Genomic DNA, 72,089 nt, shown 5'->3' with positions numbered 1-72,089 from the left:
TCATTCATTGTTAGTGTTTTTATATGTTTATTCCCCTCACTATCTAGCAAAGGATGCATCATTTTAGTTGTTTATGCAGTGTTGTAATAACATTTGATATTGCTCAAAGTATTTGGCCAATATTATCTGTTTCGTCCTTCATGCAGTTAGAGAACCTTGTCTACTTCAACCGCCTGAAGCATTCAAAGATCGTCATCAGTGACTTCCATCTCGCTAAGCTGGAGAATGGCCTGATCAAAGAACCCTGTGGTACTCCAGAATACCTTGGTGAGCAAAGAGAGAGAGAGAGAGAGAGAGAGAGAGAGAGAGAGAGAGAGAGAGAGAGAAAGAAAGACAGAAATTATATAAAGTAATACTTCTAACAACTTCAGTGGACATAAAACTTGTATGTGGATGTAGCGAAATTTGAACATTTCATAACTTTGTCATCTTTCATCAGCTCCTGAAGTGGTGGGCAGGCAGAGGTATGGGAGGCCAGTGGACTGCTGGGCCATTGGTGTGGTCATGTATATCCTGTGAGTACACACAGATCCCCTATCTGCAGTGTTATCACACTCATCTGCCAACATCTGTGGTGCCACTTGCTCTGTGGTGCTGAACAACCAACATCATTATCATCATCATCATCATCATCATATTATTCCTCATCATCACTCCCTAGAGCATCTTCTGGATCTTTCCATCTGTGTGTGAACAGATTTAATCTCTCATGGTCTGTAAGTACTTGTGGATCTCCAGGTCTCTGATTGTCCTCATCAATCACTCTTCCCACAAGAAATTGTTCTTTTGAGACCTATTTACAATTCTGAGTATCAATGATGACAAACAGGTGTTGTAATTCTTTAACACAGTGTTGTGCAAAATGTATTCTGTGAAAATATGGCAGTTTATGAGTTATTTTTATGGTATAAAATATGTGCATTTACAATGGTAAACTATTTTATTATAGTATTTATGTCTATTGTGTGTAGCATTTTCATGCAATTCAATAATTAGGTTTAACTGTTTGCTGTCTCTTATCGGTCAGGCTGTCAGGAAACCCTCCATTCTACGAAGATGCTGATGACGATGACTACGACAATCATGACAAGAACCTCTTCCGGAAGATCCTAGCTGGAGATTATGAGTTTGATTCACCATACTGGGATGAAATCTCTGACTCCGGTAAGCCCCTCTGCATGAACTCACAATGAACCTACAATGATAATGCACTGGCAAATGGCAAGCTGGGATGATTGATAAGCAGAATATGTTTGATCAAAGCTGGCTTTGGATGAATTTCTGTCTTTTTTCGATCTGTGAGAGCTTTCTGGCTCAGTCATAATGACTCACTGATTTATGTGAGCGGCCCTGTTTTACAGCTAAAAACCTTGTGGCCTGTCTAATGGAAGTGGACCAGGACCAAAGACTGACTGCACAGGAGGCCATTAACCATGAGTGGTACTGAAGTGCTCTTGGCTTAACTGCAAAACAGAAAATATAGAGAAATATTGCAATGAGGGCCCACTAAACCAACTAGAGCGAAATCAAATGGCACTGTTGATAAAATGGCTCTCAACACACAGTGTTTTGTCATCATTGGGTGTATGTCTACAGGGTTTTGGTGGTTTCTCATATTTTGTGCATCCAGTTGATTGTCTTTCTCTCCTTTTTTTCAAGGATATCTGGAAACGCAGCCTCAGATAAGAACATAAAAGATGGCGTTTGTGCTCAGATCGAAAAGAACTTTGCTAAAGCAAAGTGGAAGGTATGATTTTACATACTGACACTGTTAATGTTACAAGATTAAATATTGACAACAACTGACATTGTTAATGTTACAAGATTAAATATTGACCGTCACAGTTTAGAAAGCTGCATGTCACTTCTTGTAATAGCTGTAAAATCAGCACTTTCTTATCTTTATTAGTTTTCAGTGTTATCAAAGGATGCAGGAGTGAAAGGCTGCATTGCCTTTCATTTCTCCTGCAAAGAAACATTTGAGGACAATGATGGTGAGATTAGCCAGCCATGTCATCCCCCTGCCGAATTTTAATTGGTGGAAACTGGTTTTAGCATCCATGGCTCAGTTCAGGAAAGGATTATTTTCCATCCAGCAGACCTGAGAATTCTTTGGGCTTTGGCAAATAATAAACCATCATTGGCACAACACTTCAGTTCCTCTGGAGTTAAATCCACATTGATGAGATGAGACTTGGATTAAGGAAAGCAAACATAATACAGCAACCTGACTCTAATCAAAATATTGTAATAGTGTCATACAAGTTTTAAATTCAGAGTTGTGATATGTAGGGTGTAGGGCTTCTCGTGTTAATCTAGAATTTCTTTAGAAGGCACTGTTAAAAGCATATTTCTGTGATCAGCCATCATGTCCCCCATTTTTTTTTGTAGTTCGCAAATGTTTGTAATTAAAAGTGGTGTGCAGTACAGGGATGCCATGCTTTTAAACAGGACTTTTGGACACGGCTCTCTTGGAATTGAGTGCCTCATGCTGGTTCTACAGATGGCAAAATTTGCTAGGTGGATCACAATTACGTTGGCTCATGTCATGTTTTGTTTCTACTGCTATTCAAACGCTTGTCTCTCTGGCCCTTTCAGAAAGCTGTGCGGGTCACCACACTGATGAAGAGGCTCCGGGCCCCTGATCAGAGTGACTCCGGGGCCTCCAGCCCGGCTACAGGCACCTCTGCTGGTCCGGTCACGCCCAGCAACGACCCCCAGCCTCCAGCCGTGACCTCAGAGGGTACCCCCAGCACCACGGAGACCCCCACCCCAGACCCCACCCCTGCCCCCACCCCCACCCCCGCCCCAGAGCAAACCACTGTCACCGTGGAGACAGGCGTTCCCTCGCAATGCAGTGCTGACACTCTGACAGAGCCTTAAAAAAAACGTGTAGTCAGTCTGAGAGGAAGAGAAAGAACAGGGTGACCCTCCACACACACACACACACACACACACACACACACACACACACACTCTCTCACACACACACATACACACACACACACACACACTAACACACACACACACACACACACACAAAATGCTCTCATTTGATATGCATGCATGCAGGCACACATAAACACACACTGTGTACATGCCACACGGACACAGAAATATTAAACACTGCATACACAGTCTTTTGTTATCACTGATCCAGGTCTCAGTTGTTCGAGAGTGTACAGTGCCTAGAGGAAGCCTGTGCCCCCTTGCACAATGAGCACCTTTTGTTGTCTTGCAGTCCTGACCTAGAGAACATTTGATGGTTTGCTTTCCTGTAAAATATCAGCTTCGCTGTAACCAGATGCTCCTGAATATCCTCGTATCAATTGGAACTGCCGTTGTTTAAAACAAAACCTCTCCATAGAAATTAGTGCATTTAGACGATGTAGGTTATGTCATAAAAACAGGAAAATGGATGCTTGGGAAGCTGGGAATTAATGTGAGGCATAATATCAGATAGTTGGACAGAAAATATATTTATATATGAAGTTTATGTTCTCATCTATTCAGTAAGAGCTCATTGCAGTACACGTCATCTGTAGCCAATGTACTTGGATCATGTAATTGTAGTTGAAAATAGATGCTTATTTTTTATTTCATGTTTCATGAATGTTTGTCTCTTTGGTTAGTAATATGCAGGGTGGATCAGGTCAAAGTAGAATTTCCAATGTACATGCCGTATTGATGAGGCTTGTTTGTTGTTGTAAGGATTCCTTTTGAACTCTCTGCCCCTCAGGAAATCTCTTGAGCATATTTATAAATAGTGCATGAATTGTGATAAATTCACAGCAAAATACACAGCTGTCCACATTTCCCCCATAGGTTACCGATTAATCCATGCAATTATTGAACAAAAGGAGCAGATGCTCAACAACAAAAAATCAAACCGTGGCTGTATCATTTTGGGCTATAATAACAATAATGAATGTTGTAAACATATCACCTCTCTCAAACTAATTCCCTTAAACATAGTCTCGGATATTTTTTTCAATCTGACAGATTTTGAAATATAGAATAACGATCTTCTCTTTTAGGTTACTAAAAGAATTTGAATATTTTACCAGGTCTATCATAGTTAATCCTATTGACCACAAAAAAAAAACAGAATTGGATTTGCCTGTGTACTACATATTACTTAATATTACAGAATTATCATTATCTAATCAATGTCATAGCTATTTGTTTAAGCAAGGGGCTTATTTGCAATTAGAGATTTTGCAGAGCCCCATCTTCTTTCTTTCTTTCTTTCTTTCTTTCTTTCTTTCTTTCTTTCTCTCTCTCTCTCTCTCTCTCTCTTTCTCTCTGTGTGTGTATGTAGTTGTGGGCACATTACTTTACACCTTGTATCTCACAACAAAGTTTTACGAGTCATAAGCAGACATTATCACAATGGCACAATGCACAACATTTCTGCAACACACTGCTGTTCACTCACTGAGTCACAAACTGCATCCTGACACTGAGTGAGGGAAACACCATCAGAGAGTAGCACCCACCTAGATTCTAGCTGGTAAGAATACTCTGCATGGGCTGGATATACAGTAGAGAGAGCCGAGAACGAACTGTGTGTGTAATGTATATTGTACAATAATAATAATAATATGTATCATGGAATTTCTTTGAGTGTAGCATAACTAGCAAAATAGTCAGACTTTTCCTGCTGCCTTCAGATGATGCTAGACGTTTTTTTGTTCATACTGTAGGCTTGCCTGTACAGACGCTACCCGCAGTTTGTCCGTTTAGTATAGTTAAACTGTAGTAGTTCTTCCTTATTTGCTTCCTGCCAATGGAAAACTGCAATTGAAAACACTGATGCCCTGACTATGTGCTTACACACCGCAAAGCGCAATTGAAAACACTGAAAACATGGCTGACCAAGCCATAACCCATCTATAAGATACATAATGCATGTGTCCTCTGTTTATATGTTCTGTTGCATTAAATATGTACTGAAGAAAATAGTCAAGATATATCTTAATTCTCTCATGTTGTCTCCAACCAGGTTGAATTGATTTGATGTACATTTTTGACAATGATGAATCTAATTTAACATTTTACCGAGTAATAGTTTTTCTGTCAGTATTAAATACTATGTGCCAAACAACAAAAGCTATTTTCAGTGTGTTGGCAAAGTTATTATTATTTAACATTTTTTTATGTGCAGTATCAACAAAGCAATACTGTAACATTTCTTGAAATTTCCACCTCATGGGTAGACATTGTCTGTGATGACAGTAAGGTTGTGCGGAGAAGAAATCACTCTTTACATTAAGAAATACAAAACAACAATGTAAAGGCTGCAAGCTTTCACATGGATCACACGTGATCCAAAGATAGTGATCTATATCTACTTCTAATCTGCTGTCAATGAGGCACACAAGTTTTAAAGTGTTCATTTACTTACTGTGAGTGGGTCTGGCAGGATTGGGTAAACAACAAACAACCTAATTTTACTGTATCATAAATGATTGTGCTCATACTATGTTAACGAATTAACAAAGCAATGATTCTAATCACTGGTCAAAAGCTCTCATCAATACTTTTGGTTTGTGTACGTGTGTAGCTCCAATACACGTTTCTTGTTTGATGAATCTGTATTTCTTGATTGAAATTAAAAAAATAAATAAACAAAGTATATGTATAGAATGTCACACTGTGGTTGTTCTTTCAGGTTTTGCATGTAAACATGATCTTATAAGCAGTGGTGGAATGTAACAAAGTATTTTTACTTCGTTACTGTACTTAAGTAAATTTTCACGTATCTGATAATAGTGCATACTTTTTACTTTTACTCCATTACATTTTTTAGCTATTATCTATACTTTTACTCCGCTACATTTCTACAATATCTGTTGTTACTCGTTACATTTTATGAACACAGTTTCGCCAAAATGTTGCCTACACAAAACTATGGATCGCATTGCTGTTTTGGAAGTTTAAACCAATCAGGTGGCTCTATCAACTCCAATCATATCAGAGTGCGCGTCTTGCAGCAGCACTAGCGGTAGCTTTGCCTGTTATACCTGAACATTCAACAGACAGCCTGACTACTGCCTATTCAACATGGATCCAGAGTCGGCCTGAACTGAGCCCTCTGATATGAGCCACCCTTGGCCCTATTTAAAAGATATGTTCGAGTTCAAAGGCCCCAAGAATGACTCCTGGAGGTTTCAATGCGTTTCCTGTCTCCCTCAAAAAAAGCAGTTGCTAGCCTTCAATAATTCGCCCTCAAATTTAAAGTAGCATATCGAGGTAAGCAGAGTGATTGCTATGCTAAGTTAATGTCCCTGACTTTTGAATATTGATATATGTATTTAATTCGTTTACTGACATGATATTATAATGTTATCTAGCGAAATGCATGTTGACATACAGCAATAGCATCAAAAAACATGATTGTATCTTCATTATATATTTAACGTAGTGGTACGATAAAGCTGGTAGGTTAGCTATGTCAAGCTAGCGTGCCTTGTTCTGTCCATTTTTACAATTACATTTGTTTTTCATGTTCCATGTTTCCCTTTTTCACACGTTTACAATTAAATAAAATATTTAAAGATATCACATGGTGTCTTTATTGGTTTGGCTTAATGGTATTAACTTTGCAAATAATCCCTGGTAGATAACTTGTCATCCGCAGAATTGTAAGATATAGTGTGAACAGTATTACAAATGGTAGGCACAATAAGTACACCAACCTTTCCAATTAACAAATGTTGTTGCTTATAATTATTACTAGTAGTGACATCTGTAGAGGCATCTATTACCAGTAGCTATTTCTTTATCAAAATGGCACAGCCTAGACATTGAGAGACAACCCATACTTTTGAGAGTACTTTTACTTTTAATACTTAAAGTAAATTTAAAAGTAAGTACTTTTTACCTTTACTTAAGTAGGATTGTTGATGTAGTACTTTTACTTTTACTTTTATTTTCCTGGGTAGTTTTACTTAAGTACTAAACTTCAGTACTTCCTCCACCACTGCTTATAAGTGGTTGTCAACGTGGTGTGACTTAAAAGCATCAATTGATCAACAGCCAATCAAAAATTAAACACCTCCCTTCTGAGCTACTGAAAAATTGTATTGATTGGCTGGAATAGTGGACGGCTGATTTCCCATTTACAGGGCCAGGACTGTGCAAGATCCTAAGAGCTTTTCTGAGGTTACACTAGATGGACAGCTAGAGGAATGTGAGGAGAATTTTGCCGAATTCAACAAAAAGTTAGTCTAAAATTATTGAAAATGTAGTGTCCTGAATTGTGCATGCTTCATATCAGCAGTGTAACTGAACATGGTGCTTGAAGAAGCAGCACAAATGGTTCTAGAGTCAGATATAGAGGAAAGTTAAGACAAGTTTCCCTCTGCAGAGAGGGCTAAGACACAATGAACACTGACTGCTTAATCCTTCAGTTATAATCACAGTGAAAAACTGAATAGTTGTAATGGACTTTTATGCATTTAACATTTATGCTATGCTCAAATAGCATTTTTTTGAGAGAATCACTACATGTTTTTTGAGCTTATTGCTCAAAAGCTCATTGGAATGCACACAGTTTGACTGTAATAACAGTAGATCACTGACAGAGTTGGCGAGTAACGAGTTTACACAACAACAAAATAAAATAAACGATGCACTCATACTCAGAATACAACACCATGTCTGGGGGGTATTCGTCGTAGCTCGCTAAGCGGTTTAGCTGGATAAACTTGCCACACCCCCGGAAAAAGGAGGGATCCCATTGACCAAGGACTGATATTAGAGTTAGATTAGCGGAGGGAGAGAGTTCTTTGCGATCGCCAAGATCCATTATTCTTGTATGAGCGCTACCGATTCAGACGACAAGGAATCATTCATTTACAAGACCTTCTCGAGTCATTTATTGCAAACACCACAGTCGAACATTAACTGTCTTGCGCTTTTTTGCGAGTGGTACATTTTTGTAGTGATGCGGAGAACAAAGCACTCATAATTATATGAGTGTTATTAGTACACCATAGCATATAATTATTGTAGAAAATGATTAAGGTGGACTCATGATAAGAATAGAGAGAAATACAGACAATTTATTTTCACTGCTTCAATTTATTGCATTTGTTATTAATACATTTAGTCATTTAACAGACGCTTTTATTCAAAGCGACTTCCAAGGAAATGTAAAACTACATCGAGGAAGGAGGTGAGGGGATACGAACTAGCAACCTTGCAGATTCGAACCGGTAGAGGAAACCTCTGTACCAGTTGACACTTGCCGTCGGGTATTCATACATAGATATCACCCTATAAACATCCCAACACACCTTGCTCTCACAGCGGTGATTATGGTCTTGTATTCTTCATAAGCGTTCATGTTCATCTCCTACTCGCCAGCGGAGAAAAAAAGAGCCCTTTTCTTTGAGTTTAGAACCATTATACCGTTGGAAAATCATGGTTTTGGTGATCGACCTTTCCTGCCTTTTGAAGTAGGACGTGCACGCGCAAATGCCATGATAACTTTAGCCTGGTTGAAATTAACCACATGATTTGGATGCGGATCAGCCGTTAACGAACCGATATTTGCTGTTCTCAATCAGCTCACTAATCTTAACGGGCTAAAAGGCCAATTGATTAACTTAGCTTCAACCCTACGACAAACGGGCCCCTGGTCTCATAGCAGCCACAACAATACACTGGAGTTAAAGTTGTCTGCTGACATCAGCCAGCAATCTCCTATCCTGCGCTCTGCCCCATTTGCCGGTACTGTTTGTATGTGGCAGGTCTCCCCTCTTGCACAAAAGAAATCCCACTGTCCCTGTCATTAATCAGCAATGAGTCAACCTGAACTCATGTACTCTCAAACAAACATGCCAATGATATTAAAACTTGATTATGTCTCCACGCGCGCAATCATGGGTCAAGCTAGTTTTACAACCAGACGGAGCCAACACCCATACACAACTTGCAGCTTCTGCCTTCACCCACCCACTGACTGAGGCTCTGCGGAGTTGGGAGGATAAGTGGCTGCAACAATGAATTTAATAAGGTCATTGCTTCCATGCATCTTCCTCCTCTCAACATTATACCAGTTCATCCATTGCCCTTGCTTTCCCTGCTCGTCTAGTCTGAGCAGTGTTCACCATTAGAGCAGTGTTCTTGATAGCTGGATCCTTAGACTTAGATAAAGTCACCTCCAGGCTCATTTAAACTCCTCCACCAAACTAGCCATTGGTGACATCAAAATTCCTTTTCCATACAATGCTACAGTCTTGAACAACGTGGCACCCCAAGCCATTTCCTAGCTACCTTATTCATAATTTTCTCAAATTTCACTATCTCTGAAATAGCAACTTCATACACAGTGAATTTGATGCCAAATCATGCTTCTATGTTCGAAACATCCATCAAATCCTGGGATTCCTGCTTTCTGCACAGAAATAATCTATTAAGCTATTTGCCTTCAAATAGGAGACCAACCTCCATGCTAGAAGATCTTTTATTCCATATAAAGAACACTGATAGGACTTGGCTTATGGTCATTGTCTTTCCACCTGGGCGGGCCATCATCCATTCCTGGATCCATTCCACATGCCTCTGTTTGTCAGTATGTACCCGATACACTCCTCTAGGTCCTTACTTTCAACTCTCAAACTTCCAGGTTTCTCCAGTGAATAAAGTTCACAAATCTAAATGGATTCCCTGTAGAATGTAGCCCTAGTGTGTTCCTTCTTCTTCCTTCTTCGTCTGAGGAGCTCCACCCTCCTTAACATAGCCAGTCTACGCTTCACCTCTGCCTGCAGTGCACTAATACCTTCTCTCTGTTCACCATCTGCTCGTTTCCAATGCTTCTTCAGCAGCCTCCTTCTTCAAGTCAGCCTTTCTATTTCAACCTGTTGTTTGGTTGACCATGCCATAATTATAGATGCCCACAACCCATGCAATTCAATTCAGAAAACTTATCTTTGATCCTCTGAATCTGAAGTCACTGTTATGTTACTGTTTTTACATTTTTTTTTTACATTTATCAGCTGATAAAAAGAAATTGAGGTCACTAAACTTTTTATAAAAAAAAGCTTTTTAATGTTTGAAAGTGTTCTGCTTTGGCCTAAAGAAGATTAGATCTGAAGAACTACAGCCAGCAGAGATTCAGGGAGTTGCAGATTAAAGAGAAGCACTAAAAGCAGTAACAGTATGCACTAGTTGAACTTATAAATGCTTTGCAAACCATGAAAGCACTTCTGTCTAGTCCTCCTTCTACCAGTTCCTTCTTTATAGGTCAAGATGAACGGAAGTAAAAAACACAGTAACTGCATTTATACAGCAATGTGCACCAAAATGTCAGGTCTGCCGTGGTGGCATTGTGACGGTCGTGGTGACATGAACAGCACGCTCCTGCCCCGTATTTGCGACAGGAACACCCGGATTTGCATGCAGACACACACACGCCAGATTACACGAACTTCAACAAAGGAGACTAGGACACCAATGATGGTTTATATTATTTATTCGAGTGAACCAAGTTGGTGCACAAACTCGATTTCATTGGAAATGGATAAATGGATTACCGACAGGTTGGGTGTTCGAATCCTCAGCTAGCTGGTCAGTCCGACGCAAATAGCGCCGGACACACGGAACATTTATTTGCTTCCCAGCTTTTGCTCCCATTGCACTGCTGATACCCTAGAATGGTAGTAGGGAGGATAGAAATGGTCTGGGCCAAACCACCTCGATAAGGTGTTGTTACACATGCCTGGGAAATATGATTTTATTACATAGTTATTTCTCTGATGTATTTCTCTGATGTATGAGATGATTTATGTATAATATCATGTTTATGTTTCAGGGTCTGTCTCGTCATCTCTGTATTGTTTGTGTCTGTGTGCCCCTCTTATATATGTTCTTATATATGTTCATTGTTCTGTCTAGGGGAGGAAGTCTTGTCAGGTATGTGCATGTATGTAGACCTGGGAACTGCTGATAGTTGTCCTCTGATTTTTGCGAGGCTTAGCAGGTATTTTTAAGAAGACTGTGAATGCTGAATTGTAGTCCTCTGCTTATAGAGAGGTTTAGCAGGTTTTCTTTTCATTGAGACTGCTGACGGTTGTCCTCTGCTTATAGAGAGGCTTAGCAGGTTTTCTAGACTTCAATGAATAATTAATAAAAGCATATAACTTGAACCCTCACTCTGTCTCTGAGCTTTTTGGCCAAACCCACATTTAAACGGTAACCCAAAGCTCGGTCCGTCACAGGCAAGTAGAGATATAGCCAATGTTCTTCAATGAGCCCAAAAGTGGAGTCCTGAACTTTCTTGAGTGACATTATGGTCAAACACGGATTTCTTGCCTAAATGCTTTGCCGGCTTGGGAGGCCTATATTAAATCTCCAAAGTACACTGATTATTAAAATTTGAAATGAACACAATGTGACCATAGCTCTGTGTAATAAGAGCCATAGAATCTTGGTGTCAAACTGATCAAGTTTTAGTAGTCTTTGCTGAGCCTCAGAAGGGCTGTTCCTCATCAAAGACCAGATTATGTCTGCGTGATTAAAGTAATTTCAAGGTCTTGTAGATTTCGGCAAAAAAACTTCTCCATGCCAGTCAAATATCAATCCTCAGATTGAAGGGACCGGCCATTTGAGATTTATAGTTAAGAAGGATATGCCATGTCAATAATTCAATGTATCTTATACCTATAATTGTTACTTTTATTTGGATTTAACTAGTATGTGAATATACTTTCATGGGTAGACCTAAGGAGTGAGGTGTGACAAGTCGTTCACCTCCCCCCCCCAGGGTAAAACAAAGCCTTGTCTCCATGGCCTATTTGAATAGACGGTAACACCCCTAAACTCAGTGTATTTAACAACAAACAACAAACAAGGCTGACTGCAGTCAGTTTTTTATTGCACGAACAACTCACAGCAACACACACGTGTTATATATATATGGAGGCGACCAGGACACACTACACACACACACGCACACGCAGGCCTGAGGTCGGCGTGAATTTTTTCTCTGCCTTTAACCCATCCCGGATCGTCCCTCCTCCAGGATCCTCCGGGAGCAGTGGGCAGCTTCTCAGCGCCCGGGGACCAAGTGAACCGTCCGTCTCGGTCAGGGACGGACAGGATTGTTCTGTTCTTTTTGCATGTTTTTCTGTTGGGGTTATTAGCGGAGGAAACCCCTTGTGAACACGGAGAGAACATGCAAACTCCACACAGAAAGGCCCGGGACTGTCCTTCAATGGAAAAATTAGATATGGCCTAGGTGAAGCGCTGTGAGTGAGTGTGGAACTTCAGCTCTGTCTCAACAATGTGTGGCCACCCATTGTTCAAGATTAAAACCTGATTCATTTGACTGACACAATCTAAGACTGAGTCTCCAATACATATATGGTATAAAATTAGATACTGTCAAGATGCAGTCCCAACCCCATGGTCATCTTTGGGTGGTGCTCAATTTTCAGACATATGTCCAGCATTCAGTGTAGTGGAATTTTCATTTTGTTTGTATTAACTAGACTCTACTACACAGTATTACCAATACACTGCCTGAATTAATGTTAATAAATAATGTATGCCAAGTGGAGCTATCTGGAGTGGAGTTATATATTCTAGAACCTATTTCAGATGTTTAAAAAAAAATCAATTAAAATCAGAGGTGCTCCAAGAAAGTAGTTGTTAATACCAACTTCTTACATGAAGATTAATTCACTGTTTAAGCACTTCATGTTTATGTATGACGAGACCCCTTTCCAACACCACGACCTACATAAAATCCACTGGAGGATCTCTACAACAACTCACATTCTAGTGTTCTCATTCTCTAAAGATCAATCATATACATCAAGACATAGCCTAAGTCACTGCGACCAACTCTCTTTTATCTAACAGGCTATCCCATGAATTTTGCAGTGGTTGGGTTCTGTCAGTGTGGAGGAATGGACTGAGAGAGGGGCTATCTGAAGAAATAAACATCCTCTCAAGTTTAGTGGTGAGAAGCGACTAGGAGGCAAAGGCTCATTGAAGCTGCCTCGGACGTTAGAAATCCACCACGTGGTTATCCCTGCTGAACGCTAAACTTCTGTCTATATAAACCTTGTGCAATGTGTTTAATCTGTGGCTCTGGACGAGAGTACTGACAAATGATAATACTTAGCTCGCGATTTTTTTCTGCGGTGTTAACAACCAGTTTGAAGTGACAGCGGAATTACTTTGTGTAAAAACAATGCAAGGCCGTACCACAGCCAAGGTATTTGACCAACTGTGTGACGCAATGGAGCATGCTGGTCTGTCATTGAAGTCGCTCCTAGGAATAATACATTTATTTTATAAAATAAAATGATTCAGATTTTTGCTGAAACTTTATTCAGTTTTCTGCTTTGTTTTGTTTATTTGCAGCCTTGTTAACAACTATACAAAAGTGGTGCAGTAGGCTACACCATTTGCTTTGAAATGTGCATGTATTAAGGAAAAATATAGATGTAGTTGTCGATGAAGACATTATCCCACTATTACTGCTGTATATGTAAGTCATGGGCTATCAATGGGACAAAGTGATCCTAAAGAGCAACTTTAACAAACACCTTTATCCAAAGAGCATCTTGCATTGTCCCAGAATTGAAACCTTAGGTCCGCTACTTGTTATTCAACAACACTAACCATTGTACCACTGATCACACATGGTAGATTTGCCAACTCAAAAGTGGTATCTACAGTATTGTGATAGGCAAGCCAACAGATAAAAAAAAATCTGGCCCCCCAATGACCAGACTGGACGCTCATCGGCCCTCGGGTAATTTGAGTTTGAGACCCCTGTTGTAGACATTTGCAGATACGTAGCTGAAGTAGTTAATGTGTTTTCCATTTCCTAAAAACCTCAAACTCCCAAGCGATAGGTGGCGAACTCACCAGAAAGTATGCGACACTAATCCGGATATCCGCCACTGGCATTTCTCGACCTTTGGAAGCTATAGTAAACGAGCCGGGTGAGTAACTTATTTATGTACAAAATAGAAATTAAAATACTATTACGCATACATTTTCATTTTTATGTTTCAGATAGGATGTTCTAACATCGATAAGGATGCAATGTGAAGTAGCGTTGACTTATCATCTTTTGATAGCGACAGCTTTCTTTGTTCGACGTTCTTGCTAAACACCTATGATATCCGCTAGCTGACATAACGTTGTATGGATAACACTGTTATCCTAGCTTCGCTAATACTGTTATCCTAGCTTCGCTAGAAATACTATCATCATGAGTTCGCCACTGACCATTGCCATTCAAGCAAGGATGCTGGCACAAAGCTAATGTTATTTGTCTAATTTCAATATATTTAGCTAACTTATCATAACAGTCCTGAGTGACTATGACCGTGATGTCATGCTATGCCATATCCTCTTAATTTATTAGCATAGCCATGGTGGCTATGTGACGCTGGTAGCGTTAGCTGATGGCTGGTAAAAATTACCTTAAATTAAAGAGAGCTTGCTGACTAATTCCCCAGTAAATCTAATGGAAAGATGCAGAAGGACGTTTTTCAACTATCAGTTACGCTTTCGTTGTATAGTAATCCTTCCTGCGTTAGTTTGGGTTAAAAGAGTGTGGTAAGTAAACCATAAATATCGCTACGTGCCGGAGACCGCTAACGGTAGTGAAATAACTTTAGCATACTATCTCGAGAAATCTAATAACTACCACTTATTTCTGTATTTACGTTAGCTGACGTTGCCAATTCGGTTAACTAACATTGTTATGATATGTGTCTGATGTTAATTATATAATATAATATAAGACTGATGAAAAACTCGCACCACGGCCTAAATCGACTTAAAGATACGCCTCAGGTAACAGGTAAGCCTCCTTTAGGTAAGGTCAGATTCATGACCGGCTTGGTCATTGCAGGAGGCTTCACTCATTGTTGTTTTGCGTAACTATACCTGATCCGGGCGAAGATGTCATCCTGTCATTGTCATTAATTTCCATGATCTCAACCTTATGAGGATGTGGAAGTGTGGACCTGATCAAACATGCTTCTCATTTGCCTAGTCAATGCTTACACTTTGCTGAAATGTCACGTGGAATGCACATTTTTGACCTGCCACAGTTTCTGCAAGGTGTAACATGATTCCTGCTGTATTTCAGATTCAGGTCTTGAGAATATGTGAACCTGGCTCAAAAATTGAAAGAGTTTATTAAATACAAAAGTATATTGGCCTAATTGAACACACACACACACACACACACAAAATAAGGAGAATTTTATTTTAGGGTGATGAAGTTCTATGTAGTTTCCTTGGGTTAATCTGAATGATTATGTTACCTCACCCATAAAATATCTGTATGTAATTTCTGAATTTATTCACACACTGCGAAAATCAGAAAAGACACAGGCCAACATTGCCAACAATATCGCCAAAGAGGCCAGTTAGCATGTCAGCAAGCAATCAGTTAGTTAGTTGTCAGTCATCGCCAGCTGGGCTCTTTGTGGTACTTGCAAGGCATGTTTGTTTGCCAGTTTTTGACCTGATCACTTGGTGTCAACTGTCTTTTGAGATTTTCTTTGCTCTTTTGTGAGCGTGTTTACAGCCTGGGCTTGCTCCTGCCACTTCAGCTAATAAATATGTATTTTCCAAAGAACATTGTGGTATATTGTTAATCATATTATGCATATGTTATAAATGCTTCAATTGGGCCTTTCATATTTTCAAACAGGGAAGGAAAATGTCTTTCCTTTTATTTTGATCACAGTCTGTCTTTACGAAACTGCTTGTAACATCTCACATGTGGCTTTGACTTACCACTGAACATTTAGCCCACTCTGTTGAAAATTTAGAGATTGTAGTCAGAGTATCACCATTCAGCCTAAAAATAGCCCCGCCATACTCATTAATAACTACCTAATCATAATAGCAATCCACTGTCCAGTTTAGGAGCTCCATTTTAAATTGTGATGGAATAAAAACTACAATTATTCAAATAACTTTGGTGAAGAAAAACATTTGTCTTAAAGATTTGATTTATTGGTGATGTTTGTCTCAGAGCTTTTACACAACAGCACTAAGGCCCTCAACCCTGGACTGTAATGCAACCTCCCTGGCCCCATGATTTAAACATTTTAATATTGCACATGAAGAATGCCTTGTGGCTTTTCTCAGTCAGTAGTGTCAACGAAATAACCGTGTCATGCATCCCTGTGACCTAGGTGTTGGGAGTCTGGTGACGCGTGCAAGTGAGCTCACAGCCAGAGTGAATCCAGCATGTGGAACGGTCCAAGATCAGGCCCTCGGGGAGGCCCAGCTTTCGGGTAAGAGAAATGACAGTAATGAGTTGATACTACAACATTTTGTTTGTGTGTGTATTTGTGGACTTTTGGGTGGTGTGACTTCATGACCTTTCATTTTTACTGATGGTGACCTAGATAAATAAAGCTTAGTAAGAGGGGACTGTTAGCGTTCAGGTAAACTCTTCTGAACTAGAGTGTAAGATTTTCACAATAAGTATTCCAAACGTGGCTGTGTTTCTGTAGCCTTTCAATTGTATAATATTATGTGAAGTGGAAGTAGTATGAGTACCTCTTGTATATTGAAGATATAATTTTCTAGATAAATACTTAACTTAAATGTTAAAAATATTGATATTAGAATGAACTCTGTATAGTGCAGTCTTTGTTGCAATGGAAGTGAGTTAGTTACTTAAACAACTTTTACAACAGAAATGCTACAGCTGGCCATTTGAACTTAAAGGTATTCACACTATGAAATAACATTGCAGTCAAGTTAACCTGCCTGTAGTAAAAGGGGGGGTTCTTTTGTATGTGCCAATGTAAAAAGACATTTTTACCAGAGCCCAACCCATATAGGATTTTAAAAACCCATACCCTTTTCCATTAATATTTAACCATTTTGAACAGAAACACCAGAGGAGGCTTCTCTTAGACTACAAAAAGTTACAAAGAAACTCTCACAACAATCCAGTTTTTCGTCACTGTGAATATGGAAATGTGGTTGTCACTGACATTAGGTGGTTGTCCTGAATTCAACTACTTACTAGTATTACGGTCTGTTAAACTGTGCCACCCTCACCCCAGGTGAAAAGGTGAACTATACTCGTTCACTACTGTAGATATTTGTGTCCATTACCTTCATTGTAGTTCTAGATCACCCTCCCGCGGATCATCTCTTCTCTGCAGTTAAACGGACTGTTATGACAATAATTCCCTCCCCTGAAGCAGAGGTTCACCTACAGTTATGCGCATTCTAGACTCGAATATCATTGACACAAAACTCCAACCAATCACTGCTTTCATTATCCAGCCATCACATTGACCTGATAGATACACTGGAAAACACCTTGAATAATAAATGTAGAGAGCTGTGGTAACATTAGAACGAGATAGAAGCTCTAGATGAGTACACGAGATTTGTGTACATTTTGTAAATATTCCTCCGGTCTAGGCTAGGAACGCTTGTTTGGGATAGTTGTTTCCTTTCTTCCAACTTCTAATTTGGTTTGCTTCGGCTGCTTTAGCTAGCTAGCAAGCGCTGTCACCACGAAGCCTAATCTGGCGTTTGCTAGCCTGCCAGATAGCTAGCACCAAATCTTCCAATTATGCTTGATATAACTAGCTGTAAATGTTAGCTACATTGGTATATTTGCCAGAATGAGTAAACCAACGTGAACCATAATAGATGATGCCATAATTAATGGTCTACCAGAAGTCTTTCCAGTCTTAATATGAGCTGAAAGGGAAAACAGTGGGGAAACAGAGTGAGTGTAAATCTAATTGCGGTCCCCCCCCCCCCAATATTGCGATTGCGATGTAATATGCGATTTTTTAAAAAATGTTATTCTCTTTTTTCCCCCAACAAAACGTAATGAATGATTTAAAAATGACCAACACAATATTAGATACATTTAGTGTCAAATATTCTTTCCCACATTTTACATTTTTATTTAACTGCTCATTACAGAAAGAAGATCGTGGCTTTGCCACTGTGCATTTAAGTAATTTAAACAAAGTCATTTTTTTCTTTTAAGACCACGTTGTAATCGCGCACGTTGCGGTTAGAAAAAAAACAGCGATCAGCAATCAACCAGCAATCAAGTTAGCCTCCATCCCTCAACTAATGCTAGTTATATTTTGCTGTTGAATGTAAGCTATGGTGACTGATGGTAAGTTACTAGCTCTGTCGTTACTGCACTAAAACCAGACTTCATTTAGGCTTAAATTATAATAAATATATCCCATCATTTCTCTTTTAAGTTAGGAATTTCATGTGAAAATGATCACCCGACCATGAAGAGACAGATCAGACTCCGTTGAACTGTGCAGTGTTGAGTCGTAGTGTGTTGCCAAAGTTGCACTGAGCCTTCTGGTGGACAAACTATGCCATGACAACACTGGTAATTTAGTTGAAGGATCAGTCTTTGGCTTTCGTTAACTTAATTAAAAAAAAATGTATGGGCTGTTATAAATGCAGATGCAGATACAGGTAGATTGGCAATTGGCATATATCAGCTGAGGATATTGGCACACCGATCGGTTGGGCTCTAATTTTTACATTCGCTACATTATGGAATACTTCCAAGGGTTATGCTCTTAAAAGTGTTTGCTTTGTGAAAGTGTGTGAACGTGATCATTCTGTTCTTGCAGTGGAAATCCCAGGGGTGATATGTTTGAAGCCAGAGATGGACCCATGCCTGATTTTAGGGGCAGAGATGGAATGAATGTAGGCCCCAGGCCTCAGGAGCGCCCTCCAATGGACATGAGGCGTTTTGATGGTCCTCCTGATATGAGGGGTCATGATATGGATCCCAACAATATGGATCTACGTGGAAGAGACGGGCCAAGGGACTTTTTCAGACAAGGAGAAGAACCTGACCTGAACCTTAGGAGGAGATATGAGATGGAAATTAGGGGAAAATTGCAAAATGTTGGTGGTTTCCCCGGTCAAGGCCGGCACCAAATGGAAGCGGGTGGACGAGACATGCCAGGAGGAAACATGAGAGATGGGAGATTTATGGATGCGAGGGAAAGGGAAAGGATGGCCATGGACGTGCCTGGATTCAACCCCATGGACCAGAGGCGCAGACACCCAGGGGAACCAATGGGTAGAAATGATAGTTTCAGAGACATGCAAAACAGAGATAGACCTCAGATGGGCGTGGATGATATTGATGGTCTCAGAATGGATATGCCTCAGCCCGATAGAGGGATGGTGGACTTTGAACGAAGAGGTGGAATGCATCAAATGAACAACAGGGGGAGGTTTGAGTCAGACATGGATATGAGAAACCGCATGGGACCCTCCGGTGAGTTTAGAGATAGGGACAGGGACCGATCTCCTGGCAGGTTTGGAGATAAGGACAGAATGCCAATGGAAGGAAGAGGAAGGCCTGATATGCCGTCTGATCCAAACAGACCATCGTTCCGACCTGGAGAAACCCTGAGAGACAGAGAATTCCCTGAACAGTTAGACGGCTCAGTTGCCTTCAGGGGCAGGGAGAATGAGTCTCTACCAGATGACTGGCGAAACAGCAATGCGAAGGACAGGGATTCTTTCCCAGGCATGATGAACCGCAGGCCTCCATTTCCAAGAGAAACCCAGCCGGAAAGATTTTTCGCTGGTCGAGGTAGAGAAGGAAGAGGAGAGCCCTTTATGGACAGAGACAGGCGACCTGAGGAGGTTCCAGGAAGAGATGGCAAAGGTCCTGAGAATTTTCCTGGTAGAGATCCACCCAAAGGTGGCCCTGCGCAGACTTTCCCTCCAGTGAATCCCGCGTTGATCGGCCCAATTGGCGATAAGGATGGTAAGCCCTGGTCAAGGGAACCCGATATTCAGTTAGACAGAAGTGCACAAAATCTTGGTAGGCCTCCATATACTCAAGACAAGAGTCAAATGCCACCGCAGGAGAACCGTTTCCCAAATGATCGCATACCTTTCAAAGGATCAAAAGATATTCCTCAGCCATCCTTGGGTAGAGGGATTTTGGGTCCTTGTCCAGAAGGTATGCAAAGAAATAGTGGAGCAGATCGTAGAGACCAGGACTACAGAGACATTGACTACAGAACTGGTTCTGGGCGAGCATATGACTACAACCTGTCAGATCTTTCTGGACCTGAAAAGGATAGAAAAGAACCTAGACTGGCTCCGCCGCAGAGACCCAGTAATGCAGGGTCCCAGGTTAGTGCATTTATTTTGCTTTAAAAAATGTTTTTCTCCCAGATAGTGGGTTTGCAGAACTATTGTTGACAGTATCTCAATGATTTAAACCCACATGATCTATCAGTTTTAACTCTCAAGAGCACTAGAAAAACTGAAAAGCCTATTCTGCAGCTGTGTACACAATGTGCAATATACTTACTATTCCATGAACCTGTGAACAAAGGATCAAGACTACAGGAGTGCGTCTGTGAAGGATAAAGTTTCCAACACTATCTCCATCTCTGGGATCCCAAAGACTGCTACAATGGAGCAGGTTGGTACTAGCATTAGAGCTTTAGATGTTCAGTAAACCAAATTAAATTGTGAATCTTTTCACTGACCCCCATATGTGCACTAGTTGTGTTACAACATTGCATTTAGTCTTTACCTATTGAACCAGTGTTAAAAGTAGCACATTTTGTTCTGCAGATTCTTGGTGCTTTTGCTGTCCGTGATGGGGTTCCGATGCAAGGCATGAAGATCAAGAATGTTGTCCCAGGTGAGGCCTCATATTTCATATAGACTATTACCTCGCAATATCTTTCGCTGTTTACGATGTTTCGAAACCTACGATACTTCAAAGGATTCGTGATTACTTACAGTGCCTTCGATTCCAAAGCTAATCGCTCATCAGCAGTGCTTCCAGTGGCTTGGGCGAGGTTTCCTTCTTGAGTAGCCTAAGACATTTTACCTCACGCATTGAATTCTTATATGGAAACAGATGGACATGTTATATTCAAAGCACCTCTCTTGTTTATTAACATCTCCACGTGGTGATTCGATAAGCAGTCGTCCGACATTATCTGTGGAACCTTTTTGTTTTGGGTAATTTCATCATGTGCTTCTTAATCCATGGCTTTCTATGCTGCCATGTCCATGAAAGAACTGGGTTTTCTTAAGGCCCAGAGTCTACTGGCCGGGTTTTTTCCCCCTTTCATTCTTCTGAGACTCATGTGATGACAAAGGTGGTATTGGATTCTAGAGCACAAATCCAAGATCATTAGGGTTTCCTCTAGAAAAATCTGTTCACCAACTCTGAATCAGGGTGAAAACAGGGAATCACGCTCATTCATGAATGCAGACACCATACCAAAGTATACTTTGGGGGGGGGGTACATTTTATTTTTTTAAAAAACAATCCCTCACTAATGCTACGTTGAACACCTGTATAGCTAGACTCACTACACAGATTCCATGTTCTTTAATTCTTCGGTGTCAGTAGAATTAGTCATAGTTTCATTGTGATTGTAATTATAAGCAACTAAAGTAGTCTTCTCAAGTCATCAATAAATACTGAATTATGTGAAATCTGCATCCATTTTGCCCTTTTTGTGCCATGTTTATGGTTTGTGGGAACGGTTGACAGTGTTGGAGACCTGATATTTATTTTTAGATTAACAGATTATTTTATTTTTCTTAGAAGGAAATATTGTAGACCTGTTTTTTTTGTTTTCCATTTAAAAAAAATGCAATATATGTTGAGATTAAGTATACGATTATAATGTAATCCAACAAGTTTAATATTAGATTTTTACAAAAAGGTCAACAAAATGCAAATGGTGATCTTTTGGATGGGCAACAATGTGCTGACGTCCTACATACAGGGGTCGATGCAGTGATTCTCGTTGCTAGTGCATTTCATTGTCTCATGAAGACATGCTAACTGATGTTAAACTGGTTATTGACTGTCAAGATGGAGCATTTGCGCATTTTCCGCCTACTCGCATTCGCATTTCCCCTCGATGCTATAATCCACTGTTTTCTTTTAATGTGACTGGAGCTTACTAACGGAAATCCATCTGTATTTCAAATGCTGTCCCCAGGTTACAGCTTCGATATGGCCTATGTGGAGTTTTTAAACCTGGAGGATGCTGTCCACTTCATGGAGTCCAACCAGGTGGCCCATCCTCACATCTCTACAACTGCTGTCCATGGGCAGGAAGACGCCTGGGTTGTGGGGTGGGGTGGGGGGTGTTCAGGAGGTATAAGAAAGGCGGGAGGGTTTGTGGGTGTATTAGAATGTGGGTGGAGGGTTAGATCTGGGGGTTAATATTGGAGGGAGAATTGTAAGAAACATACTCAGACCTCAGAAATGCTCAGAAATCCATGCTACACATTTTGTCGTCTTTCACAGAAATGAAAGAAATGCTTCTTTTCCACTTGCATGCTTTAGCCGTGCCATACTACACTGTGAATCTTGTTGTTCGGAGCTCATTTTTACTCGTTTTCTGGCCAAGCGATTTCGAGTTAACCTGACAGTACTGTACCTATCTTATCAGCAGGGCTTAAGCACGTCCTACTCAGCCAGCTGCTATGTGGCTCCACACCTTCTCCGATTTGTGGAAGACAGTTTATGTAGGGTCTTGAGAGAAGTTCAAGGCTCTATTTTAAAAAAAAAAAAAAAAATGGCCTGGAGTGAAAAGGGTTTACATGTGCAGAGGAAATTATTTTATTTCCCTAAATTTTACTTCGAGAAGCTGAGTTGGCCCTGAACAAGCGAAATGGTGGTCTGTCACGCTGCAACATTTTAGCTTCAACCCCATTCACAATATGGGTTGAACAAACTTACTGAGTGTGGTAATGACGGTGCTATTGCAAAGCATCTTGCGATTTCCCCCCCTCCCAGTCCCTCTCCATTGAAAACATAGCTAAAACCATGGCTATTAAAGTTCAGTGTTACTCATTGTTCTAGGTCAGCATTGTTAACTAGGTCCATTAAGCTTAACATCAAGGGAACGCGGCTAGTTTCTAAGTAACCGCTTTAAAATATGTGACCGCTCAGTCCATTCAACTCTATGAAATCGTTTTGATACTAAAGAATTTCCAACTGTTTTGATGTGGCCTTGTCCCCAAATGGGCGAACTTCCTTGCTAACTTATTTATTCACCTCTTGGTACAGCTGAAATCTTAGTCTGTACAGATAGCAGAGCAGTTTGCTGCTCATTACTTTATTCTCCAAACCCCCCTTTCCCTGCCTGTTGAGTCACTAAATATCATCTCTGTCATTCTCTTGTATTTCCAGTCTGGGTCTTCTGTGGTCTCAGATTTAGCACAATGCACATGTAGAAGGATGCCACAATTGTGCAGGTTGTTAATAGTTGTGGTTACTGTCAACAGTATACTGGGTAAACAAGGGCGGAAGAGTAATATGAGCATATAGTAACTACGACAGGCTGTGTTGTGGCAACTGTGCTAGTACTGTACCACTTATTCTACTTATTTCATTTTTTTTTTATCTCATTGCATTTCTATGTTTCTGAGAATATGCAACACATGACAGAACTGCTTGGTTCTTGCTTATCTCTTTGGTGACTTTATCATTGCCTTTCGTTGATTGTTGGAGTTGACAGGGCCACAGAGACATCCCTGTCTTTGCCCCCGGTAATCTTAAATCTTTTGAAAATCCTTCCAGCCCAGCTGGCCTCCTTTTTCAATGGATTGCGAAATTCAATGCTTCCTTTTTCTGAGGGATTTCAGAGCCTGCCCTGAAATTTCTCTTCCTTACTTTACTAAGAAGGTCCTTTTCTTCAAGACCTCCAGACTTACATTGTTCCCAGATGTCAAACAGAGTATTCAGAGGAACCAAACACCGTGAATAGCAGATGGGCTCCTTCCTGTTTGCTGGTCCATCCATTTATTCATTCATTCTACTTTGAGCTTACAACGGTTCCAAACCTCTTATCGCTGTTCAGTGTGACATTGCATTCCTCATCTTCAGCCGGGCTAATGCATTTTTTAGGGGCCTTGTGGTGAATTAAGCAGACATTTTGAAGAATTGTATGATGACCTCAAGGTCGGATATATGAAAGTATGATTTGTGAATATCTAGTTGGGGAGGAAGTGAAAAGTAGAGCATGTCATAAGGATCCTTTTCAAATGCCTTAACTGCCTCTGTAGAATGGTGGTGTTGCATCCCCCATCATCGCAGGTTTGACTGGAATATGACAGTGGGTTTGATTTTGTTTTTATGATTTGTTACAGTTTATAGTATGTCCTGTAAGCAGGTGTTATTGGGTTGAGAATTTAACACAATGTTGCTTAGATTTTGTGAAGTGTTACCGGAGTGCAGTCACACTTGCCGATGGCTGTTGGACCTTATTAGACCAGATTTTATGGTTCAATGAATGGGACAACAGTTTTTGGAAGAAGAGGCTATTAAAGCCTTATTGTATTTGTCTTCTATTAGCAGTTTTCTGCATTGCAACACTCTCTTCTTTTTCTTCGCCTGTTTGGTATATGCCAGATGTGCTACTTGAGTTGACCTTCTTAGCTCTTAATGAGCCGCATATTAAAATACCCTGCACAGAGGGCTATTCTGTGATCTTGCTGGCACTGTGTTGAGATTGGGGCTGTCTCGTACTGTGATATCAGACAACTAGAAAAGATTAAATTGCGCTAACAATCAGAGTATCCCAACTGAATCCAGCCCACAAAATCAGTTTAGTTGGATGTTGGGTACATTTGGGTGCAGAAATGGTGGCCACACTGATGCCATAACAGTCAGGTAGAGTGGGCAGAATGACTTTATTGGGACTGACTTTCTTACTATAGATATATATATATTTTTAAAGCACCCACAGGGATATAGCCAAACCAATAGACATATACTGTATATGTAAAAAGAGTTCTGCTGTTCTCTCAGTGGATCCTCAGCGAGAGTTTAAATCATTCAGTGTTAGAATACCAGCTATTTAGAAGTGTTGAAGAAAAGAACTATGCCACACAGCTTAAATGTTTGTCAGGAAATCCAGCTTGACAATTTGCTTATGAGGCCTGACCAACGTTGATAAGACAATTGGTGTCAGTCTGCCTCTGCCATTCAACCCTTAAGAAGGGTTAGACCCGACCAGAGTACGTCTTGGGAGTTGTAGTGGCATGTGGGGCAGGAAATGACGGTGTATATTACAGGGGTTGACTCTCCCATTTGGTTTTCAGGGTTCGATGAAGGTTGGTGCTACGACGGCTCTGATGAAATATGTTCAGCCTGACCGAAGCGCCAAGGAAGCTAAGGTAAATTGTGAAAGTAAAGTCTAATTCCCAATACAACCGCTCTTTAACACGTGGTCTCAGTAAGAAGTCAAGACCTCTCCAACTGATATATTGCTAATGGTCTTGTCTTATTTTACCTAGCTTGCTTAACGTTCTTGGGGCCCCTCTTCTCAAATGTCCCAGTAGCACTTTGGACAGTTACGACTCACTCAAACTGTCTCCAGACCACTGCTGTTTAGATACAGTATACCAAGCCAGTTTCAACTGTGCTAAATGCTGTGAAGGTGTTTGAGAATCTGGGCTGTGCTTTTATAAAATCTCTATAGATTGCATATGGATCAGTGCCTGTATCATTACTGTATGAAATGCTGCGGAAGGATAGGGGAACAGATGTCAATGCTGTTTTAAAACATGGATAATCTATATATTGAATTCTTTCTGTATGTGTGATCCTGTATTCTGTTGTGGTGATGTTTTCTCCTTGTGTCTTTCCGGTAAAGCTGCAGGAGCCTCCTCGTAAACCACCCCAGGTCCCTGATGCGCCCACCCAACCCCGCCCCTCCCCTCAACCCAAGGTCACCCCCAAACAGGACGAGACACGGCCCAAGCCTCCTCCTGTTGACCCTGCCTCCAAGACTGCATGGCAGCGCAACTCTGACCTGACACCCGAGGCCTGGCAGCAGCAGGTGGATCAGCAGCTCCAGCAGCAGGAGGCCGAGCAGCAGGCCGAGGCCTGGGCCAGTAGGAACGCCTCCCGACACCCCCCTCGGGACTTGGACCCCGTCTTTAAGGAGAGCAAGAGTGAGTGATACGATCCCAAAAAACAGCCCGCTGGTTCCTGCAGTGGAAAACCCACCTTTGGTTGATGCCCACTGTGTCACGTTCACCAGGAGGTGTTCTGTTGCACGACAATGATCAGCTTATCTTTCTGCTTTTCAGCAATGATCATTAAAAATCTGAAGAACACCACCACTGTTGAGATGATTCTGAAGGCACTGGATCCCTATGCCTACCTGGATGAGAGGAACGTCCGATTGGTCCGTGGCAAACCGCCCGGATGCAAATGCTTCTGCTTTGTAGACATGGACTCTCATGAGGTACCACGGCACTATTTGCTTTGCACTCCTGCAGCATCCCTCCTCATTGACCGCCATTAGTTCCCTCGTTTGAATCAGGATGCCCCCTCTGAAAGCTGCATTGGAAAGAATCAGTAGAACCCCTAAAAAACGACTTTGTCCTCAACATTTTCTCTGTTTTTTGCAGCAAGTCACACGTCTTGTGGATATGCTTACCAGGCCGCGCCCCCTGATGTTGGATGGCGTGAGAATATATGCAGAGGTTGCCAAACCGCTCAAGAACCAGAAGTGAGTTTGTTCCCAACCAGGCAATCTGGGGAGTATGGAAACACAATAGTATGGTAATGCAATTGGAATACAAAGAAGTTACTGAAAGTCTCTTTCTTATCCCTTGCTTTGCATTTACTGTTACAGCAGCTACAAGAGGGATTATGACAAATCCGGCTCCTCTATCCTGGGCTATCCTCCGGAAGTGTTGGAGGTAATGCAGTCCTTGGCTCGGGCATTTTAACCCTAAACACTCAAAACAGTTCCTGTACAAACACACACGTGATTGATCTACTGGCATTCACCTTCAAGTGTTCACACAAGCGTTTGCCTTCACCATATTTGTGCCACATATGTATTGCTTTTGATAGGCTACTGTCATTTGTTGGGCTGTTGTATGTCAATCTCATTTGCCGTTTAAAGGCCTGTTAGGTTGTGTCTGACATCTTCCTTTCCCCTGCAGCAGCAACAACAGCAGATGCAGCAGCAGCAGCAACATCAGCAACAGCAGCAACAACAGCAGCAGCAGCAGCAGCAACAGCAACACTTCTATCAGCCCCAACCTCTCCCTCTCCATGTCCCTATGGCTGCAGTGCCAGGAGGCCAAGGTATTGCCCCTCTCCTGTCATAACAGGCACATCTGCCCCACACTGCTCTTTGAAGAAAGCCATCTGTTGCCCTTTTGAGGTTGAGATACGAGTGTGTGTTGTGTTGTGTTGTGTTGTCCTACAGGTGACATGGTCTTGCCTGGCAGTCGAGACACTCCGCAGACGGCTGCCACTGCCATGATGCCGGTGAGTGTCGTATGTCTGTAATATAGAGTGATGAAACTTGCTTCATCAGTGGCCCCAGTGGGAATGGAACGTGACTGAAGCATTTCATCCCTCTTCATATTGGTGTTGCGTGGCGTGATCTGCCCTTCCGTTGGGCTGCTTGGCATTGATTCTGATCTGATGCTCCTCTCTGCAGCATGCAGTGGGCTACACTGATGCCCCTGCACCAGAGCACCCCTACCAGGCCACTAACCCTGCCAGTGCCACTGCAGCCGGGCCGGTGGCACAGGGAACCCCCTCTCAGCACACAGGACCCCTACAGTTACGGTGAGAAGACTTCTTTTTGCCCGCGCTTCTTGATTTTGACAGAAAACAGTCCATTCTTCTTCAGGCATAATTACAGTATTGCATAGTCTCGACTTGTTTTCATGATGAAATAACATGACTAGCCAAATGGAATGCAAAATAAACCTAACTATCTTTGAATGATGGTGTCCAGTGTTTTTGAGTCATGAATACAATTTCTAATCTAAAACAAATATTGCTGTTTTGTAGGCTCCGACACTCCAGATCTGTCTGCCTACCTATATGACGCCACGTCTGGCTTCTACTACGACCCCCAGACCACCCTCTATTATGACCCTCCTCCAGAGTAAGAGCTCATAGCAATATATGGCAATCTTGCCTGAACACTGATAAACCCACGGGGACCATGGTGCTTAATGTGAGTGACCACACAAACACATAGTTATTCTTCAGTTGTTTTGAAACTCTCCTTCCGTGCTTCCAGTACTTCTACAATGCGGAGACGCAGCAGTACCTCTACTGGGAGGGCGCTTCTAAGACCTACATCCCGGTGACGGGCTCCACCACGGACGGCCAGGCCAGCAACCCAGTGCCCGCTCTGCCCGGAGAGATTTCAATCCCCTCAGCCTTGGCTTCCACCAGTGCCTCCGACGGCACCGCCATGCCCCCCGCAGACGAGAACGGGAGGGCCATGGACGCTGCAGACAAGAGGGACGACGGGGAGTCCGGCCTGCGCTCCGAGAAGAAGGAGAAGGAGAAAGAGGACAAGCCTCGAAGTCTGGCCGCCTTTAAGGTGAGCCCCCCCATCTGAACTCATTGCATGTTGAATCCCGTCAGGACCTCACCTCGCCTAACTACACAGTTTGTTATTTAAGACGCGTCTTGCTGAGGTGCACCATCTTCCATGTCCACCATGTTTGTGCCTCCTTAGTGTTTTTTTGTTTTGTTTTTTTGTGTCAGACCCTCTCTACCCTTGAGCTGGTTATGTATTTAATTAGGCTGCCCAGACCATTAAAAAGCATCTCTAGCTCTGGGTGGTCATGAGGACTTAGGCCTGCAGATGACTGCTTCAGGCTGCCATGTGAATATTTAGAATGCTGAGAGTGTATTACAGACATCACCAACATCATTGGTTATTTTCTCTGGAAGTACAAATACTGAGGAAAAGGTTTATTCTGCTACTCTGTTAAATTGCTCTGATTGTATAAGATAACATAAATGGACTGTATGGCTTATCCTGTGTTCTAGATCATGAAAGACATGGAACGCTGGGCAAAGATCCAGAACCGTCAGAAGGACAGTGTGCGATCCCCCTCTCCAGTTCTGAAGACCCCTGGGGGTGCTGATGACCACAGGACCTCCAAGGCGGCCGACGCGGCATTTGCCATCTTTGAAAGAAAGGTGCGGAGTTGGTTTGTGTTGACAGCTTCTTGTATCTGTTTGGCTTGTAATACAAAAAGTGATTCACATTGTAATGAGGAAAGAGTCTGCACCCGCTCAGTTAAAGGAGTATTATGTTCTGTGTATACTGTTCTACCTGTAGGTCGGTGGTGGAGATGATCTCTTCAAGAAGCCTCTAGCCCCACCCAAGAGAGAGGACAAAGGATCCAAGGTGGGATTCCTGGTGCCAGAACTCCAACCCTTTCCCTTACATAGCCGATTTCCTGACATCATTCAGTAGATCACCTATAGTGGGTGTTGTCCCAAGAGTTGAAATATGTTTTGAAGTTCTGAGATCAGTTTTGTTTTGTTTTAATTAATTTAAAAAAAAGTCTCAGTGATGCATGTCACATGTTTTGATGCATGTTTTGATGCATGTCACATGTTTTAATACATGTGTTCGATCACTAGTGCATGTATTCTGACACACCACCGGGTTGGTTGGTTGTTTTGTGTTTGCAGCGGCCAATGGGCTCGCTGGGCCTGCTAGCAGCTGACTACGGAGCAGGAAGTGACGATGAGGAGGAGGAGAAGCACGAGCAGCCCATGCCGTCCAGGAGCCCGCAGGATGAGAAGGAGGACAAGCTGACCGACTGGAAGAAGATGGCCTGTCTGCTGTGCAGGAGGCAGTTCCCCAGCAAGGATGCCCTCATCCGCCATCAGCAGCTCTCTGACCTCCATAAGGTACTCCTAACGTCCATTCGTCTAATTCATCTCCTTTCATTCAACTGACCATACACCTTGCACCTATCAGTTCACTCCGTATCGTAAGGGTTATTTCAGGAAAGTCCTTCAGTTACATTAAAGGAGAACTCCGATATATTACACATTTTTACTTTATAAAAACGGTCCAGGTCCAGAAATCGGTCCAGGATTGAGTTGAACGCTATAATCGGCATCTTCAAAATGTTTATACAATCGAATCCTATGGGACAAGCATATTTCCACAGTCATTAGTTCATCTAGGCCAAACCGTGAGAAATGAAAGGTAAACTAATAAACTGTACTGTAACAGTGAAGAAACTGTACAACTGTGGAAAATGAGACAGGTCTCTCTCTGCAGGGATCCTTTCCATGTTGTCAGACACTTATAATAACATATGAGCCTGTCAGGTTGCGAAAACGGTTTACTTTCACCCAGTTGCCTGACGCCCATTGGTCTCGGCCCAGGTTAAAAAGATACTGGTGTTCTCCTTACGTGTTACTGTTGTTTTATTATTACCTAAAGATCATATTTGGTTTCTGTTAAAGGCCCTTGCAGTTGAAAAATGGGATGCTGTTCCGCTCATATATTTTCTAACCGGTCTTCTCCTTTTAGCAAAACATGGAGATTCACTTGAAGATCAAGAGGTCAAAGAAAGAGCTAGAGGCTCTGGAGAACCAGGAGAAAGAGGTGAGGAGCATGTCTCTGAACTCAAATGCCTTGATCTCGCGAACGGAACCTCAAGCAGCTGGCTCTAAGGTGATCACAGGGAAAGCTTAAATACAAGAAAGAATTTGATAAATAGATAATCCTGGGTGCTTAAGCCTCGTATGCTCACGCTCTGTGGCCTGGTTGCATCCTTGCAGTTGAATACCAGAGCCTCACCAGAGATGAAGAGGAGGAAATACCAGCATCCCCACCAGAACTCCTGGGCCGGCGGATCCAGGTTCTACTCTGCCTAAAAATAATTAACAATATAAAAAATTATAATAATATATAAAAAAAGCTCTCTTTTAAAAACAAACAAAAAAGTTTATGCTAGTTGAGTGACCTCTCTTTCTCTCCATCCTTCTTTACAGAGACTCCCACAAACTCAGTGAAAGGCCTGGCCTGGGCTCCGAGCCACAGGAGGTGAGTAGTGAAGTAGAGTTGAGCTGTTACTCTCCGATTCCATTTGGCATGGCATGTTGTTTTTTTTTCTTCCCATTTACATTGCGATCTCACATTAGTGTTTGTGGTCTTAAATGGACTCCTCTTGTGTACTTTAACCTTCAGCCGAGGAAGAAGGATTCTGCGGTGTGGGACCATGCCACATACAAGCAGGCGGTGCGCAAGGCCATGTTTGCCCGCTTCAAGGAGCTGGACTGACCACTGAGTGCAGGATGTTTGCCCCCTTCAAGGAGCTGGACTGACTGACTGACCACTGAGGGCAGGAGAGCGTTTGAATGAGTCGGCCTGAAACACAGTAGTGTGTGTGGGTGCACATTTACAAAAGGTTTTTTTTTTTTTTTAAACACGGTTAACCCCGAAGCTTGACTCTATCCAAATGCTCTGTGCTGGATTGTGTACAGCAAAGACACTGGCTCCAGTGCTGTATGTGTGTGTGTGCGTGCGTGCATGTGTGAATAGTTGTGTGTGTGTGTGGAGCGAGAGAGAGAGAGATCCAGCTTTTGAATCCCCCACCATTGAATCAAGCGTTCTTGTTAGTGCTCCTGCACCTTAGGTTGAAGTCTATGTGAGATTTTTTTTTAACATTCTTTTTTTTTTTTTTAATGTTTTCCTTTGATTTAATTTGAACTTTGTACTATATGTTCTTTAACCTGCTCTTTTTTTAAATGTAATGGTATATGTGGCATAAATTAGGTCTATTGAGTGTACTCTTTGCTACTCATGTGAAATACATTGATTGTACAAAGCCAATAAATGTTGTCAAGATATTTTTGTGTTTTGTTTTGTGGGTGTCCATGTTCAGTTTAAGTTTGGTTCTTTACGGGCGATGCCAGAGTAAAATCAGTTACCTAGATCCTATGATATAATTATTCTGTATTTCTCTATACATTATGATCTCATCTGGGTTTTAGTTTGTGGAAAGGGTCAAGGTGGGAAAGTATTAAAATAAAATAAATAACTACATGTCTGAAACAAATCCATATAGTGGTGTCCATATTATATGCAAAATACACATTTACCTTGGTTGTAGATATGTATAAAATTGGACACTACCAGTTTTATGAAAGTTTTCCAATTTTCATTATTCTCAGAGGTATTTAGTGGAAATTAAGTTTTTGCTTCTGACGCAGACAATCTTCTCCCGCCATGCAGGGGGCAGTGTAGCACTGTGAAGATTCTAAAGGGAGTGTCTGCTGAATGCAGCAGCACTGACTGAAGGCTGTGCACTGGATTGTATTAACACCAATGGAACCTTTTTCATGGACTCATGCTAAGAAATGCAAGTCCTGTCAGTACTCAACCTTTTGTGCTTTGTTTGTACTTGTGCTATTTAAAGGGACTTGGAAAGTGAAAAGACCAGACTTCTTTCTGTAGCCTATGCAGAACTGAATGTTCTTCACACACCAGCAGTGGAGTACCAGTGCTGTTTGAGATTCAGTTTAGCCTTGAAATATGGATAGTACTGTCATTTCACCATTTGCTACCCTGTAAAGTGGGGTAATACCTTGTGGGTGGCAGGTTTTCAGCATGTACTGTGAGTGCGCAAGACAGATCCATCTCTTAAATGAGGCATTTTAATCAGAAAGTCTTATTTTCATTCACTACTTCAACAGCATTCTGTTCTTATGGAAGCCATTTTCCACAGGTTTTAGTACAGCAGCTATATCAATGGCAATTAGCAATGTTCTTGCCAGCACTAAATAACTAGCATTTTCATTAGCTCTTCTGGGTTCACTCGTTATGTGACACATTAAAGTATGTCACATCTTGTCAAATCTGAAACAAAATCCCCCCCATGCCTTTAATGTCTCTTGCATTTGTAGTAAAATTGTTAAGCATCTCTATGAGGCAGCCCATAGACCACACTGTGGCTGTCCCACAAACCTACTTTAGCGTAAAGCACTTGCAGTGACATATTTTCAATGGAATGAAAACAGTACCATCTGTAAGTGTTCATTATAACCTATGGATATTTCCCTCAAATTGGGGTTTTTGTACGTAGCAGGTTAAACAGCTTCATGTTCACCTGCGTTACAATACGCATGTTAAAACGGTGCTTTGCCTAAGTGATTTAATTTTTGCGTACGGTTTTTCAAACAATTAAATAACTTTCATTAGATGTGAGTGACCCACTTCCTTTTCTCAGTGGATGGCCTATAAACTGAATTGAAATGGGTGTCGTATCAAATTGTACTTAACATATTTGTTAAATGTTGTCATTGCAGTTGATTGTTTGAAGGAAGGAAGCATGCAGTCAGTTGATGAAATATAAGTGACAGTGATGTCCATATGGACACAGAACATATGTTTTGTTTTCGAATGTAGCAAGAGTTATTCATGCTATGATGTCCAGGCTCAAAGTTTGCCTGGTCCAGAGATGGTCCATTCTTAAATCCTCTTGATTTCAGTCAACAAAACATCTCAGTCGTCACAGTTGCTAGAGGGCGTGAGGGCTTCCTCATTGATGATCTAATGAGTATAAATGATGCAATGCTAAATATGTTAAAGTGATTGAGGCTCTTCTCTCATGACCTAATGATCATGTTGTCCACAGTGGCCACCACCCTGTTCCTCAGTGCCAAGCTAAAGACATCGTGTCATCAGATGTCACACACTGTACCTGACAGATCGCAATCAAAATGAGACGGAATGACATCACTTGCACAGTATAGTGAAGTGTCGTTATAAGTTTATGAATAGAACACTTCATATTTTCAGACTCAGACATGTGGCTTCTATTCCCATGGCCCTTCCAGACTCCAGACAGAGTTGTAGAACATGCAACTGACCGGAAAGTCAACAGCGATCCTACCAGATAAAAGATCTGAGAGCTGCATGGTCAAAGACTGCTTTCTGCTACAGTTTGAGATTAAATGCCACCATTTTGACTGTGGTATCATGGACTTCCAAAACAAAAGGGTTTCTTTTGTGCAAAGGGATTAAAGTGTTAAGAGTTCTTTTCCCATCATTGCATGAAATAGTTTTGGTTCAAATGATTGGGAATGACTCATAAAGCAGCATTAGGACTTGAACCGTTTAGAAGTTTAATTTTTTTTTGTCTCTCCACGAGACGCATGTGACAGTAGCCCACACACTATTCCCATTGTTTGCCTTGTGTGTTAGGCTCTTCATCTGAGAAGAATTAAAAGATGAGAGGATTGGGCATTACTCAGATATTATCGGAGGCTTTCTGATGAGGTTTGTTGTCATCGACGCTGGAATGCTTTGGTTGGGCCATGAATCTGTGCCACATTGTCTTTTTCAGTCTTTTACCTTTCATGCATTCTGACCTCTGTCTGTGACCTGCATGATGTTGCGGTGGCAAGCTGGCAGGGTCAGAGCGAGGTGGATCCCATTGCATTGGCACAATAGCAGGGTTCCACTAGCTTTTGGCTGAGGCACTTTTGAGTCCAGTCTCACGCTAGCATGCAGAAAATTCCACTGACTTCAATGCATCTCATCTGAAAAAGGAAAAAATGCTAGTTTTGATCAGTCACTGTCAATGTCATGCCAAGTCAGCCTTGAAAGCTGGCAGCCTTGCGATAGCTACAAAGAGTGTTGCCATGCCTTTTTCTGCTTTGAGAGGTCTGACTCCCAACCCATGAGGAATGAGTTTGAACGCCGGAGGATAAACCAGCCTGGCACATCTATCCTTTCAATAAAGCTAGTATGTCATGATACGTTTATAGGATTTACACCACTACGTGACAAGTAAACTTAGCCTACCATTTGCTGTTTCCAATTTAGCTATCTGTTTGATCGTGCAGTGGGGCTAGTTTCATTTCATCGACTTCTCCCACAGATTTCATGACATTCTAGTTAGGATATTCACTTCACTCCTCCGAGCATGTTTATGCTGTTTTTACTTGAGCAAAGCTGTTGTTTGAAGTCATTTTATCTTGTCAAACAAAATGGTTTCTAGAGTACTGGATAGTTTCTTTCTGAAATGTATGACTGTGTCTTGTACCAAAGAATAGTCTTGTGTGTCGACACATTACATGTTAATGTGAATTTATGTTATGTTAATACATGTTAATTCATTACATTTTTTGCTTTAGTATTCATTCTTGTTAGAGTGCTTAATAGATCTAGGGAAATTAGATCTGAAAAAGATCCTGTTGTTTCTAATTGCAATCCTAGGGTCCTCTCTAATATTTACCAATCCCAGACCTGTTCTGCTCTGTATCCATTTGATAGCTCTTTGATATCCTCCATCTTTATGCTTCAGTGCTGGATCTCTCATATGTCTGTTTCCTCCCTGTGCTTGAAACATATGGAGAGGAATGTCACAACAGACGAAGGCTTGACGTGATCATGTTTGAGGGATCTGGTTGACATCTTTATTTCTAAAAAGAAGATGGTATGGAAGATAAAAGTTTTCTCCTGTATTTCCTTTCTTTTATAGGTGACATCAGGATAATCTTTCTAGGCAAACATACCCCTCCCCCTTTCCTGTTTTGCCTAACACACTGATGAAATGAAACAGGTGATTCCTTTTTTCTCATCTTGCCTCCTGGGAGTGATTTTCTCCCTTGCTATCTTTCCTGTTGCCAGCAGATAGAGGTCAGTTCCATTAATTCAGATATTGCACATCACAGAGTGAGAATATGTACGGATTAAGCGCTTTGGGCATGAGAACATGATAGCAATATTCTCCGTGTTCCATGATTGGCCTGGGATAAGAGGGATGAATCCAGCTAGTAATTATTGGACCATGTAGTATTTTGATATGACTGAGGTAGAATTTCTTCAATCTTATTATACACTGGAAATTATTCTAGTCTACATGTAATGTTTGTCTGTGTGATGCTTTCTAGTCTTTGTCTACATAGTTTTAGGATAGCACTTAATCCAGAACCACTTTATGAAGGTTGCTTGTTGAAACTACCCAATTTGTCAAAGATTAAAAGATTCCTTCTTCCTCCCATGATAGACATTCAGTGCATTACAAAACTACAATACAAAAAATGTGGTCGCATATTGGCAGTTGTATTTATACTTTGTTATTAAGATTAAGAACTTAAAAATGGCCTGCTTTCAAATATTGTCATTATCCTTGAATCTCCTGTCTTTCCATTAGTATCTTTTAAAAGATATAGTCAAATCTAAGTCAAAGATATTTCTCTGTTCTGGTTGGTTACTTCTCTTGTGTTTGGTCAAGCCTCGTTTCTGTTTGATATACTTCTGTCTTCCGTCTTCTGTACCGTCAGTTTGTTCCTGTTTTGAATGTGAAGTGTTTTTGATCTCCCTCTAATCAAAAGCAGCCTGATGCTCAATGATGAGCCATGTTTGGCCATGAGTGACTACTCTGCATGGCTAATGAGACATTTCACAGGGCATGTTCAGAGGGCCTCCTTCTCTCTCCATATTTCTGTTTCACTCTCTTTCCATCCATCCCTTCTCTCCATCCCTTTCTACTTGTCTCGTTGTCTCTCTGGCTCTTTCAAGCTTTTTATCTTTCTATCTCAACCCATTCCTTTTCCCTTTTACATCAGTTCTCTTCACTACCCCCCCTCACCTCCCTGTTGTGACAGTTGTCATTATCACCTTCCTATTACGGTTGAGCTAATGTAATTAATGGGATTGGAGGAAGTTGACTCGAGGCAGACCCCTATAAGGGAGAGAGAGAGAGAGAGAGGGGGGGAGAGAGAGAGAGAGAGAGGAGGGGAGAGAGAGAGGGGGAGAGTTAGAGAGAAGAGAGAAGAGAAAGATGGGAGGACAGAATGAGAGATTGAGTGAGAGAATTCACTGAAGTGGGATAGAAGGGGTCTCTGCTTTAGTACCCACAGCACGCGCTGGCGAGGCTTTCAGACACCCGGCGTGGCTGCGATGCCGAGCAGGGGGCCTCATTATCCCCGACCAAAGGCTCTGTGAGCGGGCCGAGCCACAAGGGGGGGGTCCCTAGGAGATGCAGAGATCCGGTTCAAAAGAGCAGACTGTCTGCAGGGCTGCCCAAAGAGAATAAGCATGCGAGTGACAGAGTTTTTGATCACATTCAATGAAGCCTCCTTCAAATGAAGTTTCAATTTCAACTCCCGTATTCCGTGCCATGTCAAAAGCACGCCCCAAAAGTTCTTCTGAAGACTAATAGCACTTCCATAGATATTCAGCAACAATGTGTTTCAGATTTCCTATATCTAGTTCCCAGGTACATTTTTATTCAGTGTTATTATTTCATTCTACACTCTCAAACATTCTCATGGATCATTTGTCCACAAAGAAAACTTTCTTTACAAATTTATTTTATTTTCAAAAGTGTTCTTTACAGGTGAAAATTATAACATTTCAGGAATGTAAGTGCAGCCTTTATGGAGATAAGCCAAAACACCACTGAGTGTTCTGCATTGCCGATTTCATGAGCGTATTCATGAAATCACTAAGAGGTCTCTCAGCATTCAAATGCACTTTGTACTGTATAACTTGTGTATTATTGCTGTGCATGGTAAATGATAGTGATATGGTCTCTCTGGTTGTATTAAGTGTTTCTATTCCAGCAGTTGTTATCTGGAGTGACTTGGACTTCCAGTCCCTCTTGTAGGCTTCCTTTAGAAAGATTAGTCGGAATGTCCTTTGCCCGTCAGCCCCCTTCCGATGTGTGTCACCCTCTTAAGCGCCATGTTTGATCTGACAGTCGCACTCACTCTCATGCTTGCACACACAGGACCAGTGTTTTCCATTGAGAACCAGTGCCAAAAGTCTGAAGTCATTGCAAACTCCTGGCTCTGAATAACACAAATTTAATAATATTTGGCTTTCGGAATTTTTCCCTAATCACATCATAATGAACACAATCAACCACGCTCAGCAAGCGGATCCAGCAGGCCTTCCCAATCAACCTCACTCACTGCTGTGTCGACTTACTCCGTGACAGAAGTGACACCAACAATACATCAGGTTTTAATCTTTTAATGGGGCCGCTAATGTGCCTGATGAGAGGATTTATTTGGAGGATGGACTGACATCTTGTTGTAAAATAGATCAAAGCCCAAGATTAACTTTTTATCCCACAATATCGTCATGTAGAAATGTAGGAATGCTTCCTAACACACAGGTCTTATTTGAAAGTCAGGGCTTTTAGGAAAGCTTAGAAAACCCAACCATTCACAGTTACGAGTTTAAATCCTGAAATTGAAGGTCTGTTTCTAAAGCAGGTATATGTGTCTGGCTGTGAAGTAAGGGCTCTCTCCGGGAAGCTTTAGCGCTGCTGTTGTCAAGGCAGCTGGTTGTGCTGCAGACCTGAGACAGCCCAGAGTGACAGGCATGAGTAAATATGGCTTCATTTCTTGGCTGCCTGCTCGGGCTGCGGGCTCCGGAGGAGAGCTGTCAGACACGGGCTACAGGCTTGAGTCACTTTAAGTTCACGGAGAGCTGAGGGCCACCAAGAGAGAGGCGTCTTTTGGAAATGACAGCTGACAAAATCTCTATGCTTCAGACCCACCTGGAATAATTGTGTGTGTGTGTGTTTGTGTGTGGTAAGTATGTGTTATATTTTCAGTTTTTCAGGTAATTGCTTATAAGTAGGCTATGTTTTTGTTTTAAGTTTGGTTTTGTCCAAAATCTTGTACTGGGGCTTTTAAGCTGTGATTCCATCGCAGCAGGAGGGTGCCTTATCTGACAGTCCTAATAAGCACTGGCTGTATAGTATGTACAATACATTCCCTCCCATGGTGTATTGTAACCACACATGTGGACCAGACTGAGTTTGCCTTTGGAAAGTTCACTGAAGGGAGGTGCCCCCGAGTCTGTAGCTGGCTAACACCGGTCACACAAGCAGTGGAAACGTCACTGTTGCTCTTGGCCTCGTTCCTCTGTAGCCTATCCAGTGGAAATGAGGTACCACTCTTTGGCCTGCAAAATGGAAGCACTTGGGTAAAGGAAAACACAAAGGAACAAGTGTGGCAGGCCTTTCTATACAGGTGTGGGGTTCTAAGCTTGTCACTCCCTGTAGTGCCAGAGTACACTGAGGCCATCACTGTAAAAACGTTTGGCAAGTGTTTGCCTTTAATTAGGTCGGCTTGACAATTCAGCGACTTTGTCATGTTATTAATGCATTTTTTTTTGTATCTTTCCACTTTGCTTTAACTTCTGTCAATGTTAACTCTAAATATGGACTGCACATGCTTTTAACTGCAGCACAAGTCAGGAATAGAATTAGAAAATAGAAGGCAATTGCTCCAGGGTGGTTGAATTTATCGCATGTGTTTGTTTATACTTCAGCCCAGAAAAGTGATGACACTGAGTCTTTTGAAGTCCAAATTTAGGCCCGTTTCTGTCTATCTATTCTGGCAACAATGCTGTGTTTGACACTGGAGAGGAAATAATTGTACACAATTGCTCTGCAGTTGCACTTCAGAAAAGCTGGGGTTGACACTTAACTGTGAGTGGTGTCTTCATCACTGGAGATTGACTTACCACAGGGTCATAAAGGCACATCCAAACACAATAGACAGCAAATCGTTTTTCATTTTACAATCACGATCATAGACACTGGTTCATTTTCTAGCTTCTACGATTAATGCTCTAAGTGGTTGATACAATGTTTTTTTGCATGTAGATATTATCTGCACTAAGGTGTTTCATTAGATGTGGCATTAAAGCAGCCTGATGTAAGGATGCTTTATTTAAGAAACCTAGAAACACTAAAGATGAGAGTGCGCAGATACAATTGTCTATTTTTGACCTGTACCCCTGAAACAGGTGGTCTGTGACTGTAGCCATTAATACTTTAGACTGGCTAGAACATCACTAAGCAGAGGGAGCAAACTTTTATTAATCGAGCTAGCGATGTCATGTCATGGCTGGCCCATGAACGTGTCAGGCCCCAGGTTAACCTGATTTAGCCTCCCCTAATGGAGCGTAATCTCCCCTGACAGCTGATTAATGGGGTCTCTCGCTCTCCGGCCCCCACAAGGCCACAGGAGAGCAGGGGAGAGTGGGATCTGGCCGTGATGTACTGCTTGTCATCCGGCCTCGATGGAACGGAGGGATGCCCGGTGCCACTGCAGTGGAGGTAACATCTGTGGGCCGAGGGTGATTAGTCATCCTGCCATTCCTTTAGTGGGGAGTAGACATGGTCCTCGGGGGTGGCTGAGTTAGGTGCAAACTATGGCAAGGTCAGGAAGTGCAAAAACTTTCATATTTTTTTGCTCTTGTTATTTTCTTTTGTTTACCTGCTGTGTGGTCTCTGTCTCAATCCCTCTCTATAAATGCATCTTCTCCTAAGCCCTCTCTCGTACTGGACTGGAGGCCGGGCGGCCTGGAGGTCTGTGGCCCGTGTGATCCTGACCATGTACTCACCTTCGAGAGCTCTGGCATGTGTGCACTCACGTGTGTTGGTCGTAAAGCAGAGTGCATGGGGAGGCAGCGCCATGAAGGTCAGTCACTGACATGGGATCCCCGCTGCACCCCCTAGCCCCCACTTGCCCCCCCCCCCCCCTCCGCCCCAACAACTTATAACGCCTCCAACAGCTGGCTGCGGTTGCGTTGATGGACTAATGACCAGAGCTCTGGCTCCAGCCCTCCAACTGTGAACATTACTGTTACTTAAGCTGCAGCACTACCTGAGTAATAGTTTGGGCTGTGAAATCTGCACGCCATTAATCCGGTGCTGAAATGGACTAACAACAAGCCTCCGCACTGGCACTAACTCACTGTACTCCCAGCCTTCTTCTACAGTAGAGGAGAGGAGAGGAGAGGAGAGGAGAGGGGGTGGGGGAGGAAGAAAGCAGATGTATGTTTTTTTTTTGTTAAATCATCACATTAAGATCAATTTCCCTCTGCTGACAAACCTTTCAACACTGTACTTGGAAAGGAAAGATGTTGTGATGTTGTGGGTTTTAGTTTTTGGTCTTTGTAGTTTTTAGTCTCTTAACAGCTGTCAGCTGTCTTACAGTTTGTAAAAGTCAGTGTTGTGAGCCAGATTGAGCCTCAGTGTGGACTCTGCCTTCTTAGCATATACTGCTACCTCTGAAATATTATATCTTGTGTTTTGTCTCACGATTCAGTACATGCAATTTCATAACTTATTCTTTTGTCAGCTTAATTATCTTTTTTTTTTTGTTCGAAACTCGTACTGATAGTCAAAGTAATATTCTTTACTATTGTGTGACAATAATCAGTGACAATAATTAAGAAAAACAGTAACAAGGAAACGGATATGAGATGGATGTTGGTTTTATTTGGGACCTGCCAATTACAAAAAGCACAAAATGGTTCCCGCTGTCTGGAAGCTGGACTGCAATAATGTCTGATTTTCATGACATTTCTATGACATCTTTTTAACTGCTGTAATCCAATAGAATGTTCTCTTCAAATCTCCTCACATCCATGGGTTTTTTCACCATGCCCTGTCCCGCACTTTGGAACAGTAAGTCAACAGCAGCCGCTTACCCTAATGTGTTTTTTGGATGGATTATGAAGCTTATCGCTGCCCACCATTCCCAACAGGACATAGGCTGAATCCAGTCTTTCCACAAGCAACTCTCAGAACTCCCTCACCCTAGTGTCCGCTTTCACCTGTGTTTTTTTTTTCCTTTTTTTTTTTGGTGCCAATTAAATGAATATGTAGTTATTGTAACCCTTTCTGCCCAGAACGTTCTTTCCAAACATTTACAAAGGCAGGGTTAGAAAAAAAATGTGTGCTTGTTGGAGGACTGCGTCTACAATAATGTAAAGCTGATTTCTCTAAACATGAATAATTCAGAAATACTTAATAACTTTCCTTTCATAATTGTCTTTGGCAGCCATTTTTATACCAATGTTTTTCTATGCAGTTAATACCACCGTTACGTTGGTGGGGTATTTCCTCCAGAAGTTTTGGTGCAAATAAAACACTACTTCAACAGCTCTCTGAGACGTAAGGTTCAGGAGCAGGGGCTATTTTTATATGGGGGATCAGTTACATTCTTAGAATATATTTCTAGATGAGAAAAAACAAAGATATTGATCTCGCTCCATTGGATTTCTTGTACATTTTTGGTCCAAGAGCCACAATAAAAGTAAGAATGAATTGCCAAAAGGAAAGTATTGCAGTGTGTAGGGGGACAGCGCGCTTCCACATGTGTGTGTGTGTATGTGGTGTAGTGATCCCAGAGTGCTGTGCGAATGTGGCAAGACTGTTAAGGTCTAATAGTGTTTGATTTTGGAATGTATTTGTGTCTTCCTTCTTGTGGTAATGTTAGTGTGAATTTTGTTTAAAAATGTGTGCTTGTAGATGCCTAGGTGTCGGATCCTGTGTAGTTAAGTGTATTTATCCACCCTTACCCACTGTGTGAGAAACTAGACCTCCCTATCCTGTGTTTCCTGTGTGCGTCACCATTAACGGCAGAGAAGCCAATGAAACCTGTGTGCTGTGGGATCCAGGATAACCATGATTGAAGATCTCATCACTCACACTACATCGAAGGACTATTATCCAAGAACGTTAAAGAGGCTGAACCTGGCTGTGGCCTCATCCCACTGCAGCTACACCAGGACCAGGGACCGGGCATACCAGCCATGGACGGAGGAAGGAGAGAGCCCAAGGACTGGTCCTTTACTCAACCAGGAGGAACGATGAAGCTGCCCCAAGGAATGATGAAGCTGCTCTATTACAGCCCGTTTGAGACCTACCTCATCCAAGTTCAGCTTGCACCATGCATCGGAGGCTGGTCGGCGGAGGATACGGGGGTTCAGGTTGTTCTCGCCTTGGAGGGCAAGGTGCTCCAGGTCCTGATGGATCTCCAGGCACTCCAGCGCCGCTTTGGGCAGCAAGTGTTCACTGACAATGCATGGCTGCACGCCGCCAGAGCGGGAAGAGAGAGGAGAGCCTGGGTAACTATGCCATTGATTTGCACCTTTATGCCCGACAGGTTTACCCGACCTTTGATGACAGCAAGCAAGAGGAGCTCATGCTCCAGGCTATCGTCTGGGGCTTGCAGCCACAGAGACTCGCGAGCACATCCACCTTAGTGTGCCCTTGGCCCTGGCCAAGGTGAAGCGAGGCACGAAACATTGAGTGCGCCAGGACAACCTTGAAGGGAAGCGAGGAGTAAGAAGACACTCCTCAGGTTGTGGCTGCAGCTCCTCAATGGCAGAAGTGAGGGCCCCAGAGGGTGGCAAGGCAATCTGAGGGATGTTACCAATGCGGGGAAACCAGGGCACGTCAAACTCCATTGCCCAGCACCAGTACCTCGCAGCCCAGCACCTCAGTCATCATCTAATTGAATCAGCTGTGGCTCAGACGGCTAGACCAGAGCCGTGGGCTTTATTTTGACTGTGATCTGTAAGGCACCCCTGTAGAACCTTGTTGGATACTGGGCCCACCATCTCCCTAGGCCGTCCCGGAATGCTACTCGCCACTGAAGAACCTAGACCGCAAGGCTGGGCAGCCACCAAGCTCCACCAGATGAGACGAAATAAGTCGCTGCAGGTCACCGGCCATGCGGTCTGCCATCCTTTCTGGCTGGCCAGCATCCAGACCCATGCATCACTGGGCTGGACCTACTGGCTAGGTGAATGTGTCCGGAGCTGAGCTACTTCTGGGCATTGAAGTCGTAGCACTCCACATGTCGATGACCTGTACCAGTAAAGCTGATAGTGGCTGGAGGCGAGCCAGAGAGACCAGCTCCTGGATAGGGATGGGTATCGTTTGGTTTTTATCCGATACCGGTACATAACCGATACTTTTAAAACGATACCGGTGCCTAAACGGTGCCGGAACCGATACTTTTGTAAAAAAAAAAAAAAAATTACGATTGACGACATTTAAGAAAGGCTTTTTTTATTGCCAAATATATGAACTGTTTAAAGTAGATTATATATATAAATAAATACAAAACACTTTTTAACTTAAAACTTAAATAATATATGAACTGTTAACAAAAGTTTAGACTATACTTAAATAAATACAAATAAATACAAAACACACACACACACTCTGTAAACACACTACAGCTTCAATACTTCAGCAAGGCTTTTTTTATTGCCAAGGCAATTTTTTTTTCTTCAAATTGAACAATATATTAACTGTTAAAGTATATTATAAATATAAATACATACAAAACACTTGGCTTCCAACTACAGCTTCAAACTTTTTAACTTCAAACTATGAACATTATATTAACTGTAAACAACAGTTTATAGTATACTTAAATAAATAGAAATAAATACAAACAGCTTTAAACTTCTTTTGCAAAAATATGAGCATATTTGCCTTTGAAGTCAAAAATGTATTATTTTGTTTGCATTTATTTCATGAAATTTCACCATTTTATGATTTGTTTATACCTATCTTTTCTATCTTGTTTATAGTTAATCTTGTTACTTGAACACACTGAGTACGAGAAAATGTGTACTGCCCCTTTAAGAGACTACTACTATATTTTTCAGTCTTTGGTTGCTGATCTGCCGTTGACACTTGCCTTCTCTCCCCTCTTTTCACGCAATTATTTTGTTGCATTTGCTGCACGTTGCGTTGTTTGAATCTTTTTGTGCGAAATACAGCCACACTTTTGACCGTTTACCTTTCATAAGACTGTTGCTATGAAAACACCAATGAGCGTGAGCGACACTGAACAAAGTTTACATTGGGAGCTGGGGCAGTTTTACATGTGCCCCACAGAATCTGCCTAGCGACCGTGTTCAATTGGCTCAGGCACCGAAATGAAGCACCGAAATCTGCGTTGCATTTCGGTCCGGGTAGGTACCGGTTGTATTGGAACCGGTTCCATATTGGTACCGGTTCTCGGTACCCAACCCTACTCCTGGAGCAATTCACCAACATTTTTGTGTCCAGAGTTGAGGATTGCACCAGCCTGGTCCAACATGACACTAGAGACACACACCCCGACTACCATCCCCCTTAAACAAAGTAATCTGCAAAGAATCTTACCCGCTGCCACGTATTGATGATGCCCTCGACTACATCACGGGTTCCTGCTGGTTTAGCTCCCTCAACCTCTGCAGAGGCTCCTGGCAGGTGCCGACTTCTCCATCGGCCGGGGACTCTGGCAGTTAAGAGTGCTTCCATTTGACCTCTGCAATGGACCAGCCACCTTTGAGCACCTGATGGAGAGAGTCCTGGCTGGTGTTCCTCATAACCGCTGTGTGGTCTACCTAGATGACATCCTTGTCCACGTTTGAAAGTGCCCTGGCTAACCTGAGTGAGGTCTTCCATGCCATTCACCGAGCTGGTCTGTGTCTGCACCCAAAGAAGTGTCATCTTTTCCGGTGAGAGACAGCATTCCTGGGCCATGTCATCAGCGGGGCAGGGGAGGCCACCCATCCAGTGAAAGTAGCAGCGGTGAGAGGCTGGCTCATTCCCTGCAACGTTGGACAGCTGCAAAGCTTTCTGAGGCTGCCGTCACACTATCGAGACTTTCCCACCATCGCCAGTCCACTACACCAACTGACGCAGAAGGGGCAAGCTTTTCAGTGGAATGAGAACTGCACTGCTGCCTTCAATCAACTCTGGTCAGGGCTCACTGAGGCCCTCGTACTGCCATTTCCAAATCCGCAACTGTTCATCCTGGACACAGATGCCAGCAACTTGGGTCTCGGTGCAGTGTTGTCCCAGGAGGGGGAACACAGTAAGCAGGAAGCTGTTTCAGCAGCTCCCCTCAGCCATCCGGAAAATAACTACTGTGTCACCCTCCGAGAGCTGCTGGCTGTGATCCTGGGGATTGACACTTCAGGGCCAGAGATCTCTACAGGAGGCAGTTCCTGCTGCACACTGATCGTGCTTCTCTCACCTGGCTGCTGAACTTCAAAAAGCTGGACAGGCAGCCGGCTCAGTGGCTGGAGATGCTGCAAGACTATGACTTTGAGATTTGCCACCGGGTGGGTCATTCCACACCAAACGGGACAATAGCTCCCACTTCACCATCTCAGATTTGGCTGAAAAAAAATCAAGGTGGTTCATACACTTCTTAATAGGTATAGTCCAAAATATTAGCTCTCTACTCCCAACAGTTTTGTCACAAAAAGATGTTTTAGGGGGGAGGGGGTGCCTGTACTTGAGACGCTTTTTTTAGCAGCGTTCTCTGAAGAGCCATTTTCAAATTGCTATTACTAGAAAAGCATTTAAGCTAGCTCCTTCAAACTTTCTAGGCTTAAAATATGATACCATTACTTGAATATTATGGACTTCCAAGGGTGTGGCTTGGGTATATCATAGTATTCGGGGTGCTTGAATTTGCGCGGAAATTTTACTTTACGCTTTGTTGCAGCATCTTTAAAGGCCTGTGGAAAGCTCAATGTTAAAGCTGTAGACTTGATATAATACACAGACCTTCCTATGTATGCTTCATATGTTGTATTAAAAAAATGTCCTCATGTGATGAATGGGCTGGAAGATATCAAAGCTTGAAAATGGATAAAAAAAACCATTTTGTGCAATTTTTGGCATGCTACAGCAAAAAAATTACAGCATTTACCAACATGAAAAGATTAGATATTTGTTCTTAACATATCAAAAATGTGTGATGGTGTTCTGCCTCGTTTTCTCAAAATATATATTTTTAAATATGGGATTTTTGTACACGTCCAGCATTCAATGGCCTATGGAAGCACATTCAAATGGTAGCAAAAGGTACGTTTATGACACAGAGCTTAAACTGCGTGTGTATAAAATCTGTGTATCATATCAAGTCTCTAGCTTTAACATTGAGCTTTCCTCAGGCCTTCAAAGATGCTGCAACAGAGCGTAGAGTAAACATTCTGAGCAAATTCAAGCACCCCGAATACTATGATCACCCAAGCCACACCCTTGGAAATCCATATTATTCAAGTTATGGTATCAGATCTTAAGCCTAGAAAAGTTTGAAGGAGCTAGCTTAAACACTTTTCTAGTTATAGCAATTTGAAAATGGCTGTACAGAAAACGCTGCTAAAAAAGTACAGGCACCCCATCACCCATTTTGTGACAACTATTGGGAGTAGAGAGCTAATATTTGGGACTATACCTATTAAGAAGTGTATGAACAACTTTGAATTTTTTCAGCCAAGACAGTTGAGTGGGAGCCATTGTCACACTTTACATGGAATGACTTACAAGCCAAATGTGTGACAATTTACAACTTAACATTAATCAAATAAAGCATTTTGATATACCCAAGCCACACCCTTGGAAGTCCATATTTTTCAAGTAATGGTATCATATTTCAAGCCTAGAAAGTTTGAAGGAGCTAGCTTAAATACTTTTCTAGTAATAGCAATTTGAAAATGGCTCTTCAGAAAACGCTGCACAAAAATATTGTGTTAAAGTATTGGCACCCCCTCCCCCCTAAAACATCCTATTGTGACAAAACTATTGGGAGTAGAGAGCTCATATTTTGGAATATTCATATTAAGAAGTATATGAACAACCTTTAACTTTTTCAGCCAAATCTGAGATGGTCGAGTGGGGAATTTTCCTTAAATTGTCACGTTTGGCGTGGAATAGCCCGGGTTCCATCTCCACTCCCATTAGAGAATGAAATTCACCAAAAAATGAAATAAGAGTTTTTTTCTTGCTGTTATAGTCATACTCACGGTGGATGCAAACAGTTTGCCGTCCCCAATAAACCCCATAGCAGGCTACTCACGAATTCAGTAGTCCATGACACTTGACAGAATGGATGAAGTTTATGCAAGCTAACTTACTAGCATCAGTTCCCAGCTTTGTGACTGTGACGGTAAACCTAGCGCCCAAACTCCCTCGAACTTCTCTTCATCAGGCAGCTTGGACGAAGTTAAAAAGGTAGGCTAACACTTGCTACGAAAATGAGTCCCAGGTCTCGTTGTTGCCAGTGTCCATGGTGAACATACAACTCTGCTAATGCTCTCCGTAATAGGCAGACGACTTCGAATTCCTGCCTCCTAAAAATCACCTAGCCTGAATAAAAAACTACTTCTCCTCACACAGAATTGTGTACAACATTGAAAAATAATAATTTCAGAGGGAAACATACACTGTTACCAAACAAGGGGAAAAGGCATCATGGTAATTGTAATTACTTCAGACACACAGTATGAAATTCAACCACATGGCATTATCAATAAAAGAAAGGCATTAACAAAATAAATATTTCTCTTAAAGGCCGCAAGGGCAATAGAGCACTGTTCAACACAGGCACCTCTGGCTGCTGGCGTACCCTCCAGGGCGAACCTCACTGGGCCCGATGTCCCCTGCCAGCGTGTCTCCATGACAGTCTGTGTCAGGGTAGGCCATATGTTTAGTCAGTAACTTTGTGACCATATAAATTGATTAAAGTAGAGTAATCAGCACACACCTTTGTCCGAAGCAATGTACATTGACTGGGAATCAACCCTGAGTCTATGGTTTGTTAGGCAACAATGCTATTTACTGTACCAACTTGGGCATGAATGAGCTAATGACATTGATCTGTAGTGCAATCTTATCGCCAGGGAATTCCGTAGCAATAGTCACTTTGAACAATTTAATTTGATTTCATTTTATATAAAACATAATAATAATGTATTAAATCCATTAAAACCATTAGCAATATTTAGTAGGCAGCTCAATATATATTCTAGCTTTTAAAGTACTTTGATTCTGTTACAGTTACATAGTTTTATTTTACAAATTTTTTAAACTGTTAAGCCTGTCTAAGCCTCAGAAATATTAACTGGAAAAAAGCTGAAAAGCATTCAGAGACAGAAATAAATAGGTTCAACTCAGGGCTTAAAAGTGTCCGCACATAGATTATTTCATCATCAGGTCTCCATAAGGCACAGACACTAAAGCAAATAAACTCATTGAAGTTTTTTTGTATTCAAACTATTGCCATAAAGGTGTTTTTGTTGAGGTGTGTGCATGAAAAGTGCGTCCAACCTAACCTCACATCGTATAATGGGACGTTCCCTTGTATTCTCGTGCATTGCAGCCTTTCCCTATGATTTGTTGAGGTTTTTGTGAGCAATACATCTTGCTTCATTGGGAAACTGTATTATGATGGGGCAATTTATGGTGACTGAAGTAATTCACATTCAGCTCAAATGGTACAATTTGTGAAAGTCCTGTGCAAGGCAGAATCCATCATTTCTTTCACAGGCCAGGCCATCACCTTTTATCTGTGTTCAGACATTAGGGTTATACAGCACCACACAGGAGAACATGTGGAGATGAGTTTACCAGGTAATGTTATTGAGATTTATGGCTGCACCTGGGTTCATGGGCAAAGAACACATGGGATGATAATCCTCTTGAGCCTCACCCGCGCATCCGTCCCCTCCTTACAACATTCACACGCACAGTACATTTGGAAGAACATAAATTCAGCATGCATGCTTAAGAGGTGCTGATAATCTACTGCATGTTAACAGTAGCTGCAGATGTGCAAACCTCAGCTTCTACATATGTTGACTGTTGAAGGCACCTAAAAGCCATAACCATATTGTTTCAGCTATGTACGTGAATATAACGGCACATTTCGAAGCAGATTGAATAGCTGATAAAATTTGACTTGACTTGACTTGACATGAGGTTTTGATCCCCTTGTGCCAAAACCCTACCTAATATGTTAGCTCTGCCTTGAAGCCTAAGGTCATTGTTCCTAAGGGTATGCTATTCACCCCCTGCTAGGCAACTTTGTACAGGCTGGCTGGGGACCTGCCAGAGCATTAGTTTATGAGTCCTTGTATAGCCACAGGAAACTACAACTCCTGACGCCCTGCCCCTCAGCTGGTGCTCCCTCTATCCGCCTGACAAACCTATAGTATATTTAAACTATGCTCGGTGAGCAGGAACTGAGTTTGTAGGTTCCACTTGTCCAGTTCATATCATATTACCCGGTACTTACGTTTACAATAGTAGACTGTATATCCTGGGCTAAACTCAAGCAACTGGAGCAATCATGCGATGGTTTTAATGCTAGAATTACTAAAATAACTATTGAACAATGAGGCATAGGCATCATACAAACTGTTGATCTCAATGTGTTACTATGGTGACTTCTATCCAACCATATCACAGTAGGCTATAACCACTGAATTGGAGAAAGTAGACTGGATGTAAGCAGCATTCTTTCATGTGCAGAACTTCCTACTTTGCTCGGGACTTCATTGACATTGTAATGTAATTTATTTAACATTTATGGAATGATCAGTATCGAGTAGAATGTGTCGGTGATGTCCCAATTTACTTCCTATTCTGGGTTTGACGTGGACTTAATGTTTGGAGTTTCTAATACTGTGGCTATAAGCAACAACTCTCGTGTCTCTTTGGTCACGTTTTAGATGTTTTGTACATAGTTGAAATAAGATAACTAGAAAAACACTAACATTTAAAAACAAAAGATTAAGTCCAAATGACAAGTTGCCCCCTAATGAAAATGAGTTCTTTTGATAGTATAATTTTGATACTATGTTGAAATGACACGTGCAACACTGTGCCTGGATGTCATCATCTTGCGGCAGAAACCATGGTGGCCAGTCAGTAGTAAACAAAAGTGACTAAAGCAAGGAAGCAATGATTAAACTGTTGAAATTTGAGCAATAACCGTGGAACTCTTGAATGATGGCCATTACATCTCTGTAGAACTCAATTGTAGCAACAATATCATAAACACTATTAAATTAAATCGAATGGGTGAGGTCGTCTATAAATATGGCATGGAAAGCTGTGGTTTGTCAGAAAGCTAGGAAGAAAAAAGGTCGCAATGTTTATAGTCTGAACATTACAAAACAAGTTTTTTATTTGACTGGAGCAAGACCTCACAGTAGATGTTCGACTTCATCAAAGGCTTTCATTTGGGACGAAAACTACATGAATCAGAAGACCTTTCATGAATTTCTGAAAGCCTTCACCATATTGCTTACAGCTTTTTTAAGAGCCCAGCCAAGTCACATGAATTGTAAAAAGCTATAGGCTAATTGGTGATATTAGTTTACAAATACATACAGTTTGAGTGCACCCTCTTGATCTTTATAGCACCACAAGAACACCCTGCAGAAAAACAAATAATAATAATCATTTTCTAAATGCACTCAGTCACGTAACATCATCATTACATTAGAGTAACTGTCACTTTCATGAAAACAATCTGACTTAATGCACATGGTAATTGCTCCTTTTTAATCTCTGTGTCTGCCAGCATCTTTATTTTGCCTTCTCATATTCCACGCCGCCGCGCTCAGCTGTCATGGTGAGGCGGACATGCCACAGACGGGTTTCTAGTGGGAACAATCAATGTCATGGGGATCTAAAGGACCTGCAGAGTATGATCCTTTTCCGTCTGAGCAGTGCTACGATGTTCTATGCCTTCGCTATTGTTGTTTGCATTACAGAGGTGTGGCTGGTGCCTGTGATTTGACACGTCAGCCTAGGGCCCACACATTACCATGCCGGGGGTTCTAAAAGGCACTGGCAGTAATCCACCATCCTTTACATAGTGAGGGTGTAATGTTCACATGCAAAAGGTCTTTAACAAATGCCATTTCTCCCTCTCATGTTGAACTGTCTATCCCCCAAGGTCTTTGTTGATGACAACTTCACCAGCAGATGCAGTAGAAGACTTTTATGCTTAAGTAAATAATAGGTCGATTTTTTATGGTATGGACCAAGCAGTAGAGGGAGGCAGAATGATTATGTTCACTCTTACTTCAGTGACCTTGGTTAAAGCCTTCAAGGGAAAACAGAAGGGACAATGTGGGGGTCTGTTAAGCAGAGCCCATCTTGTTTTTTTTCAGAGCAGTCATTTTTTATCTCTTAGTTACAATCAGTGAAAGGACATCCTGGATCATTTTTTCACTTCTACACACAACTGACTCAGTCGGCTGTCTCACACCTTATTTTAAGCCAATATTCTAGCTTTATTCTGTGAAAGTGAGGTGTGCGTGTGTGCAAGTGAGTGAGTGAGTGAGTGAGTGAGAGAGAGAGCGAGAGTGAGTGAATGAGTGAGTGAGTGAGTGAGTGAGAGAGAGAGAGAGAGACGGAGAGAGACGGAGAGAGAGAGAGAGAGAGACATACATGAACACGAACCCAGAAACCCCACTGCTTGGCTGTTATTGTCAAGAAAATGTCTGTCAGTGTGAGTGAGACTTCCTCCTTCAGCTTGCACAGAGAAGTCATTGTGGCACTGGAAGCCATCTTAGGCTTCCAACACCTCGCCTAAGAGGCATTATCGGTGCACCTTTGCCCCAGGGAGAGATTAGCTTGTGTATCTCCTTAAATATTCAGCCTTTTCTTGGAACAAAACGGCTGACTCTGTTTGACGGCCTGAGGCTGACTGGAATCCTGTAGCAGAGTGGGCGGATGTCTGGATGAGTGCAGCAAATTTGACACTTTCTCCTTTCTTATTTCTGGACTCTCGAGGCTGTAGTTTTGGCACGTTTCCCTGTTTTGTCTTTATTCCACAATTATATATTCAGTTTTTGTTTTCAAGGGTTTCCAGGATTTTTAGTATTGCACGGTTCTAAATTTAACAGAATGGTAATCTCACAAAGAAATGTCCATTCATCTTAAGTAGTCTTTAAAAAGAAGACGTTTTGAAATGTGTATAATGATTTGTCGGATATGATCATGCTGATTATTTCTGAAGGATTTACAAATGGCCATGTTTAATGAGCTTGATTTGTCTGTTATAAAAAAAAGACTTACAAATGCCACTTTAACTTAATATTTGGAAGACGTGTATTAAAAATGAACCTATGGCAGTCAGAAGCTTTTCTTACTTGGTACGTCTCTACTGTGTTTGTCTTATAAATCGTGACAGATTTTTTCTTCACTTGAACAGTATTTTTGCATGGAGTATTTTGTCCTGTATCTAAATGGTAGAGCAGCCCGATGCTATAAAGAATAAACTGATAGAGAAACCAGAACATGACTCCTAGAGGTCAGAGAAATCTGTTTTGTGTGTGTTGTCTGTGTGTGTGTGTGTGTGTGTGTGTGTGTGTGTGTGTGTGTGTGTGTGTGTGTGTGTGTGTGTGTGTTTGTGTGTGTGTGTGTGTGTTTGTGTACACACATTATATCTTGCTGAGAGGTCACTGGGTTCCGCTAGCTACATTGACACAACCCTGGCATGTGGTTCTTCTGGTGTCATTGGTAAATATGCTTTGTCCATTATCCACTGACCTGTTATAACCAACGCAGGAAACTACTAGTGTGCCCCAGTTCTCAGGTCGGGAATAGATTGGAAGGCTCATCATCCATAGAAAGGAAAAATGCTCACAATTGAACTTTAAATTGCTAATCTGTGGAGAGAAACTGAAAGAGAATCCCATGATGTCAGTTCATTGTACTTTTCCAAGTTAAATGAGGCATGATAACAGTGATTAAACTAACATAAAATGAAGCCTCTTCAAAGGTAGCCTTTGTCCACAGTAGATTTCCTCGGTGCTTTTAAACTATTTGCCAAATATGCTGCACATCAAAGCAGATGTTTATTTAAATCCAATTTGGATGCCGAAAAGAAAAAGAATAATTTGTGAACAATTGTGAGTGACTGCTGCAGCACCCTAAAGGGGATTCAATCTTAATTATGGTGTCTGACATTCTGAATGACGCCTAAAAGATATTCTGTCATGCCAAGAATGGAGATGATTTTTTTTTCATACCAGAAAGGCATAGCTCACAAGAGGAACTATTCAATCTGAATGTTTTCATTCAGGATTAAAGTAGTCACATCCACAATCATGTTGCAGACTTTTTGTTTGGTTTGGGCTGCCGACTCAGTTTGCCCGAGCATGTAGAGAAATTGCCGAACATTTCCATGTCTATACAGTTCTTCAAAGTATTGCCTCCAGTCAGAACTATGTGCTTGTAACAATAATAAAAAAAATAATCCTAACGGTGTGATATTTCAGTAGAACAGAGCAGGCTAGAGTGACCAAAGTGCTGTGAGTAAGCACTACTAACAGATTTGTGAACGCCTGAAACCACAGCTGAAGGTCATGATTTGTGGCGAGTGAATGCATCAACACCAAGTTGTGATTTGCAGCAAATCATCCATTCCCCTTTCCCTTAATTGCATGAGATGATGGTGCATGTCAAACTTAAAGGTCACCGAGTATAAATAGAAGTGGCTCCTAATGAGCTGGTAAAATAATCAGCACGCTGTTTAATTGCTGTTTGTGTCCGCGTTGTTTGCGGTTCAAAGTTGATGCCAGTAGGGTCAATTAAAAAGTGCCTGTCGATAGTCCAAGGACAAAAGGGAGGCCTCCTGGCTTTGGTTTTCCATGATAAAGGTCTTTTGCAATGAGAGAGCCAGTGTTGTGTTTCTGTAATTGGGCTCCTGCTGTGATGGGACCGGGGTTTGGTGCCACTATTCTAATGGTTTGGCATTGAACTCCAGCACTCAAAGCTACATGATCTCTGCCATATCATCGGTGCTGTCAGCGTTCTTCCCTGAAGCTTTGTTCCTGGGTGTCTTGGTTGGTGTAATTTATGTGTTAGTGATTGTATCAGCAAAATCTGTGTTTAAGAAAACACACAGTATACGTGTGTGTTTTTTTTTTTTATCATAACAAAGGTCTTAAACTGCAGCTTGTCTCGTCAGTCCCATTGCTACCAGTCTAGACGAGTTAAGCTCCATGAATTCCGAGATGCACAGGCAGACGTTTGTTGAGTCAGTGGGTGAGACGCCGAAATCAAAAAGTAAGACAGAAAGCATCTGTTCGTAGTGTAGTCACGTGTGCGTAGTAGTGTGGTCACACGTTAACGACCTCACTCTGGAGCAGAACATCTTGTTTCTGGAAACCCAATTCCTCTCCTTCGCCCCCAAACAGTAGAGTTCCCACTCTCTCCATTTTCCCAACGCTAACTCATTTAGCTATGAACACACACAAATGAGCGAGAGGAACAAAAACATCCACTAGCGGCCCAGCCATCGCATCGTTATGGCAGCGCTCCAGCGATGCACAGCTTGTTGCCAGAGACCCCGCTGACCCCTTCCACACTCAAGCCCAGTTTCCAGTTGGCCTGTTTATCAAACATCAGACTCTAAAAACCTCACCGGGGTCAGGATCCAGGTCAGCTTTGTCAGTCCCCAGTGTCTCTCTGATAAAGAGCCACTTCTGGTTTAGTTTGTGTGCGAGGGGTAGGGTAGGGGTAGGGGAGGGGGTGGAGGGGTTGAAAGATATGCCTGTAGGGCAGTGGGATGGAAATGGCCCCACTTTTCCTGGCTGGACGTGGGGCCTCCCACGGAGGCGCAACCTGAGCCGGGCTTTATGAGCACGCGGCGAGAGTAAGAGGGCCCTGGGGACCGTCTCGCCCCGCCTGCCACACGTTTGTCGTTCAGGCTCTGTTCTCGGGGTGACGAATAGGGCAGGGAAGGGCGGCGTGGTACGGAGGGAGTGCTGTTGAAATGGTGTCGCTCTGTGCCGGGCTGCCGGAAACGTCTCCCAATCCAGCTTAAAGGGGTTCAACATCGCACCTAATCATTCCAGAAAACTTAACACACACTCACCTGTGAATTGCAGACATTTCTTTTCTGTGCTAACTTCGTTCAGTTCAATTCACTGCATGCACCCTCCCAAAATCCCTCTCTCAGTTAAACTTGTTAAAGTTCACTGGGTTTATCCCATATGATTGGTGTGAAATAAGCGTACATGTGTAAGTGACACGTCACATGAGGAGCTTTATAGATTACTGTGACGGTGTGCTTAATGCTTTCCCCTATGGACTGATCCGGGTCACTTGTATGGAGAAACATGGCAACCCCATACGTGTATTGTGGCCTTTGATCCTATTTGATCTCTCTTCAAAGAGCCTGACCTCATTTACGGATAAAGCTGATTGGATCTGTCGACCGGCAAGGATGCGTCACGTTCCTCCATTGTTCCTTTTCCAGTTTCTGGTCGAAACTCAACTCTGCCTCCTGGTCTCCTGGTCAATGTGTCAGTCAATGAACCTGCCTGTCATTCTGTCAATGAAGTGCCATCAGTTAAGAAACACTCAAAGGTTTACAGCACCTATAGTGAGCTACCTACAGCTGTTGGAAGCACGTTAAAGCACACCATGGCTTCTCCCCTGATAGAATTATAATCTCCACCATGGATCACTCCCACCCTGTTGTTTTTAGAATGATTTTGGAGAGGCTGGGAGATTCGTGTTACACCCTGCTCTCTGCCTTGCCCACCTTTGTGCATTGCTCCTCGCCGCATGAGGATTCCCTCAACAGCTCAGCAGCTGCCTGCACATAAATCACGCGCCGAAATCTGAGCAGGCTTGCGCAAGCGCAGCACGAAACCCTTCCCAGTGCCCGCCGCGGCCCTCGACTATATATCTTGGCATGGCACGTATGCCGCTCTGTTTAAGTGAGTGAAAACAATAGTCTGAGTATGACTTCTACCGAGACCCCTGTTGAGAGGTGCAGTGGGGCAATTAGTTTTCACATGATCTCTCTTTCCTTTCCATTGCGGTTTCGACCATTTCACTATCCCAGAGTATATCTGCTGTTTGGATACTTAACCACTAACCCTGATTGTATTGCTTCGCGCTCAGACATTAATTTGTCTCTCCGGAGTAATTACACAAGAAAGACAAAACTGAAGAGCCGCTGTATTTATTTGCCGGATCTACATTTGAATGAGATTGCTTCCGAACAATAATATTGAATCCAGAATGACTTCCTGACTGCGTAATAGATTAAGAAGAATTTAAATTCCCTTTAAGATAACAGAGGCCTCATGAGATTGAGACCTATCTCTTTGTTCTGAAAAATGACATGCGCCTATCTGTCTCTTTCACATGGGGACTGAATTACAATAGGGCATTACATATTGGGACGTGACCACATACATTGAAAAAATCAGAAAACTCAAATTAAATTCTCTCAATCTCTTGCTCTCTCTCTCTTTCTCTCCACTCTCTCTCACTCTTTTTCTCTTTCCACTCTTTCTCTCTCTTCCACCCCCAACCCCCTGTCCCTGGCCATTGTCTGAATTTCAACTGTCAGACCCTGGATGAGAGAACTTGCTCTGACATGGTTGGCTGAAATTGCTCTGCACTTCACAGCAATTTATGTGTCATCTCGGAGAGTCTGTGATGGCGCCGAGCCCGCTTCAAAGGCGCTAATTACCGTTATCGTGACTTTACTGCCGTAAAAATATGCCTCAATTCTCTCTTTGTTTGCGGGGGAAATGGTGTGTGGCATGAATATGTATGTAACCACTGATATTGTTTTGAGTGAGGTTAAAGAATATAATGCATATACAAATGGGGATGTATGCGTGATTTTAAAACTGATGCCATTACAGAGGAACATTTTATGTGGCAAAAGCCATTATACTTTGTTTGCTGAGCCCCTTTTTAACAAAACTGACTCAGTTTGGTAAATTTCAGCTTGCAACCTAGATGTATTTGGCCATTTTTCATAGTGTCAGAATTCATTTCCAAGATGGGTATGAATGAATCGGAGGAAACTGTAGAAGCAGGTTCCTGCTCAGATGACTGAACTAAACTTTTGTGGGATCCAAAAAAATAAACCCAGACTTTGCCAGGTCAGCCTCTCTTGAGATGGAGGTTGGTATGCCCTTTTTGACAAGTAGTTTGATACTTCATATGTTACCATTCCATATCAATTTCTTCTGACAAGGAGTCACAGGGATCGCTTTGAGCTGACCGTGACCCCCTTTCCAAGGAGCTGTTGACGTCTTGAGGAGAAAGGTAATTTTCCTTTATTAAGAAAATAGAAAGAACAGCAAAGGATTTGGTTACTCTTTTTGTGCTGGAACCCCTGCCAACCACAACAGAGTCTAGTGCAAGAGGAGGCGTTATGCTAGCTGAGTCGCACACAAACCGCTCTGCTTTTTCTCTCTCCTCTATCACATGACCATAGGGGCTGTATTAAGTAACATACACTACAACCCACAGGTGCTCTCTCCTCTCCATCTCCCCGGGCCTGCAGCCAACAAAGATGGTGTTTCAAAATGTATTCATCATGTGTGATTGTGTAACATTCAAATGTATTTGTGTAATTGCGTATTCTTTTATATGTGAGGGTGAGTCTGTATTCTTATTGAGGTCATGAAAGGTATGTGGCCCTTAGCTCACAACGTGACATAGGTTTCCTATTTCCCACTGGTTGTCATAGTTTTGAAGCAAGAATGTTAAAGTGCTGTGTAGTCATAAATGTGCAGAACTAAGGGTCACTAACTGCTAGGTGAGCCTATTTGGGACCTGCTAGTTAGGTAGCTTAGTAAGCATGATATACTTTGGTAGGCTATATTCATATTTTTCTCAGATGTAAATAGATGCCTATGGTTGTGACTTATGGCAGTCAAGTTTACATTTACAGAAATAATCACTGAATGTATTGGCTCTTTCATCATATGGTCACCATAAATGGTCAAAGAGCAGAGTGGAAACTGTCAGAATGATTTCCGTCTTGAAGGGATGTTCATCTGAAGTCAGATGTTTATTTTTTTTTTCACGTTAATTTTTTTTAAAATCATATGTAAAGGCAACTCACAACATGAATGAATGGTCTAGTGTTGTTAACTGTTTTAAAACAATTACTTAATTAATCGAAGAATTTGCTCTGATTAATCTGAAACTTGTAATAATGTATATTTAAATGTAAAATCACTGAATTAATGTACAATCAACACAAATGTGGTATATTTCAATTTAAATACGGTTATTTAATAGAACCGTTTAAACTTTGAACACAGATTCTCTTCTGTGAATTACAGGTTCCAATAAAACAATCAAGGTCATCCAAATTGGCTGTCAGCTTGAAAGACATTTGTTATGTGTGTAGCAAGTAAAGAGTGAAGGGACTTTTATTTTGAAATGGGGATTGAGAGATAACTTTGGAGGGAGTTAGCCATAGACATATATTTATAGCGAATAGGGATGGTAAACTGAGTTTACGGACTAGAGTTTATCCGAATCACTCACTAAACAGAGCAGAGTTAATGGGTCTTGAGTTGAGGCTCTTCACCAAGAGCGTAGAAATCTTACCGGTGAAACACCAACTACAAATAAATAAATTCAAACTTGAGAGCTATACAGTGTGGGGGAAGTCTACCGTTTGAGGATTTGTAAATTTGATATAGGAAATAAAACATTCCATTTTTGTCTTGTTAAAAATGTCTGTAATTAGGCTGTAACATTAGTTCACAATATCTATATTCAGATAGCATTATATTCAGTAAACTAGTAGCTACACAAAAATGAGCTAGATACAACGTTTGTGTTAGCCACCTGTTGCTGACTGTATGTGTTTCGCACTGTGAAGGAACTTCTCCGATCCACTCAGTCAGGATAAGTAAATCAGAGGCCGCTATATTCCGGCTGTGGAGGAACTTCCCCTGATTCAGTCCAGATCAGCAAATCTGAGTATTTTACGCTGTGAAGGAAGCTCTGCAGATTCAGTCAGGATAATAGCAGAGCCAGATCCGCGATTATCCACTATCCCCCTCTGCAGGAAGTTGATCCACTCATTCAGATCACCTGGGTCTCCTGAGGCAAAGAATGACTTGTGGTGGCAACCAACTCCTTATGCTTATGGTTCTGGAACTTCTGCAGCTACTGGCTTAAGGCTAGACAGACACACTTGGGTGTGTTATAATGAGATTGTACAGGTTAGAAGGAGAGTAGTGAGTGACGCAACCCCACACCTGGGGTTAGCAGCAGGTGTAGGAGGTTAACGGAGGACCTAGACTCATCACTCACAGGTCAGTAAATGCATCCGGGTGAATCAGGAGTCGCTATGTCACTATGTGCTACATCAAATCCACAATTTTATTTCACTGCATGTAAAAACAGCAATGCTTTGTTGAAACAACCTTCACTCTGAACCCTCAAACCTTTCCCCAGGATTAGTGTAATGGAGCATTAGAACAATTTTTTTGCTGACTGAACCACCATACTTTAATTCTGGCAGGAAGTGCCTTGGCAAATAATGCAGAGGATGGTCAGAATTCAGTCAGGCCATTCTGACCCTCTGTTCAATAACAACTCCAGGCAAACATTGGCACTGAACCTTTAACACATTATATCTAATATGCTGTGATATTTGGCAGTAGCATATGTTACTGTTTTCTTCGTTCACTTTCCCACCAGTATTACATTTGAAATGTTCTGAGCAATGAACAGACTGTACTGTGCTTTTACAGATGCATCCCCAAAGGTAGATCTCTGCACATGGTTGTTGAACTGAAACTGACCCATCGTATGGTCCCTGTAGTTGTGCACTTGGCGTTATACAATCCTATATATGTATAGATGTCCTTTACTCTCTGTGTCCACGTCACTCAAAAGTTTTATGGGAATGTTTCAGAGCGTGCTGATGCTAAATGATAGTGAAAGTCTTCTTCTACCGTGGCCCAGTGGGAGCGGAGAGCAGATGGGGGGGGGGGGGATGCTATTTGTATCCTTATTTACTCTCACCCTCTCAATGCAGACCAGCAGTTGAGATAGTCATTGCTGCAGGTCTGCTCCCAAAATGGCTCCTCCAACGACCCTCTTTTTGACTGCAACCGCTCAAAGTCTCATTCATTCTTTCTCAAGAGCGAGAGTCAGCACAGAGGTAACAATATTACTTCACCACAACAACGACATCTTTAATGGACTGTCTTTATAGGATCTGAATGCTCTACGATTGTTATCTAGGTTTAGACCAAAACGAAGGACAGTCAATTGCACTAAGACACTGGGCTACTGGGAGTTAAGGACTCAGAGAGGGTAATCAGTACGGTGTAATAGAGGCATTCCAATGGCGGGGCTGCACATTGTGTCATTAATGAATCAACCATGAGCCAAAATGGGAATGCAATCTCTAGCTGTGCCCTGACTAACAGAGATACGAGAATGCTTTTAGCTAGGCCGGCTTGTTATGCTGTCCTGCTGTAATTGCTTTTTCGTTTAAAGCTCCATTAATCCCAGGTATGTGCACTCTCTCTCCCTCTCTCTCCCTCTCTGTCTCTCTGTGCGTGTGTGTGCCAGTGTGCTAGTGTGTGCATGTGGATTAGGGGGTCATTAGTGTTCTTGCTGACAGACAAGCAGGCCAGTGAATTCCGCCTACCAGTTCTCTCCAAATGGGACTTTGTTAGCAGGGAACTGGCCTCAATCATATCTATGTAGTATCCCTACATCCCTTGTAGTCACAATAGACTTTGTGCTTAGAGCTACATCACAAAGTGTTACTTCATGTATCACTTTTCAGTATCACTATTTACAAAATAAGGAATTTTGTTTCTATAAATACTGTAATTGTTTTGCCAGTGTCCAGAGGTCCATTTAACATAGGGCTATGTATTAACGAGAGTAGCCAGTGTGACAAACTAGCCTCTAGGCTAATGAATGGTCATAATCTTCATTACTGCAGCCATGACCCTCCACACAAGGTCTTAATGATCCCCATCCTCCAGCTTTTCTTTTTGTTGAGTTGGCCCTTACTCTCTCATGTTGGTAACAATATCCGAATGGGATTACTCTTACTGACTTTAATAAAGTTATAGAGTTGCCTCAAGCCAAGGAACCTCAGATGAGCGCACTTCCCAAAATGGAGGCATGTCAAACGTCTTTCATGACATCCTGTTGACTGCACTTCGCACCTTAAAGGATGCTGATTTAATCAGGAATATGGATCATGTGTCAGGTAATATCGATCAAACACACCGACACCCTCTACACACAGACAGACACGTGCACATACGCATTCCTTAGAATTTACTGAGTGGGGAAAAGAGTTATATGTATATGTAGTATATGTTATACCAGTGGTTCTTAACCTTATTGGAGGTACTGAACCCTGCGAGCTTCATCAGTGCATTCACCGAACCCTTCGTAATTGGAAAAATAAAATATGATTTCTTCAAAACATAGGTATATATAAAAAACGACCCGACATTGCTAGTGTGAACCGGGCTATACTGTGTGTGTCTTGACCCCTGCCGAACCCCTGAGAGTGACTCAACGAACCCCTGGGGTTCGATCGAACCCAGGTTAAGAACCACTGTGTTATACCTTTTTCGCATATGAAACCCATTACTGTATCAGGTAACGCGTGACAGATTTTCATTCACACTCCACAAAGATAAAGTTGCGGGTGTTGTGTATTCCCACCAGACTGAATTTAAACCTTTGAACCTCCGCGAGACATGTAAAACATGCAAGGTCTCATGCCATTCAAACCATTGAAGGTTATTTAAACGTTTCCTTATCTAGTTAGCTAAGTTAGGCAAACAGTTAGCTGCATAGCCTGAAGCAAAGTTTCATTTCTCAAAATTAGCTCGCCAATAAAAGGGAGTCTTGGGTTCAAAGTGATCGGAACCACTTGTGAATGATGTTAAATGGCTTCACATATACATTAAACAATCCAGAGGGGAATAATGGGATATCAATGGGGAAAGGGCACACTCAATGTAGTGATAGAAGGGGAAGAAGTCCCCCCTCCCCCTTGGTCTTCTCAAACACGTTAATCCAATGGTTCCAATTCCTATGGGAGCCGTGTCAGGCGATTATCGTTAATGTTACTAGGTCGCCGGGGGATAGATTAACGAATTGACTTTACCATTTAGCTTCCATTCCCACACAACACGAATAACAGTAAAATAATTATAAATAAATTGCTTTCAGCTTGAGTGGGAAAGCCTTTTTAGACCCCCCCCCCCCCCTCCCCAGCCTCATGCAGTCCTTTTTGTGATCTTGTAAATTGAGCCAGCCACTAATTTAGATCCAAAACAATCGAGTAAACCAAAGCCAACCATGACAAAACAATACACATCTCATCTGGGACGTTTTTGACATTCACCATCTGAACCAAAACAAAGAGATCAATCAGCAGTTCATAAGTTCCAGACCTTCACATAAAAAAAATGGCCCTTGCATCCATCTGACATTATGTTTCCCACAATTAGTCAGCTGTATGTTGTAAGTCTCTTCTGTCTTCGCCTTAAGTATTCTTGTCTCAAGACCGCCATTGCATTGCACACATCCATCTGGAAAGTGGATATTTTAGATAATCTTTGCACGATCAGATTACAAATTGTGTCCTTATATCCGCACGTCACACACACAGGCACGCACAGAAAATCTAAGTCACACACACACACACACACACACAAATACACAGCCACTCTACAGCATATGTTGCCCAGATGTATACATGTGATGGGACGTGAGTCATGTTAGCAGCTGGTCACACCCCTGTCAGTTTAAACTCTGATGGGGAAGGGGGAGTACAGGGTGCAGACACACAACACAAACAAATGGGCAGCAGATATCAAAACTGATCTGGGACTGTGAGCCTGACATAAAAGCACGTTGAATGCTTGGACATTTTACAGACACCAAATACCAACAAAAAAAGAAGACAACTAAAATATGGTGGTTGAAGTTATCTTGACATGAAAGGAATTTACTGAGGTGGGATGGGGCAGTGGTTTCAAGAGATTACACCAGAGGTCATGGTCAGGGAGTGGAATGCTCCGAAAAAGAATAGGACATTTCACTGAATCAGAACTTTGAATGCTAGATCCTGGTGACGTGCTAAGACATCCTCTGTGTTTGTAGTCATACAGTGACCCTTATGGAGACATCAATACTCATTCACACAAATGTAACTAAACTCACCTTAATATATATAATACTTAAAATACATATTAATATACCACAAGGGCTTTAACCTTCATGAAAACACATAATTTCCGGTCAACCTAGGATGCAAAAACTCAAAAGAGCCACATAGAGTCAAAGAACAGTACAATATGAGCTGCACTAGGCACACTGCATAAGAAGGGAGCTGTTCATCAATACACTTGTACCGCTCATTTTAAAAGGGAGGGGAGTTCACTATCTTTCCCTGCCATATCTCTTGCTTGCCAAAACAGTAATTTACTTTCTGAGTCTGGCAGGGGATCTCAGTACAACTAGAGCCAGAATAAGACCTCTGTGGCTTAACATGGAAAGGAACATTTCGCTAAATAAAAAGAAAGAAAACCATATAATGTTTTAGAACGAGCATGGAGTTCTCAATGACATGGAACCCCAGAAAAGCTAAATCATCTACTTTTGCACTTTTCTTTGAAAGTTTTCTTCAAATACTTTAATCCAAAGCACCAATATTTGTGCTTTTTACAAAGTAAATACATTTTTTATTACACCCTGCCATCCTGGTGTAATCTAATAAGTGACTACACATGTGGTTACTATGATCTGGTTATAATCTATCAACAAAGATGTGGTCATCCTTGTGCATACATTTGGTTCAGAATGTCTGGTTATCATACACTTGTACATGAAATGGACAAAAAAAAAAAAATCTGTCTTCAGACGGAAAAACCATGAATACAAGTGGAACCAATGGAGGATTAATGTCGCGCCTTCGAAAATCTGTGGTTTCTATCTGTGACACATCTGGACCCTATCAGACCCCCCCCCCTCCAGCTGGGAGCAAGAGGTGTGAAGGAATGCTGACACGGACCAAGGGGGCCACATGGTAGAGGAAATGAAAGAGCCAAAGGTGCCCTTCTACAGAGGGTTCTGTTTGCGCTTCACGTCTACTCCAATTCATGCGGAAGAGTCCAGACTGGTCTGTGAGCAAGGGAGAGAAGTGTCAAGGGAGAAATAGGCTAAGTACAAAAGCCATTGAAAAGTGTGTACTTGTAAGTGTGTAGGTAATAGCACTAATGCCCGTTGAAACAAATCACTGCAGATTTTGACTTGAAATGTTTTTTTCCAGCCATGGAGGACCCTTCCAACTCTAGTCCACTGCCTGTTTGCTCTCAGACGATGGGTTTCCTTTCTGAATCTGACACCACAGACAATGCCATAACCATTTGATTTAGACCAGGCTTGAGGGTACTTCTGTGTTGACAAATTCCACAGCTTATTTGAGTTAAGTCGCCATGCATCCAATACTTCCCGAATTAAAGGGTCTGAAATCGTAGTCCCTCTGGAATATTTAAACCAGGAATGAATGGAACAGGGGCATCTGAGTTCTATAAAGTTGCATGTAAGGGTCAAATGTCATCTCCTTTTGTACAAACTCAGGGTTCATTGCAGTCACATATGTGCTGATATTAAATGTTAAATCCCAGTTCCTGTGGGCCTCCTGTTGTTTCAAAAGGTCCTAAGAGAAAACGGCAAGTATAGATTCCAGTATAAATATCTTTAAAAAAATTGCTTTTTTCCTTTTTTCAAATAAATGAACTTGGAAATCACATGCATTGTTAAGCTCCAGCCATTATCTGTAAACCCTAGGCAACCATTACATGGAAATGGAAAATGAACCTGTTGTAGGGAGAAATACAACCTGGAGCCAAGAGAAGAAAACTCTGGCAGGAGCTTACTGTGGTGTAATCTTCCACAGGGAGAGGGGGTAAGAATGATAATGAGGATGAACACTAGCACAATCCCACATTTAGCTGTGTTACTCACAATTCCAGCACAATTCCAAATTCAGGAAACCTCCACAACACCTGTTATCCAAATGTCATTCTGGCAACAGTATTAGAACCAGTATTAGACAATCATCCAAATGTTAGCAAACTGATTTTTCTAAGGCAAAATGGCAGGAAGACACAGGATGGATTTTGGTCTGTTTATTTTATAGAGTACGTCAGGCAGAACAACAGCCCAGTGTAAATGCACTCGGCTGAAGCGGGGCTAGTATACTGTGCCTGTGCTGAAGGCTCAACACACTAATGATCTTTCCCAGGGTCCTGCAGGGCCGCCATGTCAAAGCTTTACGAGTGACAGTGACTGCAAGTACACATTTCCACTCGGCAGTGTGCCTCAGCACACGTTCCACAAGCTTGAAGGGGCAATACTTGAGAGAGCTCGCGGAGCAGCAGGGCCTCTGCAAATGAGCTCCCAAACTGGCTTATAGGAGTGGAATGGCCACCAGACAGTGCATTTTTCTCAGTACATTGTCCTCAGCCTAATGAGCGTTAGAGGAGGTGTTTACCAGAACTATTTAAATGGATCCACATGTGTCAAAAATTATGTCTGGAAACTTGATAAACAGGTGTTTGACTTTTGAGCGTGGCGAGAAAATTCAACACGTGTTTAAGAGGCTGTATAGGGGAAACAAGCTTTTCTCCGTGGAACGCATCGGGAGATATGGAGAGAGTGGGGGGCCACCGTAGAGGGCGAGGCGGTCATCCATTTTTATTTTGAAACGAGCAAAGCAGAGGGATCAGCAAATCTGTTCCGGTCAACACAACGTCAACACCAGCTCAGCGTGGTTTATTGGGGTCAGTCAGTTCCATCAGATCTGGTCTATTTTCTGGAGACAGCAGGCCAAGGGGAGGAAGCTTTTAGTAACAGCCAAGAACATTGATCAAAATGTATCTTTACATCTTACCCTCTGTTTAATGGAAGACACGTTAAGGAGGTTGTGTTTCATGAGGTATGAGTACTTCCCGCAGTGTTCCAGTCTGGTTTTGACGGTGTTCAAACAAATTGTTGAAGTGTAGCAAGATGTGCACAAACATAACGTGTCGAAAGCACATCAAAGCCGTGCATTCTGCTCAAAACAATTCAGCAACTGAAAATGAGTGTGGTAGAGCTGTTGGGGTTTGACGTTTCAAGTCTCTATTTCTGCGTTTCGATTTGTTTTAGCTTAGAGTGAAAGCAAAGATGTGTCACGAGAGACACATCTGGCTTCTCTCCCTCTCTCCATTGTATGTCCACATCTGCAATGTAAAAGGAGCAATCCATACTCCCACCCCTAACCCCCTATGATGATTCTCCCAGCTTCTCTTCACCATTACGTTACCCCCCCCCCCCCCCCAGCACACACCCCCATTGTAAATGTCAGCCAGACACCTTGACTGCTTGAGCCGTTGACAGATTTGTTTCATAATTCTCGAAGTTTGATTTGGATGTGAGTGTGCATTGCGATCCCATGCCAGGAATCAGTTAGCATGCAGCTCCAGCAGTAGGAGGCTCAATATGTTATTACTGCACTTGTATTGCTTGCGCTGCTGGCAAGTTGGTGCAGGATAATTGTTCCTTTTTCCTCAGCGCTGATTCTTACGAGGATGACGCATACATGTGCACAAAAAGAACCGTCTTTTAGTTTACAATTTCTATTCTCTATGAGCTTAAACTCTGTTGGCACGTTGGCATTAAAATGCCAGGACTCACCGGCATGGAAAAAGTGCTAGTTTTAATGCAGTGCACCTGGACCTGTTATATGTGTTTGCATGAATGTAGAACGGAGTCTGGAAATGTAGTTAGTGGTTAGTTAGAGTGGTGAGACAGAATATAAAGTTCACCGATACTCTTTGTGGGGTAGTTGGGGGCGGGGGGGGGCATTGGACAATGTAAACATCTTTCCAAGACTTTCCTACAGGACTGCAGAAATGAATATGAATTTCACATCTGGAATCACAACATTTACAGAGAAACTCAAACTGTTGTTATGAATAACTGCTCTCGAAGGGTGTGAGGTATACCCCCGTGGCACTTGTGTGTGTTTTGTTGATTCTCAAATGCCCGTTTAGAGTACACGATTAGAAGTTTGGAGTCTTTTTTATTGTGGACACAGAGACTGTGCCAAGAGTAGAATACAAAGAATAGAAAATAAACACAGCTTTGGGACCAATCAGTGAGGCTGCAGATTTTCACAGTTCAGCGTGTGTTTAGGAACTCATACATCAAAAATTGCGGAAGTTTTATTACCAGGAGTCATAAGTGAAAGTGTCAGTGTAGCATGTGCTAAATATTTCTGTGTGCCTTTCAGCTTTCACACAGGATGGGAGAAGGGAGCGGGGGCTTGCGGTGCCATGTGGTCCTGTTCACAAAATGAAGATGAAGTGGCTCAGTAACGTATGGAACAGGAGGGCAAATAAACATCACCTGGCTCCAGCCGCACAGGACGAGGTCAGTAAGCTAGAAACAAAGACAGCAGTGCGAAGATGGTCGCACGGAACTTAAAACTAATCCGTGAAATCGGTCACACCCGATCATTTAGGGTGCAGGATCTCCTGTGCTCCCCAGCCATGAAAACATATCACGTTCAACAGAAGCGTCACATTGTTCTGTGAGAAAAGTCAAAGGAGGGGGTTGGCCTGTTTTGCCTACCCCCCCTTCTTCCGGCAACTCATGATGAAACGCTGTTTTGTTGTCGCCTCTTCATTTATTTTCCAACAAAAAAGACACATCAACAGCCTCAATCAAAAGTCATAATAGCTGTGGAGGGCTTTGATAAATTATTCAACCTCTCGACAAGACACGGAGTGAATGGAGATGATCGCATAGCCACGGCATTGGTTTCCAGGGAGTCGAGGAGTGAGCGTAAACACGAGGTGAAAAAAAATCTCTCCACACAACAACCGCAACCACCACCACCACCGGGGAGGGAAAAGGAGACGGCGGGGTCCTTGCTAAGCTGATCTTTCCTTTCCATTCTCTGCGTCCTCACAGGCCTTGGTGAGAAATCAGCGCTGTTTTCCTCTTTCTTTCTTCCTTGAAACAAAGAGAGACACTTCAACACACTAATCTCCCCTCTACAGGAGTCAGCCTTTCTTTGAGGCTCCCGAGCAGATCTTCTGAGAGGCCCCCAGGGTTTGCTCGTCGTCCAAGGGAGGACCCCAGCCCCTGGTTTTGTTTCTTTAGCCTCCCCCCGCCTCTCCATCAACCCCAAACTGAATGGCGGTTGAACATTTCAGGAAAACATATCAAATTGGAGGCATAGTTTACCTCCTGCTGACTCTTGTCCCGCTGTTCCCATGGGCCTTAATCAGGAACCTTATTTGAAGAGCTGCTGGTGCAAGGATTGGACCTCTAGACCAGAGCGAAGTTGTGTGTTGTGGTACGGGAAAGTTTGGTCTGTACAAGCTAACGGGAAGTTTTCCTGCGCTTTAGGGTGTGCAGAATCGCACGCCAGAGGGTAAACCTAAAATCTAAACATGTTTAGACTATGAGAGACAATAACCATAAAATTTCACTGATTGTACAATAAGCAGGATGATAAAGAGATGGTGTTTGGAGAGGGGCAAGTAACTGCAGAGCAGCAGCTGCATGAGAGAGAGAACTGAGTGTTCTAGGAAACCTCTTTATCTGTCTCTCTGTCTCACACACTCTCACTCTTCTTCCATCTCCATTTCTTCCTGTATCTGTCTGTTCATTTTGAACCAGCTGTTGTTATTCCTGTGTCATTTCAGTTGGAGCAGCTGCTATGAAAACCTCAAGCTGCAGTGCAGTCCATGGAAGCTGATGAACCCTGGCCAGTGGCACGTCATTGTGGGTCCCGTGGGAGAGAAATGATGTGTGCCTGGGCACCACGAGTTGTGTTTACCTCATGGAGGGCCAAAGGCGTATGAATATGTATTTATTTACATTATTTGCATAGTTTCAGCAGGTGGTGCGGGACATAAGAAAGGCCCTTAAAGAAAGCTGTCCTCTTTTGTTCTCTGTGGTATGTGAGAGACACATATATTGGTTTTATATTGACTGCCACACACACAGCAAACATTTTTACTGCCGTGTCTCTGGACAGCAACATCAACACATAAGCAATAAAAACGGTGCATTATTGACGTGACAGATGATTGATTATTGACTTCGATCATTTGTATGGACATAAGACATCCGGCTGAGATGGATGGAGGATATTCATTTTCTCATAGAAAAATCATCCCCCCTTTAAATCTACACGTAACACCACTGATTGGACAAACTCGAAGCAAAAAGCCACACATATGTCTCACTAATGAAAGAATGGTTGGAGGCAGCATTTTGTCTGTAGGGACAGTCCTTCCTGTAATCAGGCAAATATGTGGATCCAAGTAGACATCCATGTTTTGGCACGATGTACCAAAATAATTTTGTTTAAATTACTAATAATGTATAAAAGGAAGTATCAGTCTAGACAATGAGGCTTTTTTTTTTAGTTGTTAGTGTTTCTCTGACTATTGCCTTAGTGATACAAAGAAATGCACACCCTGAGCTGTTTCCCCATCGGTGTGGTTGGCTCATTACCAGCATCATACATGCTTGGATTCAGGCCAGGTGGAAGATAGTGTGTGTTTGTGGAGGAGGTGTGGGCCATCGATTTTCCTGCTGTCTCCATCTCTGTCTCCCCTTAGTCCGTGCTCAGTATGCCATAGCTAACAGGCCTCAGCTGAAACAGTGCATTAGCCTCTTCTTCTCAAGGGTGTGTGCTATCGATTGTTCCATTTCTCTGTGATGATAAATTTATGGCAGGCTGGGAGTCCTCTTTTCCTGCTCAGAATTTCCCCACTTGATGATGGTGGCATTGATTTAGACTAGCTGGCCTCGTTTGATTTTCTAACCTGTAAATAATTAATGGGAATTTGCACACTTGAAAACGATAAAAAAAAAAAACATAACCCTAAGGATTGATAGCTCCTCAGCAACCACACACCACATTTTCCTAGTAAGTGCTTTCTCCCTGCTAATCTTGGAATAAATGAGAGGGGGAGTATTTGTGTTTGCACGTTAAATATTTAATTAACATTCATACTCTAAGTACACAATGATTATAAAAATCTGTTTTACGTGGATCACTTTTAATTAAAATCCTGTGAAGTTCACTCTGCAAGTGACTGCTTTGCAGTCTGCAAGACTATGCTTAATTTGATTGGAAGCTGACTTGTTAAGTTGTCCCCAATCTAACAATCCTTCTCACCGCAGGGAGGGAGTTATTTGCGACCCCCTCCCACAAAAGCACCTCCTGCAGTATACTATATGGCAGGCCCAGTGCCCGTGGCTGTCTCGTTATCACAGCAGTGACCGGGTCGGCCATTCAGTATGTTATGCTGCTCTGTAACAGGGGGCAAAGAATTCCATCGGCACAGAGAAGGGAACTTGCCCTGGGAGTGTTGGGGGAGGATTGGGAAAAGGAGGAAGAGGACAAGGTGGGCTACTAAGAACTACTTCAGGGTCACCGGTCCTTTCAGCAGGGATCAGATGTTGACACCACATGCCAGAGTTTATTTAGTACCAGGCAACAAGTCGTGAAGAAACCCGATAGCGCTACAAACAGACTGCCGCCTTCCCTCTCTTTTTTTTCTGAAAAGTTAGATTGGCCGCCGCATCCAGGATGAGAGCTCACCCTTCTTCCCCTGCACACCCAACAACGGTGCATGGCACTCTGGCAGAACCCAGACAAATCGTGGAGAGGAATCACACCTCTTTACACCTGTGCATGCAGGTCCTCTACACTTTCTTTTCCACAGTCCACATTCAGTGCCACATCCCCACACAGAAACTTTTCATTTTTGCCACAAGTGCATTAAAGCCTTGTGTCCAACAACCCCACAGTCCAGTTTCCAGAACTCCGACTGTCCTCACTGGGTCGGCAGGCCCCGTCAACACCACTCTCGCTCGTGAAGAGTGACCTCCACACCTGGCCCTTTGAACCTGCCCCGGCACTTTCACAGTCTCTTCCCTCCTCCCAACCCCTTCTCTGAGACTGTTCGGCCCTTTGGCTCTTTGACCCAAGACACCCTTCCAGGGGAACGACATCACGGATTCCCTTCCCACTTGAGCCTTGGCAAGGAACTCCCTCCAAGTCCTCTAAGCCCATCCATCTCCGCGGCCTTAGATCTCCTGTTTCACAGACGCCGCGGCTCAGGCCAGCTGACGACAGCCCCGTTGGCAGCCGTGTGTGTGAAGCCCTTGTAAGAGGATCACAGGCGGGCCACTCCCTACGCCCGCTGCAGAAGGAATGTGTGCTGGAGCAAACGTGGATGAGTACTCTTACTCCACTGGGTCATCTTCTCTCTGTGGCCCGTGTAACATGACACCGCCTCACTCGTGAAGTGTCACTTGCAGGGCAGTCAACTCCTTCACTCTGCCTCTCTCCTTAGTGCACATGTATCTATTTGGTCTCCATCTTTCTCTTATCTCTGTGTTTCTCTTTCTCTTTCTCTCTCTCTCCCTCCCTTCTTTTATTCTCCATTTGTCTCATAGTCTGCCATTGGCAATCCCGAACCTGCTTGTTGGATGATAGCAGTGTTTTGTTGATGAGATGGAATGGCAAGATTTGCTTTTTGTTTTTTTCTGCACTAGCCAGTTATCTCTACTCTTGATTAAGCACTAAAGACAGAGGGGGAGATAAACCCCTTCAATTTTGATCCTCCTCTTGTGATTGCGTATCTTCTCCTGGATACTTACAGCCAGACTAAAAACCTGCATGAGTCTCCAGTCGTCTGGCGACTCGATGAGGTTTTGGTCGGGTGGCCTCCGGGGCTTCTCCCTGTCTGCGATAATGGCACAGCTGAGAAAAGGGGGGAAGAACGAGACTGATGAGAGATGAGGTACTTGAGGGAGAG

At 42.4% G+C, this 72,089-nt stretch overlaps 2 protein-coding genes across 2 annotated transcripts in view; both read left to right on the top strand.

Annotated features, from left to right (window-relative positions):
• The window catches only part of camkva (CaM kinase-like vesicle-associated a), a 20,595-nt gene extending 17,639 nt beyond the window's left edge, over positions 1-2,956 (top strand). Inside the window, exons 6-11 of the mRNA XM_031568572.2 lie at positions 147-267; positions 440-515; positions 1,028-1,164; positions 1,362-1,440; positions 1,660-1,747; positions 2,599-2,956. Of these exons, the coding sequence (XP_031424432.1) occupies positions 147-267; positions 440-515; positions 1,028-1,164; positions 1,362-1,440; positions 1,660-1,747; positions 2,599-2,883 (786 nt within the window). The 3' untranslated portion in view covers positions 2,884-2,956. The remainder of the gene's footprint in view (positions 1-146; positions 268-439; positions 516-1,027; positions 1,165-1,361; positions 1,441-1,659; positions 1,748-2,598) is intronic.
• Positions 2,957-13,860: 10,904 nt separating this feature from the next.
• Positions 13,861-31,681, top strand: LOC105895960 (RNA-binding protein 6). Its single transcript, XM_042707739.1, has 23 exons — positions 13,861-13,967; positions 16,188-16,289; positions 18,639-20,169; positions 20,375-20,464; positions 20,620-20,689; positions 22,014-22,087; positions 25,126-25,200; positions 25,680-25,980; positions 26,119-26,276; positions 26,443-26,543; positions 26,670-26,736; positions 26,989-27,130; positions 27,255-27,316; positions 27,492-27,622; positions 27,851-27,869; positions 28,086-28,394; positions 28,850-29,002; positions 29,145-29,213; positions 29,504-29,725; positions 30,360-30,503; positions 30,611-30,690; positions 30,824-30,875; positions 31,020-31,681. The coding sequence occupies exons 2-23, from the start codon at positions 16,243-16,245 to the stop codon at positions 31,110-31,112; spliced, it is 3,990 nt and encodes a 1,329-aa protein (XP_042563673.1). The 5' UTR covers positions 13,861-13,967; positions 16,188-16,242; the 3' UTR covers positions 31,113-31,681.
• Positions 31,682-72,089: the final 40,408 nt, after the last annotated feature.

Source organism: Clupea harengus, chromosome 5 (assembly GCF_900700415.2).
Source record: "Clupea harengus chromosome 5, Ch_v2.0.2, whole genome shotgun sequence".
Classification (NCBI taxonomy): domain Eukaryota; kingdom Metazoa; phylum Chordata; class Actinopteri; order Clupeiformes; family Clupeidae; genus Clupea; species Clupea harengus.
The sequence above is the reverse complement of the archived record's forward strand: the minus strand, read 5'-3'. Positions and strand labels throughout refer to the sequence as shown.

Excerpts from the sequence above, each read along its gene's own strand:
- LOC105895960 (XM_042707739.1), top strand. The coding sequence starts at position 16,243 with ATGTGGAACGGTCCAAGATCAGGCCCTCGGGGAGGCCCAGCTTTCGG. Across the intron at positions 20,465-20,619 it reads AGACTGCTACAATGGAGCAG|ATTCTTGGTGCTTTTGCTGT; the intron begins GTTGGTACTAGC and ends TTTGTTCTGCAG. Across the intron at positions 20,690-22,013 it reads GATCAAGAATGTTGTCCCAG|GTTACAGCTTCGATATGGCC; the intron begins GTGAGGCCTCAT and ends TGCTGTCCCCAG.